Genomic DNA, 60793 nt, shown 5'->3' on the forward strand with positions numbered 1-60793 from the left:
GGCTCTGGGATCTCAACCCAGCCAGATCTGAAAGAGTCCCCAGAGGTCCTTGGTCTTGTCCCAAGAATGAATTCAAGGACAGACATGCCACATAGCAGATAAGCAACACATGCGGGTAAGTTTATTAACGTGAAAAGTACACCCTGGAGATAGGAACATGACCAAGGTCCAGAGAGCTGAGTGCCCTGGGGGTTGGATTTCTTTTACCAACAGTTGCTAACTCAGTAGAATACTCCTTACTTGGGGCAGGAAGCAGGGTTTGGGGCTTTTTCTTCCTAATCTAGTCAGGGGGTTCCTGTCACAGCACCAGCTATCCTAGACCTGGACCTGACTGGTGTGAGCTGGCTTCTTGGAGAGGGCAGCCAGAACAGGCTCTGACTTTCTGGATAGCTAGCCATGACTTCCTTGGTGTTGACTTCCAGGCATATCTTGTTAGAACCAAACTGTCTACTTTAACAGGAAGAAAAAAAGGGCACCTGGGTGGCTCAGTTGGTTAAGCATCTGACTCTTAGTTTCAGCTCAGGTCATGATCTCTGGGTTCTGGGATGGAGCCCCATGTCAGGCTCTGCATCTTCTGGAGAGTGTCTCTCTCTCCCTCCCCCTCTTCTCCTCCTCCCCCCACTCTCTCTCAAATAAATAAGTAAATAAAATATTTAAAAAAAAAACAGTAAGAGAAAAGATAATTCCTTTAAAAGAAAAACTAGAAGAACAGAAAACAATTTCCATATTCTTGAAAATGAGAGAGAAAAACCAAGAAATATGACATCAGATGTTAAAACTTAATGGTTAAAAAAAAAGTTTTAAGTAAAATGGCAATGATATATAATTTTTTTAACCATACAATTGCTCCAAATCTTTGTCCTCTTATTTTTTTTAACTTTGGGGGTATCCAAAAATACAGTCCTAATTTGTAAATAATACCTTTGTAAGGATGTAATTCACATACCATCCAATTCTCTTATTGAAAGCCCTACAATTAAATGGGTTTTAGTATATTTACAGAGTTGTGCAACAATCACCACAATCAATTTTAGAACATTTTTATTACCGCCAGAGAAACACTATACTCATCAGCCATCACTCCCCATCCTTAGGCAATCATTAACCTTATATATAGATTATATATAGATTGCATATTATGGACATTACATATAATTGGAATCATACAATATGTGCTCTTTTGTGATTGACTTCTTTCACTTACCACATTTTCAAGGTTCATCCATGTTGTAGCATCTACACAGACTCTTATCAGATATTTGATCTCCTCCCATTCTGTGAATTGTCTTCTCACTTAAAGCACAAAGTTTTTTACTTTGAAAAAATCTAGTTTATCTTTTTCTTTTGTGGGTTGTGCCTTTGATGGAATAGCTAAGAAATCATTACCTAATTCAAGGTCACAAAGATCTACACCTATATTTCATTCTGACTTTATAGTTTTAGCTCTCAAATTTAGATCTTTAAATATTTGGAGTTAGTGTTTGCTGGTGGTGTGAGGTAGGGATTCAAGATCGTTCTTTTGCATATGACTATCCAGTTGTCCCAACACTATTTGTTGTACAGATTATTCATTCTCCACTGAATTATCTTGGCACCCTTGTTGAAAATCAATTGCATGTAATTATGAGGGTTTCCTCCTAGACTCTTAATTCTACTTCATTGATTTACAGATCTTTTTGTAAGATTTTATTTATTTATTCATGAGAGACAGGGAGAGAGAGAGACAGAGACACAGGCAGAAGGAGAAGCAGGCTCCATGCAGAGAGCCCGACATGGGACTCGATCCCAGGTCTCCAGGATCAGGCCTCTGGCTGAAGGCAGCACTAAACTGCTGAGCCACCCGGGCTGCCCCAGTATATATCTATTCTTAGGTCAGTGCCACAGAATTTTGATTACTGTCCTTTTGTAGTAAGCTTTGAAATCGGGAACTGTGATTCCTCCAATGCTGTTCTTTCTCAATATTATTTTGGCTATTTGAGGTCCCTTGAATTTCCATATAAATTTTAATATCAGCTTGCCAATTTCATTGAACCTGCCAGTCAATTTGGGAATATGGCCATTTCAATGATATTAAAAAATGAACATGGACACTGCCCCATTTATTTGGATTTTCTGTAATTGCTTTCAACATGTTTCAAAGTTCTCAAAACACATTTTATATTTCCTTTGGTCAAGTTTATTCTTAAATATTTTATTCTTTTAATGCTATTGAAAATGGAATTGTTTTCCTAATTTCATTTTTGGATTGTTCGTTACAAATGTATAGAAATGAAATTTATTTTTAGATTTTTTTGGTTTGGTTTTTTTTAATATTTTATTTATTTGAGAGAGAGGGAGCAAAAGTAAGGGGAGGGGCATGAGGAGAGGGAGAACAGACTCCTCACAGAGCAAGGAGTGCAACGTAGGGCTCGATGCCAGGACTCTGGGATCATGACTTGAGCTGAAGGCAGACACTTAACCAACTGAGCCACCCAGGCATCCCTGAAACTTATTTTTGTATATTGATCTAGTATCCTGCAGCCTTGCTCAACTTGTTTATTTCTACCATTTTTTAAATAGATTCCTTATATTTTCTGTATGTAAGATTATATCATCTGCAAATATAGTTTTACTTCTTTCTTTCCAACGTGACTACATGTTTTCCCACACCCCTGATGATAGTGTACTATGAATTTTTCTAATTAAAAGATAAATAACATTGTTTTCATGGGAAGATGTAGCAAGAACTGTGAAGGGACTAAGGTTTTACCCTGCTTGCAAACTCACGATTAGCCTGCCACAGTTTCCTGGTAGCTGGCAGAAGTCTGACCAAGACTCGTGGGTCAGAGACCAAGGACTTTGTTAATCACATGGGCAGCATGAACTTCATGTTTGCATCACTTCATTTTGCCCCCGCCCCGTCCAAATCCCATGGGAGTGACGCAGGACAGCCTAAGTAGATGCTGAGCACGCAACTGAGAGGGTAGGACGCTCCAGTCTTTTTTGGAGTCTGCTAGCAAACGTCCCCAACCTTTGTCTTACAGTGAGGCATTACCCTTTTTATCCTGGTCAGCAAATAAATCTTCCCCTTGACCCAAAAAGAGATGTTACCTCTATCTTCCAAAGCTGTTTGCTATATAAACATCCTTGAAAATACAGTCTGTAACAAAGGCTGTCAATGCCTCTGCTGGGAAGACATGCAGAAACAGAAAAGATCTATAGAAAATTGTCCCTGAACAAGATTCTTTTCAGTTTGTTTTCCCCAACAGCTATTGCTACCAGTTCAGTTTCTAATCAGGTTGAGAAGAAGAATAATACTATATTTTCCTCCACTCAGGAAAGTCATTGGTACTGGCACATTACAGGCCTTCAATAAATACTTCCTTTTTGACTACTGAGTGCATGAATAGATAAATGGAAGGATCAATTCCTGAAATACTTGGGGCATAACTTCTTTAAGATTTTATTTATTTATTCATGAAAGACACAGAGAAAAAGGTAGAGACATAGGTAGAGGGAGAAGAAGCAGGCTCCCTTCAGGGAGCCCAAGGCGGGACTTGATCCCAGGACCAGGATCACAACCGAGCCAAAGGCAGATGGCTCAACTACTGAGCCGTTTCAATGAGACTTCAAGATCCACAATAAAATTTTGATCTGCTAGTTGAAAATGTGTAAATATAAACTATATATCTTCATCTCTTCATCTGCATCCTCCTCACCGTTCCTATACATAATGTTTCTCATTTTTAACTGCTCACATTTAATGTCTGCCAAAAACATTACACACAGTCCCTAACTGCGAAGAACTCAAATCCTTAAAGCTATCCACTGTTTCCCTGTAGAGCTTTCAGTTGTAGTATGAAGCCCAAGATCGCTGAGCATTCCAGAGCACCCAAACCCCTGATCTTCCTGCCTGGTCAGGACAGATGTGGAATTACTGGACATCGTCTTACTTTCCTTTTCAGACTTTTTCTTTTTTTAAGATTTATTTATTTATGTGTTTATTTATTTATGAGAGAGAGAGAGAGAGGCAGAGACACAGGAGGAAGGAGAAGCAGGCTCCATGCCAGGAGCCCAACGTGGGACTCGATCCCAGGACTCCAGGATCGCGCCCTGGGCCAAAGGCAGGCGCCAAACCGCTGAGCCACCAGGGATCCCCCCTTTTCAGACTTTGAACAGAAGATAAGAATACGTTTGGCATCAGATGAAGTCATCTGATGAGTTTGGGGTTGCTTTCTCCACTAAGGTGCAACATGGTAGGTGTTGATTTTGAAGAGCATCGTACTGCTCCTTGGTCTGAAACAAAATGCACTTACAAACTCTATGTGCAGTGTGTTGTTAGTCAAGGTCTGGTACCATGTCACCTGTTCCATTCAGTGTTCTCAGTCACAAACAAGCACCTCTACTCTGATTATGCAGGAATTAAGGAATATTGAGTAATTCACAGAAACTTTGGAGGACCAGAGAGCCAAGCTCTGCCACTAAGGCAACCAGGAATGAGGCCCAACCACACCATGAAGGTCACTCTGCGAACACCAATGGCCCTTAGGAATGGACGTAGGAAAATCTGCCATTGCTATTCCAAAGTACTGGGTGCCTCCTCCAGAGAAGAAAATGGAGCAACCTCACTTGCTTCTTTCTCAGCTGAGGCCAGCTCTCACCTGAATACATCCACACTCAGGTCATGTGCCAGAACCCTAGCAGCAAGGAAGTCTAGGGATGTGAGTTTTCTGGTTTCCACCTTGGAAAGGTAGCACACACCATGTGGAAAATGACCGAAGTATCTGTAGCCTCGTAGTGGATGCTGTCAGTAAGGTCTTTCTTTGCTCATATGCGCTTGGATCCCTTTCCCATTTTTACACATGCCAGGAGCACTCCTAATAACCAGCACCTTCCTCTCTTTGGTCAGAGAACTGCTCCCAAAATATCCCACGGCCCTTGTTATGGCCCAAATGTTTGTGTTCCCCCAAGATTCATATGTTGAAATACTAACCCCCAATATGATATTAAGAGGTGGGTGTTAGGGAGGTTATTAGGTTACTAGCTCTGCCCTCATGATTCAGACTGGTGCCTTTATTTATTAAAAAAAAAAAAAGGGAGGGGGTGACTGGGTGATGGGCACTGAGGGGGGCACTTGATGGGATGAGCACTGGGTGTTATTCTATATGTTGGCAAATTGAACACCAATAAAAAATAAATAAATAAATAAATAAATAAATAAATAAATAAATAAATAAAAGACCACAGAAAGCCAGTTCACCTCTTCCACCATGTGAGGACACAGCAAAAAGGTGACACCAGGAAGTGGGTCTTCACTAGATTCTAACGCTACCAACACCTTGATCTTGGACTTCACAGCCTCCAGAACTGGAAGAAATAAGTGCGTATTGTTTATAAGCCACCTATTTTATATTATTTTTGTTATAGCAGTGCAGATGCACTAAGATAGCTCAGCCCAATCAGGACCCTCTGAGCTGTGATCCTCACAGTATCTGAGCTCCCTGATGGGACTTTGCCTGATTTCATATCCTTGATTGTCTTTCTTTCTTGTTCTACTTCCACAATCCTGTTTCTCCTGGGAACATTTACTAATAAATCACTTTCATTCAAATTCTTACCTTAGAGTTTGTTTCTGGGAAACCCAACAAGTACCTGAAAGTGCACCTCACATATGATAAGTGCTCAATAAATATTTATTTTTTAAAGATTTTTTATTTATTTATTCATAGAGACAGAGAGAGAGAGAGGCAGAGACACAGGCAGAGGGAGACGCAGGCATCATACAGAGAGACTGACGTGGGACCTGATCCAGGGTCCCCAGGATCACGCCCTGGGCTGCAGGCAGTGCTAAACCGCTGTGCCACTGGGGCTGCCCAAAATCTAGGGAACTATTTCCACTTTTTTTTTAAGATTTTATTTATTTATTCATGAGAGACACAGAGAGAGAGAGGCAGAGACACAGGCAGAGGGAGAATCAGGCTCCATACAGGGAGCCTGACGTGGAACTTGATCCTGGGTCTCCAGGATCAGGCCCTGGGCTGAAGGCAGTGCTAAACTGCTGAGCCACCAGGGCTGCCTCAATAAATATTTATTGGAAGGAAAGAAGCTGGTGCTAGGGTGCCACTTATGACAATGTCCACCATAGGCTCTAATCAAGATTCCCAGAAGTGGATTATGAAATAGGCCCTCCCCATCTGGTCCTCTTACGACACTGGAGTCAGTTGTCACTCATGCACTCAGGAAAAAGCAGCAAAACAGCTGACAATGGCGGGCACTTGGCCCATTATTATATAATGGACAATTTACTTAACCTTTTTGGGGTTAAACTCTGTCACATAAAATAATGTCAACTTTGAAAGGTCTTCTAAAAATTAAATGAAATAAGAGATATCCCAGTACTTAGCAGAGCCTCTCCAAAAAGTTAGTTCCCTTTCTTGCTCTTTCCAGGTGATTGAAAGTTAAATTTAGAAAAATGTTTCATCTCCATATTTGCCACTGTGTGCAAATGAGTCAAACCCAGATTAAAAAATAAAACCTGAGATGGAGGGGCACCCGGGTAGCTCAGTTAGTTGAGCAACCGACTCTTGATTTTGATTCAGGTCCTGATCTCAGGGTCATGGGCTCAAGCCACACAACCAGCTATGTGCTCAGCACAGAGCCTGCTTGAATTCTATCTCTCCCTCTCCCTCTGCCCCTCCCTGCTTCTAGCATTCATTCATTCAATCAATCAATCAATAAAATCTTTAAAAACAAAAACCGGAATGGAGACGTCTCAACCAGCCCAGGTTGGCATGAGTGGGTTGTGCTGAACAGGAAATGGCCCACATGGTAAGGAGATTGGTTACATATAACAAGACTGAGAAAATAAGCCAATATATTGAGGATAATGGGAGCAATGATTCTCATTCTCAGAGAAGAGAAGTACAAATATAGATGGGGAAAAGTCTAGGATAAATCATCTAAGGTTGAATTGTAATTGGAGTTACCAGTGTGGATTCCTGATTGATTCAGGAATGAATTTAAGTTTGTCTTAAGAGTAATGCAAAGTCACTGGAACACTGCAGGGTAAAGTAGAGTGTGGTACGCAACTCATTATAAGATTTGCATTTGGAGGGGCACTTGGGTGGCTCACTTGGTGAAACTCCGACTCTTAATCTCAGCTCAGGTCTTGACCTCAGGGTGGTCCATCCAAGCCCCAAGTTGGGCTCCATGCTGGGCACGAAGACTACTAGAAAAAAAAAAAAAGTTTACACGTTGTTGTTACTGTGGCAGAATATAGAAAAGAGATCGGAGAAGGGAAAGAACAAACTTGCAAAAAACTACTAAGGAGTTAGTAAAGTGGCTGAATCAAAAGTTGACAGTAGCCTAGATTTGATGGTGGTGATAGAGATGGAAAAATTGGGATTGACAGAAGAAATATTGAGAAAGTAAACAAATGACATGACTTGGTGTACAAGGGGAGGTGTACAAGAGGATAGCTCAGTTTTTGATTTGCTAAACTGAACAAGTGGTGCCATCCAATGAGGTAGGAAACATTAGAAGAGAATTAGGTTGAACGGAAAGATCATGCATTGACTTTTCAACATGAAGAACTTGAGCTTCCTTTGAAACAACAAAATGTGGAGTTCTGGAAGCCAGGGAAGGGGAATGTTTCAAGAAGGAGAGAGAGGGGCTCCTTGGTGGTTCAGTTAAGCATCTGACTCTTCATTTCTCCTCAGGTCATGATCTCGGAGTCATGGGATGAGCCCCCAGTTGGGCTTCGCATTGAATGGGCAGTCTGCTTGAGATCCTCCCTCTCCCTCTGCCCCTCCTGCATTCTGTCTCTCTCTCAAAAATAAAATAAAATAAAGAGAGAAGGAGAACGAGATCACCCATGTTGAAAGCTTTAGAGAGGTGAGGTACTATATGGCTGAAAAACATCCATGAGAGAGTTATTTCAGAGGACTGACGGATGGAGAAGCCAAGGCTGGGATGGGTTGAGAAGAGGGTAGGCGGAAAGAAAATACAGGCTCTTGTCCTTTCACTACAAAAAACACTTGTAGGAAATGTACTTATATTGGCCTCAAAGAAAAGCACCATAATTCTAATCAAATCAAAAATATCAAGTGAGTTCAAACTCCACTTGGGATGAAGTTAATTGCAATGTATACATGTCAGGTATGCTACCTCATTCTCTGGGCTCCAAAAGAATGGAATTTGTTCTAGAAAAACCAATACACAATAGTTACTCATTACCACTCCCATTCTGATTGGAAAATAATAACTCCACAAAGAACCCACCGCAAAAGGAGTTACTTGGAGTCACTTTAGCCTTCAAAGGTCATGCCTTCCTTTGTCCCACAATGTTTTTCTCCCATATCCAAAACTTTACCCACATTTCAGATCAGGTTTTGTCTCTCAGTGAATCATATCACACCTTATTTGGAAAACCTTAGCGTTTGTGCCTTTAAACCTGTAATGTTGGGATCCCTGGGTGGCGCAGCGGTTTGGCGCCTGCCTTTGGCCCAGGGCGCGATCCTGGAGACCCGGGATCGAGTCCCACGTAGGGCTCCCGGTGCATGGAACCTGCTTCTCCCTCTGCCTGTGTCTCTGCCTCTCTCTCTCTCTGTGACTATCATAAATAAATAAATAAAATTTAAAAAAAAAAAAAAAACCTGTAATGTTGCCAATCAGGCCTTGCTCTCAAATACATATTTTCACAATAGATTGTGAAGCCCCAGCAGGCACCGCGATTTCCCAATCTTTTTTATGTTACTACGACTCTTTACGTATATCCAAGCTAAATAGAGCAGTGTAAGCTGCTCCAAACCCCATTTCCATCTCCCAGTCCTCGATTTCTCTATGAGTAATACCAGCTAACATTCACGGATCGCCGTGTACCATTCACTGCTGGAGTCGCTTTTCACACAACATAAGTAATTCTCCCAACAACCCTGTCATATAGATATTTTTATTCCTATATTATGAATTTGAAAAAAAAAATCAAGGTACAGAAAGGCCAAGTGACACAATTACTAAGTGTCAGAGTTGGGACTCACGCAAATACAGATAAGAGAGCCCACGTTCCTAAAATTTTTAGCAACAGAAAAATAAGCCTAATAAGGCCTGCTTCTACCTGGCCAGGTTTAAATGATGTGCCAGGATTAAGCACATGGTTTAGCAGCCAGAAGTTCAAAAGATATTCTATTCCAGGGGCACCTGGGGGTGGGGCTCAGTGGTTGAGCATCTATATGTTTGGCTCAGGTCGTGACCCTGGGGTCCCGGGATGGAGTCCTGCATAAGGCTCCCTGCAGGGAGCCTGCTTCTCTCTCCGCCTGTGTCTCTGCCTCTCTCTCTCTCTCTTTGTGTCTCTCATGAATCAATAAATTAAATCTTAAAAAAAAAAAAAAGATATTGTATCCCATTGAGTCCCACGTCGTCCGTTTCCTCCGGCCTCTTGCCGGTGCCAGGAGCCTCTGTACCCCCGACGGCCCCGAGGTGGCGCTGCAGGCGCTGCAGGGACAGGTGAGGCCGGGCGGGCGGGCGACGGCGGGCGGGGCCGACGGGAGCGGGGGCGTGGCCCGAGCCCGCGGGAGGCGGGGCTAAGGGAGGGCCGGGGCGCGGGACGCCGCGTGGTGCGCAGGCGCAGCCCGGGCTCTCCCCCGGGAGCGGGGGCTGCTGGGCCGGATGACGTGGCCGGGCGACGTCCGCTGCGGTGCGCCTCCGGGGAAGCCGGCGCCGCCGGAAGTGCCCGCGGCCTAGTCGCGACGCGCGTGTGCTTGGGAGGCGGTGGCGGCGGCGGCCGGGCCTGCGGGGACCCGACGGGGCCGCCGCCATGGGGGAGTGACGCGCCTGCGCCGGCTGATCCGCGGCGGCGGCGAGACATGAGGAGACTCCGCGGCGGGGGCAGCGGCGGCGGCTCCTGAGCCCCGGGATGGAGGAGAAATACGGCGGGGACGTGCTCGCCGGCCCCAGCGGCGGCGGCGGGGGCCTCGGGCCCGTGGACGTGCCCAGCGCTCGGTAAGTGCGCGGCGTGGCCGGGGCGCCTCGGGCCCGCGCCTGCGCCCTGCGGCTCGGACCTGGACGCGGAGCACCGGCGACCCGCCCGCCGCCCGCCGCGCCGTGGGCTCGGCTCCCTGTGCCTCCCTGTGTATCAGCGGCTGCCGCGTCGCCTGCTGTAGGGGGCGGTGCCCGAGCCCCTGGCTCTCCCGGCCGACCGTTAGCCGCTGCCCGGCCCGCCGGGTCACGGCCACCGGAGGGCTCTCCCCGCGCGAGGCACGGGCGGCGGCACCGTCCGCAGGCGCAGAGACCAAAGTGCGGACGGACCGACCTCGGTTTTCGGGTTGGCCCCGCACCTGCCGGGGCGGGGGGGCGGGGTGTTTGATCCGGCTTACTTGGTTCTTTTTTTAAGATTTTATTTATTCAAGAGAGAGGCAGAGACACAGGCAGAGGGAAAAGCAGGCCCCGTGCAGGGAGCCCGACGTGGAGCCCGACGCGGGACTCGATCCCGGGTCTGCAGGATCAGGCCCTGGGCTGCAGGCGGCACTAAACCGCTGAGGCCACCTGGGCTGCCCTGGCTTACTCGATTCTATTACTAAATGAGAAATGCGTGCACGTTGTTTTTTTTTTTTTTTTAATTAAAAAAAAAAAAAAAACTCAAACGCTACAAAAAGTCATAGAAGAAAGAGAAAATTCCTCCTTACCCGCCCCCTCCCCGTCTCCCCGGTCACCTCCGAGCGGTAAATGCACTAACCGCTGGCGAGCGCGTCCTTGATCTGTCTGCAGTTCTCAGGTGGGGTCAGAGATGCACAGGCTGTAGGGCCCGGCGGGGGGTGTTGCGATTGGTATTCACAGTCTTCGTGTTTAATGAGCTTGGGGGGGGGGGGTGGTTTGTTTGTTTTTTTGGTTTTGTTTGTTTTGTTTTGTTTTTTCCCCCGTTCTTGAATACTTGTTTTGAGATGTAAAGAGGGTCCTGAAAAATTCTTTGGAAAGGAAGAAACAGCACTGCTAATACAACTTTTCCAGTTAAACAGGAGAGAACGCGTAAAATGCTGGAACAGAACTTAAATCTACTGCCTTTTTTGTGGTTTGATTTTTCTAGTCGCTTACAAATAACAGCGCGTCAGATACTGTTTACTGAGCCAGGGCCAGTAAGTGCCATCGGCGACTCCGGTCTAGATTTTGGTGGTAGAGGGGGAAAAATCGCAGTAAAGGACAGTAATAATAAGTCTGTTAACTAAGCTGGACTACGGGCGATAAAGTGTCATAACCATGTTAAATTTTCTGAGGTTGACAACTTTCCCAGTTTTATAGGAAAATGTCCACATTCCTAGAAAATCCCGGTATATAGAAGTGTGATTTTTTTCTTAAAGATTTTATTTATTTATTCATGAGAGAGACCGAGAGAGGGGAAGAGGCAGAGACACAGGCAGAGGGAGAAGCAGGCTCCATGCAGGGATCCCAACGTGGGACTCGATCCGGGGTCTCCAGGGTGAGCCCTGGCTGAAGGCGGCCCTAAACCGCTGGGCCACCCAGGTGCCCTAGAAGTGTGATGGATGTAAGTAACTTATTCTTAAATAGTTGAGGGCCAAAAGCCTGTATTTAGAGGGAGGGATAATAAGGCAAATGGGACAATTAACAGTGAGGGAATCCAGGTAAAGGTTATACTTCTTGCCACTTCTCTGTCGACTGGAGATGATTTTTCAGCAGAGTTTAAAGTTGTTTATTCGAGAGATGACTGTCATAAGTAGGTGTGGCAGTCTTTTGCTCTCCTGTTGTATTATTTGTGTGGCAGAACTGCCCTTCTGTTGTAGTTCATTGCAAAATCAAATTTAACTCGGGTGGTTGAAATTTTAAGAATTTTCCTTTATTGTAGACTGATAATCAAATACTAGTTATAATCCGCAACAAAACTAGTTCAAAAATCATTTAATTGTGGATATTCTGATGGCAGAATTCACAAAAAAAGAATTGCTTTTTTTTTTTCTTTTTTATGGAAACAGTCAAAATTTATTTTAGAAGAGATTTTTCATTCTTCATGAGAGACGCAGGGAGAGAGAGGCAGAGACACAGGCAGAGGGAGAAGCAGGCTCCATGCAAGGAGCCAGACGTGGGACTCGATCCCGGGTCTCCAGGATCAAACCCCAGGCTGAAGGCGTCGCTAAACCGCTGAGCCACCTGGGCTGCTCCAAAAAAGAATTGTATTAAATGTTTCTATTTGGCTTCTGTAAGGCCTCTTTGCAGGAAAGAGAGGGACAGTCAACATTTGTTGAACACCTGTGTTCACTGTGCTCTGAATAGAGCACCTCACTTTATCCTTACACCAGTGCTGCGGTTCACATAGCAGGACTCTGGTTTCACAGATCACGAAACTGGGATGTAGGAAAAATTTTACTTTCCCAACTAATAACTGAACTGGGAGTCAGCTGTCCTAAACCTCACGCATTTCACACACTCGGGGTGTTTTTTGTTTACTGGAAACCATGAACTGCTGCAGTGGGCAAAGCCTCTGAAGCACATTTAAACCCAAACACAAGTTTCAGTAATTCCAGGTGTAGAGAACCAGAGATTTTTGTAATCCTTTACATAAAAGACCAGTGATAACATTTGATGGAACTTGTTAATGAGGAATAATGATTTATCATTTGAGTAGGTGGAGTGTATCCCTGAGTTGCCCAGAGTGAGTGGCTCGAGGGCCACTGCCCCTGTTGAAGAGCCTCCCTCTCCTAGCCATCCCCCTTGATCTTTCCCTCTTAGTAAATGAAGCTGTTCACTGTTTCCCTGCACAATATGAACTAAAAATATCTACTTAACTAGAATATGGTTATTTGGCCTTAGCTAGGGTCGCAGCTATAGCCCAAGCAGACTTCGTTAATGAGACTTTAAAAATCAGAGTCCAGGTTTTAACTAAATGTTAGAATAATTTTCCTGATTTAATAATGGTAGCAAAAATCTTTAGCATATATTACAGGAAAACTCACATAACAATGTCAAAACATGTGTACAGTTGTAAATATGTGAATATGTGAAATAAGCATGTGTCTGTCTATACATGAAGATGCAAAGGAAAAGATTTAGAACAGGGACTACTTGGACACCTATGAGGAGGAAAATAGGAATGATTTTTTTATCTAAAACTTTAATAACAAGCAGCAGCTCAGAAATTACTTTTATAATCTCTGTATTTTAAAAATTAAAAAAAGGCAGCCCCGGTGGCACAGCGGTTTAGCGCCGCCTGTAGCCCAGGGCGTGATCCTGGAGACCCTGATCGAGTCCCATGTCGGGCTTCCTGCATGGAGCCTGCTTCTCCCTCTGCCTGTGTCTCGCCTCTCTCTCTCTCTCTCTCTCTCTCTCTCTGTCTCTATGAATAAATAAAAAATCTTTTAAAAAAATTTAAAAAGGAATAAAGTGTCGGGAAGATTATAATCATAATGTTATCAAGAAGTATTTTTAAAAATAAAAAGAAGTATTTTACTTGGGCTCCTCAGTGGTGCAGTTGGTTGAGTGTCCAACTCTTGGTTTCGGCTCAGGTTGTGATCTCATGATCGTGAGATTGCACCCCATGTCTGGCCCCAGGCTCAGTGTGGTGTCTGAGAGTCTCTCTGTCTGCCCCTCCCACTCATGCTCTTTCTCTCTAAAGTTAATAAATACATCTTTTTTTAAAAAAAAAAAGGTGTTATATTTAAATTAATATTCTTTATGACTTGCCAGATTTTTGAAGTTTTATTAAAACTTTAAACAGGGGATCCCTGGTGGCTAAGCGGTTTAGTGCCTGCCTTCAGCTCAGGGTGTGACCTCAGGGTCTCGGGATCAAGTCCCACATCAGGCTCCCTGCGTGGAGCCTGCTTCTCCCTCTGACTGTGTCTCTACCTCTCTCTCTCTGTCTCTCTCGTGAATAAATAAATAAAATCTTTAAATAAATAAAACTTTAAACAGAAAAAAAAGAACTTTAAACAGAAATTACTTAGCAATAATTTCACATATTGCCCCATCTTGTTAAAACAAGTATGTTAAATATATATAATTTACCTTTCTCTTGATGACTCCTGAGCATTCTATCATCTGGCTAACTGAGCTGAAACACAGTCATTTATTCAAAGGCTTGTTCCTAGTGCTAGTATTTTCAAATATGCTCCTCTCTGCTTTGAAATACGCTTTCCTTTTCTTGCTTTGTAATTCCTGCTTACTCTTCTTTTTAAGTAGCCTCCACACCCAGCATGAGCCCAAAGCATGACTTGAACTCATAATTTGAGATCAAGTCCTGAGCTAAGATCAAGAGCCAAATGCTTAACCGACTGAGCCACTCAGTTGCCCCAGATTCCTACTTAGTCTTTAATACACACTTACCCATTTCAAACTCCAAAGACGGACCTTTGCTTACCAACTTAAGAGTTAGTTGCGTCTACTGTCTTTTTAAAACTCCATTACCAGGGGTGCCCGGATGGCACAGTTGGTTAAGCAACTGCCTTTAGCTCAGGTTATGATCTCAGGGTCCTGGGATCCAGTCCCACATCAGGCTCCTTGCTCAGTGGGGAGGCTGCTTCTCCCTCTCCCCCTTTTTCATGCACACCCGCTCGCTCGCTCTCAAAAAAAAAAGTAAAGTCTTTAAAATTAATTAACTAAAACTCCATTACTTATTTGGATTACATAGATACTTGTATGCTTGCCTGTCTTCCCTAGGCCTCAGACTCCTCGCAGACAGTCTCCATTACACGTTAAGTGTCGCAGATAGCACCTAGAAACACGTTTAGTTGTGAGTAACCTAAGAGAACTTTAAACAAATAAAGTGGGGATCCCTGGGTGGCTCAGTGGTTTGGCACCTGCCTTTGGCCCAGGGTGCGATCCTGGAGTCCCGGGATCGAGTCCCATGTCAGGCTCCCGGCATGGAGCCTGCTTCTCCCTCCTCCTGTGTCTCTTCTGCCCCTCTCTCTCTCTCTCTCTGTCTATCATAAATAAATAAATAAATATTAAAAAAAAAAAACAAAAACAAATAAAGTTCTATTCTCACATAAAAGAAATCAGAGGTTGCAGGTATTTACTCAGTACCTCAGTGATACTATCTAGGACCCACACTCCTTATCTTTGCTCTCTGCCATCCAAGGTATATTGGCTTTCATATTCAGGCTTGTTAGAAGATGGATAATACTTTTAGATAATGTTAAGATTTCAATAAGATTTTTTAGATAAAGAATCCTCCCTTGAAGGCAGAAAGAAGACAGAAGTATTTCCAGCTGCATCTTGCCCTTTAATCAGGACGAGGGAAGGCTATACTTGAAGCCACCCTGTCAATCTTCCTTTAGGCCTCATTGGCCATGTATGGCATCTTGCACATACTAAGTGTGCAAAGAATATTTGGAGAATGGCTAACTAGCCCCATGGAGAATGTATAAGGCTCTTTGCTGACATTGAGAATTCCCAGACTACTGTGATTTTTCTAATGTACTTCGGTTTTTCCTGGTCTTTGTTTTTCCCTTCCTGTATTGACATTTTTGTTCTTTGTTATCATTGCTTCTGTCCTGCTGCCTTATTATTACACCTAATCAAGAGCTTAAAGGGTAAGACACTTGAGGTTTGGAGTATCTCTGTCTACTTGTTTTCATTCTGTTCTTTTCATTCTGAGTCCATGGCTGCGTTGCTAATAGTTCAAATTGCCAGAAGCTTGACTGCCACTTAATGTAGTACATTATTGCACTATATATGTTACTGTATGAGGTACTGCTCTATCATACAAGTATAGTTGTAGAGTTAGCATTCTTTCATTTGATAAAGATTTACTGAGCACATATAATGCTGGTTCCTGTGTTAGGAACTAATAAACAGTGGATTTCTAGCTCAACTGTTACTTTCATTGGCTAGTTTTGAATTGCTGTGCTGACCTTAATATTTAATTAACATAATATCATTAGTATACTAGATGTACTAAAGTCTTGTATGACTTTTTTCTCTGGTTTAAATGGGCCTAGAAAGAAATTAATCTTAGGTTTTAATATGCATTTTGTCTTTCATGTTTAAAGATTTTACTGTTTGTGTAGGCCACTGTGAATATATAATTGAGAACAATTTAGAGTATAGGAACCCTCAAAGCCTTTGGATGAACTTTGATTTTCTGTGTGACATACTAAAAAGAGCATACTTAGGGGTGTCTGGGTGGCTCAGTCGGTTAAGCATCTGCCTTCCGCTCAGGTCGTGCTCTCAGGGTCCTGGGATTGAGCCCCACATTGGACTGCTCAACAAGAAACCTGCTTAAGATTCTTGCTTTCCTCTCCCTCTACCCCCATCCTGGCTCGCACTTGCTCTCTCTCGCTCTCTCAGGGAAAAAAAAAAAAAAAAAAAAGCATACTTGGGCACCTGGCTGGCTTAGTTGGTAGAACATGTGACTCTTGATATCCAGGTGGTGAGTTCAAGCCTTATCTTGGGCATGGAACCTACTTAAAATTTAAAATTTAAAAAGTGCACGCTTAAGAGACATGGGCTAGACCCTAGCTAATTTTGTGGGCTTTAACTTCCCAATCTATAACATGAGAGGAATTGGGCCAGAGAATCTCTAAGGTTTTCCTCAGTTCTTAAATGTTAGTGTTCAGTTTTTTCTAGCACATGTACATTTACTTTCATACCTAAACAATTCCTAGAAATTTGGTAGATTTCCCTTATTGTCCTGTGTTTTTAGCCAGTCTGCAGAGAGTTCAAAAACAAAATACACTTGATTTTTTTGTAGTTGTTATAGCCACAACTTTATTATTTTTCCAGTACGCCTTTTTTCATTGAGATAAAATATACCTGTGGTATGGGGCGCCTGAGTAGATCAGTTAATTAAACCTCTGCCTTCAGCTCAGGTCATGATTCTGGGATCCTGGGATGGAGGCTCCCTACTCAAAGGAAAATCCGCTTTTCCCTTTCCCTTGCTCCGCCCCCCCCCCCCCCCAGCTTGTTCATTCTTTCTCTTTCTCTCTCACTTGCTCTTTCTCAAATAAGTAAAGAAAATGTTTTAAATTTTTTTAATTACCTACAATAAAATGCATAGATTTAAAAAGTACAAGTTTGCATTTTTCATAAATGTGTATACCTGTATAACTTAAAGATGTATGTATTGGGACGCCTAGATGGCTTAGCAGTTGGGCATCTGCCTTTGGCTTAGGGTGTGATCCTGGGGTCCTGGGATCCAGTCCTGCATTGGGCTCCCTGCATGGAGCCTGCCTGTCCCTCTGCCTGGGTCTCTGCCCCACCCCTCTCTCTATCTCTATCTCCCATGAATAAATAAATAAAAATCTTTTTTTAAAGATTTATAAATCTATTTTTAGAGATCACACACAGGTGGAAGGGGCAGAGAATCTTGAGCCAACTCCTCCCTGACTATAGAGCCCTACACAGAGCTTGATCCCATTAACCTAAGGTTGTGACCTCAGCCAAAATCAAGAGTCAGATATTTAACTCCTGAGCCATCCAGGCACCCTAAGCCATAGAACATTTTTGCCATCTCAGGAAATACGTTTGATCTTTTAAACAAGTATTAATGAAGTTTATTCTATTCAACAACTGGGTTAAATAGGAACTGCTTTAGGATGTGACTTAAATTGTTCATAACATTTTTATTAGCTTTAGGGTAATTAATTATCACATAGTTAAAATCCCCAGGGGAAAAATAATTCCTAGATTGCGCTATAAAAGGCCCCCTAGATCCCTGGGTGGCTCAGCAGTTTAGCACCTGCCTTCGGCCCAGGGCGTGATCCTGGAGCCCTGGATCCAGTCCCACATCAGGCTCCCTGCATGGAGCCTGCTCTCCCTCTGCCTGTGTCTCTCATGAATAAATAAATAAAATCTTTAAGTAAATAAATGGCCCCTAGGTGGTGTTCATGATAAGAAAAAGCACTTTGCTCCAAATCTTTTTTTTTTTTTTTTTTCAGTTTAGTATGATATCTGGACTAAAACAGAAAATGAGCCATGTTGGATGGTGAATATGCTGAGATTCATTCTTTCAAGGACTGAAACTTATTTTAATAATTGTATCAAAATCTTCCTAAAATATATTTTTTCATGCCGCCTTAATCAGATTACTGTTTATTGAATAATAGTTTAGCTCTTGTTAATTCACCATCACACAAACATCAGTTTTTATACTTTTGTACACTGATATCTCCATTGTACGTCAAATTGTTTTAACTCTGTTTGAATGACTTGAGTTTCTTTTAAACTTCTGGGTTTAAAAAAAAATAAAATAAAATAAACTTCTGGGTTTGCTTTTTGTATTTTTTTCTCCCATTGATAGAGACTTATGCCTGTCAGTGTGCTGCCTTGGACATCCCTCACACATCCTTTTTGTTGTTGTTTTAATTTTTTTTCTCTACATCTCGTTTTTAATCTAGTAACACCTGTTTGATGTAAACTTAAAAAGTCATCTCCTGAGTGGCTTGCACGAGCTATCCTGCTAGGGTGAAAGAAATAATACTAAGAATTCCTTAACTTTTTATCTCATTTTTTAAATTTTCAAATTTGTATATGTTTTATAATATATATAACATCAGTACAGTAGTACACACTTATACAGATAAATAATGGATTTCATGTGCAAAATTTTTTTTTTACTGCTGGACGGTATATGATCAAAGAAGACTATTAAGCTAAAAAACTAGTAATTTCGTCCCTAATTTCAGTTTCTTTTTCACAGCTCCTTTTTTTCTTTTTATGGCAGCCCAACTTTTTCACACATTCAGTATTCTCTTATGTCCCAGAATATTATTTATAGTTGTTTTCTGCTGTTACCTACGATCCCTTTATCTTTTAGATTTATTGTTTTTGTTTGGTCTCTCAAGCTTATCTTAAAGGATTATCGTTGTTTGCCATTCATATTTGAGTGAGGCCTAAAAAGCTAACTAGAATACCATTGTGGGACTTGTCTCTAGAGGAGGATCCCTATAAGTGTTCTGCTAAGAGATTGCAACCTGGCTGTTAGGATATTGGAAGTAAAAGAGAAAAGAGAGATGGGGTGGAGTTAAGGAAATTTCCTTTTAATTTCCATGATTTTATTCTAGCTCATCTCTCTACTCTTTTGCCTTACTCTAAACCTCTCCAGAGACTAAGCCTCGTTTTCTGTCGTGTTTGAGAAGTAGTTGCCTGGTTGTGCTGGGTGGTAATGTGGGGATCTGACTACCTGGAGAACTGCTTGATACTGCTCCTCTCTTCAACTTTCCAGCCCTTTCTGAGGTGCTTCAGATTCCTGAGCCTTTACAGGACCCTGTAGGGCAGGTTGCTTGACTTTTCAATTTAGATTCTCATCTCAGTCACATAGCAAAGCAGAGGAGGGGTAAACCCAAGGCGTTTACTATTCCTCTGTTCCGTTTTATATTGTGGTCTTCTAGTTTCATTGCAGGTAAGAGCCTGGTGTTTGTATTCTCTTTGCTTGAGGTAACTGTTGAGTTTAAAAAGCAGATTGCAAAGTAATCTGGGCAATTCAATTAATCAAGAACATAATTTATTTTTAGTTTGGCCTCTTTTTTGTTTTTTTAACAGATTATGTCTATCTGTCTATCTATCTATCTATGTTCTATATATTAAAAAGAATCTGGAGGGCAGCCTGGGTGGCTCAGCGGTTTAGCGCCGCCTTCAACCCAGGGTGTGATCCTGGAGTCCCGGGATTGAGTCCCACATCAGACTCCCTGCATGGAGCCTGCTTCTCCCTCTGCCTCTGTCCCTGTCTCTGTCTCTCTGTCTCTCGTGAATAAATAAAATCTCTAAAAAAAAAAAAAAAAAAAGGTAGCTACATAGATGGTGAGTTGGGTTTTTGTTTGTTTCATTTTTTATATGAATATCTGGGTTTTATAATTCGTATTGTATAAGAAAAAATATATTACAGAGTTTTTTGTGATTTTAATGATACTGAAACTTGTTTCTGCTTTTATTTTTCAGATTAACAAAATATATTGTGTTACTATGTTTCACTAAATTTTTGAAGGCTGTGGGACTTTTTGAATCATATGATATCCTGAAAGCAGTTCACATTGTTCAGTTCATTTTTATATTAAAACTTGGGTGAGTGTGTGTGTTTTCCTTAATGTTTTATTTATTTGGAACTCCTGTTTTAACTGATTATCTTTAGGAAATTTTAGATAAAATATTTTGTGCTATTTATTCATCCTAACAAACGTATGATAAATTTTTTTAAAAATAAAACACCTGACGTTAGAGGTACGAAGAGAATTACTTTTTCTGTAAAAGATTGCTGTATAATAGCTTTCCAAAACTAGACTTGTACTGTAGTTTGTGTTAAAGTGATTTTTGCACATTTCTTTTAATGTTCAGCTTGATAGAAGATTGCTGAATTCTCGTATCTGCTTCAGCATTCAATCTGTGCTGGACCTTATATTAGTTAGCCTCTGAAGAGCTCCGTGGTACATCCCAAGAGTGAAAAGGGCAGATAATTTCTTAGTATTTTCATAAAAATAGCTTTGACCCCATGGTCTCCTTAAAAGAGTCTCCAGGCTCTAGAGATTCCCAGACCATACCACTGGTATAGTTCAGCCTTCCAGCAGGTACCTGAGAGTTGTCTTGGCACAGATGTTCCTTATTTTCTAAGTTAAACTGTCCTGGGTTTTATTCACTTATGCTCCCTTCACAATACAGGGTCCTCATATAAAATAAATTTTACACTATTCTGCACATAGTAAGAAACTGTCTGAATGAAATTTCTTTGGATGTTGAGATTGATAGTGACCACTCTGTTAATAAAAATCTGTTAAAGACTCCCGGGAGTTAATTTTAGTAATTATGGAAGGAGATTCTTGACTAGGAAATTTTAAGTAAGCAATTGTATGTACATTTTTATATAAACATTTTGGGAATGTGAAAGGAGGGATATTCTTCATTTATGTTATTTCAATCTTTGTTATTAAGTTTTGTAGAAGATAGGAATTTGGGGGGGGGTATTTCAAAATATGAAAAAACAGACCCCTTTCTTCCATGGCTTGTGAACTGGTTCTGAAGGCAATTACAAAATAAGAGTTCCCCAGATATTGTAGTGGAAGCATTATTAGAATAACTATTGTTCTCCAGTAAAGTTTTTTTAGAGGGTAACCTACCTTTCAAGTTGTAATATGTTTGTTTAAAGTGAGTATCTTAAAAAAAAAATAAAATAAAATAAAAAAAAAAATAAAGTGAGTATCTTTACATAACATCACACTTTGTATATAAGATAAATATTAATATATTAATGTTTTGTTTTTCGCAGGACTGCATTCTTTATGGTTTTGTTTCAAAAGCCATTTTCTTCTGGGAAAAGTATTACCAAACACCAGGTGAGTTTTTTGTACAGTCCTCTTTTTCCTAGCAGCTTGCTAGTCACTGGGCCAGGAAACACTGCCCTTTCCTTGATCAGGATTACTTAACAAATGATTTAAGTACACATTTAAGAACATTTCCATAGTTACCTTGCTCTTGACTTGCCTTTCAGTATCGAGGCTTCAAGAATAAAGTATTAATATAACAATGTTTAAAAATGGAGAAAAGGGTAGAAAATGTTAAGGTATACAATAATTTTTTTTTTTAATATAAGACCCTATTCTGAAAGATTTATAAATGAGACTTGGAGACATGCCCAGGAGTGTAGGACAAATGCCATTAGGAGGCAGATAAAGCATAGAAATTAAGAATGAGGCCTCCAGAGTCAGACAGATTCATGTTCTATTTGTCCTCCTTATGAACTCTTTCTTTGAGTGAGTTCCTTAATTTTTCCCTCCTTCAATTTTCTCACCTATAAAATGGAGGTAATAATACCTTTGTAATGGAGCTGTGAGGGAAAAATGAATTAGTACATTGAAAGTTCTTGAAATAATGCCTGGCATATAGTGAATATACAATATGTATTAGCTGTGGCCCTCATCATCATCATTATTTTCTTTAGGCACCTGAGGTATAGGCTGCCTACCAGAAATGTCCTGCTTCTGTATAGTCACCTCATATTATCATGGTTTAGATAGTAGTCGTACCGTACTACTAGTTTGCTTTATGCCACAACTTAGAAACCTGTGCCTTGATTTTTCACTAGAATGACAAATTTATGAACCTCTGTTTTAGAGACCAGGCATGTTTTAAAAATAGGGTTAATATTTTAAACCCCATCATACCTTTTTTCTCTCTTTTCAAGTAATTGAAACTCAGAATATCTGATGGGAAAGAATTTAAAGACTAAAACATCGTGTGTTCCTAACAAACTAGTGAGAAACTAATGAAAAAAACCCCAGAAATGTGTATTCCATCAAAAAAGATTTCAAGATCTAACAACAGACAAGAATATAGAAAATGAAAAGCAGAATACTGTCTTACAAATCTAGATTTAGTCAAGGGATCTTAACATTTTCTATTTAATTTCAAAATATGTGATTATGTTTTTAAAATATGTAATTATTTAGTCTTTAAAATATTTAAGTGCTACCATTATTTTCTTTCCCTGTGTATTTTATTTAAGATGTTGAGATATTAGCAAAACATATATGATTAAAGTTTTTAACTTTTTGTTTCCATCTATAGTGGATCAAAATATTTAAACATGCGGTTGCTGGGTGTATCATTTCACTCTTGTGGTTTTTTGGCCTCACTCTTTGTGGACCACTAAGGTAAATAAAAGTGCATATTTTGAATGTTTACTTATATTTCTTAATTTTGAATATTGATTTTCTATTCTGTGTCAAATATTTATGTTGTTATATGCAAATGCTTCTCTCCTATAGTATTGGATACAACTCACATACATTTTTATATGTATAGAAAAGAAGAGAGAGAGAACCTGTGTAATTTGTGGACTAGCTTTTTGTGAACACTAAATGTATTGTTCATGATCTGTCCTGGTATTTTACTAGTTAAGAATCTAAACAGGTTCAGGAAATTTTAGCATAGGTGGTTTTTTATTATCCATTGGTGATCCTTTTTATTTTGTTTTTAAGATTTATTTATTTATTTATGATAGACATAGAGAAAGAGAGAGAGGCAGAGACACAGGAGGAGGGAGAAGCAGGCTCCATGCCAGGAGCCCGACGTGGGACTTGATCCTGGGACTCCAGGATCATGCCCTGGGCCAAAGGCAGGCGCTAAACCGCTGAGCCACCCAGGGATCCCCTATTGGTGATCCTTTTTAGCAACTGTTTTTAGAAACTGAAAGGTCTGATGGTAAATAAAATCAACCAGTAGGAGAGCAAAATCTTTAAAAACACTTTTTTTTTCTTTTTTGCACAGCTCTAATACCCACAGAAAACACAAGTTATGGTTATAAACAAATATTTTGGGAATGGTATGTCAATCATCAGGTTAAAGATGAGTTAACTCTCATATTCCCCTAGATCTATGTAGAGTAATCTTTTTATGTAAACAGATCAGTTCAGGAGGGAAAATCCTTAAGGGCCATTTAATTTAATAGGAATTATAACGTGCAACTGTGCATTAACATTCTTTTAATGCTGCTCTATGTTTAAAGAGTTTTACTGACTGATTAAAAGTGTAAGAAAAAGTACCTGGCCATTGAATGGGCGAGAGCAGGGAATATGATAATGAGAGATAAGCGGTGAAAAGAAGGATATTTTGAAGGAACTGGTGGGATAAGCAGAGTAGAAAATAATAAGTGGGAAATGCTTTGTGAAAATTCTTTCCCATCTTATAACCAATAGAATAGCTTCTGGGTTTGAAGCCTCTTTGGCTTGTTTACTCTGTATTTTGTCAGATGCAGAGTATGCATAATTCCAAGTGTCATGTCATTGTCTTTGACAACAGCACTATCCTGGAATGATAGGAAAGCTGGCTGAATTTTCTCAGCTCGGGAGAGCTTTTTCATTTTATGTTTGAATATGATTGAGTGGTAGTATTACCGTCTCTAAAATTTATATTTATTTACAATGAAATTATGTTTTGTTCTTTATGTTATCAAACCACTGTCCTTATCAAACCACTGTCCCTACATGTTAGGATCGGGAAGAAAGGCGGAAAATTATTAAATTCTTACTTGACTCCTTATTTAGTCCTCTATTTCCTAAGTTACAACCCCTCACTACCACCAGTTCCTGACTCTTGATTGCAGCTCCAGTCATGATCTCAGTGTCCTGGAATCAAGTCCCATGTTGTGCTGCATGCTTAGCATTGGAATCTGCTTGTCCTCTCTCCCTCTGCTCTTTCCCCTGCTCATATGCTCTCGTGTGCTCTCTCTCAAATTATTTTAATTTAATTTAATTTAATAAACCAAAAAAGAAGCCGCCATACAGGGGTGCCTAGGTTGCTCCGTTACGTAAGTGTCTAACTCTTGATTTCAGCTCAGATCATAATATCAGGGTTGTGAGGTCCCCCCATTTGGGCTCTACAGTGGATATGGAACCTGCTTGGGATTTTTCTCTCTCTCCCTGTTCCTCTACCCCCCACCCCAAGTTGCACACCCTCCCTCTTTATCTAAAAAAGGAAAAGAAGGGTGCCTGGATGGCTCAGTCAGACATCTGCTTTGGGCTCAGGTCATAAGGAGGCTGGTTCTCCCTTTCCCTCTGCCATTCCCCCTGCTTGTGCTCTCTGGCTCTATTTCTCTGTCAAATAAATAAAAATCTTTAAAAAAAATTTTTAAAGAAAAAAGAAATTACAATTACAGTGTTTTGTGGGGGTTTTTTTAGAGAGGGAGGGAGAGGGAGGGGCAGAGGAAGAGAATCTTAAGCAGGCTCCATGCCCAGTGCAGAGCCCCATGCAGGGCTCCATCTCAGGAGCTAAAATCAGGAGTCGGATGCCTAACCCCATGCAATTTCTTGATCAGAAAGACTCAGTATTCCATAGCCATCTTATTTTAGGTTGCTTTTACTCTGCTGATATATTTATTTTCACAAATTGTGTCTCATAATTAATAGAATTAAAGTTACCACTTCTGTGTTCTGTACTACAGATTATTAAGAGGAAAAATGAAAATTTTTTTAAAGAGTGGCTAAAAATCTTACTATTTAGATCCTGTAAGCCCTGTTTTGGCTAGTGATCATGTTTTTCAGTTTTTGTAAATATTTCATACGTATAAGAAAGTTAATACGAATAAAAAGGTTTAAATAATAACAAAGTGAGGGCACCTGGGTGGCCTAGTTAGTTAAGCATCCAACTCTTGGTGTCGGCTCTATAGGTCATGATCTCATGGGTGATGGATCAAGCTATGCATCATACTGGGTTCTGCAGTCCGCAGAGTCGGCTTGAGTTTCCCTCTGCCTCTCCCCCAACTTATGCTTCCTCTCTCTCTCTCTCTCTCTCTCCCCCCCAGATAAATAAAATAGTAATCAAGTGAATATTCATGTATCCAACACCCAGCCCCCAAAACAAAACCATACCAATACCTTTGAAGCCCTGTGTGCCCCTCCTGCTTGTATCCCCATCTCCCCCCTACTCTTAAGTGCAGTCAGCATCTTAAATTTGGTTTTTTGTTTTCTTGGTTTTCTTTATTTTCCACATATGTATGTATGTATGTCTTTTTTTAATGTCTAACTTTGCAAGTTTCTTACTTTGTGTTAATAGAATTATATTGCGTGTATGTTCTACAGCATACTTTTTCCATTTAGTGTTATGTTTGAAACTCGCCCTTCTTGATGCATGTTATATATGTATATATTTCATTCATTCTGATGGCAGTTTTTTTGTGGGGTTTGTTTTTTTTTTTAAGATTTTATTTATTTATTCACGAGAGTCAGAGAGAGAGAGGCAGAGACACAGGCAGAGAGAGAAGCAGGCTCCATGTAGGGAGCCCAACGCGGAACTCGATCCTGGGTCTCCAGGATCAGGCCTTGGGCCAAAGGCGGTGCTAAACTGCTGAGCCACCTGGGCTGCCCCAGATGACAGTTTTTTGAAATATGATTCACGGGCAGCCCTGGTGGCGCAGCAGTTTGGTGCCTCCTGTGGCCTGGGGTGTGATCCTGGGGATCCAGGATCGAGTCCCACGTCGGGCTTCCTGCATGGAGCCTGCTTCTCCCTCTGCCTGTGTCTCTGCCTTTCTCTCTCTCTCTCTCTGAATAAATAAATAAATCTTTAAAAAATTATGAAATATGATTCATATACCATAAGATTCGTTCCTTTAGTCCAATTGAGCTGCTATAACAAAAAATACCCTATAGACTGGTTGGCTTTCTTTTTTTTTTTTTTTTTTTTTTTTGAAAATTTATTTATTGTAGAAAGAAAGAGTGCATGAACAGCAAAAGGGACAGAGGGAGAGCGAGGAGAAAGAAGCAGACTCCCCACTGAGTGTACAGCTCAGTGCTGGACTTGATCCCATGGCCCTGAGATCATGACCTGAGCTGAAATTGAGTCAGCCACTTAACTGACTAAGGCACCCCATAGACTAGGTGGCTTTTTTTTTTTTTTTAAATATTTTATTTATTTATTAATGAGAGACCAGAGAGAGGTGGTCTGACTAGGTGGCTTTTAAACAACACAAATTTGGGCAGCCTGGGTGGCTCAGAGGTTTAGCGCCGCCATCAGCCCAGGGCCTGATCCTGGAGACCCGGGATCGAGTCCCATGTCAGGCTCACTGCATGGAGCCTGCTTCTTCCTCTGCCTGTTTCTCTGCCTCTATCTCTCTGTGTATCTCTAATGAATAAATAAATAAAATATTTTTTAAAAAAATAACATAAATTTATTTCTCAGTTTGGAGACTGGAGATCAAGGTGAGGCAGATGGACTATTGGGTGAGGGACTGCTTCCTGGTTGGTTCATAGACAACTGTCTTTTTCTATAACCTCATGTGGCAGACCCGGCAAAAGGAATACTCTGTAATCTTTACTATGAGGAGTCTAATCTCATTCATGAGGGAGGATTCCATCCTCACAACCTATGCACCTCAAAGGCCCCACTTCCAAACACCATCATACTGGAGACTATGATTTAAGTCATAGTCATTTAAATTGGTTTAACATGAATTTAGGGAGAACACAAACATGCAGTCTATAACACATTTAAGTGTATAATTCAGGATTTCTTAATATAATCATAGAATTTCACTCATTTTTATTGCTGTGCAATAATCCATTGAATGGATATACTCTGTCATTTATTGTTACCAGTGACATTTAGGTTGGTGATTCTGCAAACAGAGCTGATATGAACAAGCTTTAGAAGTATTTTCTGGTACACATATACAAGAAATTGGTGTGGTATAATCCTATGAGTAGTATCATTTCAACCCTTTTTTTCCTCTTTTTTTTTTTTTTTTTTTTTTTTTGAAATCTATAGACTCCATGCCAAACATGGGTCTAGACCTCAGTACCGAGATCAAGAATGGGGTGCTCTATCAACTGAGCCAGCCAAGTGCCCCTAGTTTCAGCCTTTCTTAGATAAAGACAAAAGGTAGATAATTCCAAAACAGTTGTCCCTATCTATTTTTCTCAGTGTTTTATGAAATCAGTGAGAAATGTTTACTTTCTCTTACTGCATTTGAATTCATGCTTCTTAATAAAGATCAGATATATTTTATGAACAATAATGTATTTTTATAGGACTTTGCTGCTATTTGAACACAGTGATATTGTTGTCATCTCACTACTCACGGTTTTGTTCACTAGTTCTGGAGGAGGACCAGCAAAGGTACAATTTTCTGTTATTACTTACTTGGAAATTGAAAGTATACATGTAAAATGTTATCCAAAGCAATTAAATAATCTCTTTTACCATTTAAAATAATGTAAGGGGGGATCCCTGGGTGGCGCAGCGGTCTGGCGCCTGCCTTTGGCCCAGGGTGCGATCCTGGAGACCCGGGATGGAATCCCACGTCGGGCTCCCAGTGCATGGAGCCTGCTTCTCCCTCTGCCTGTGTCTCTCTCTCTCTCTCTCTCTGTGACTATCATAAATAAAAAAAATAAAAATAAATAAAAATAAAAATAAATAATGTAAGGGCTTTTTCTGCTAATTTTAACTTGTTCTTAACAAATTTTTTTTTTACTTTTTATTCTGGATTTGTCATATATTCCTAGGAGGTTGCAAAAATAGCACAGAGTGCCCTTCACTCATTTGTAGTGGTCATTTCTTACCCAGCTGAAGTACACTATCAAAACCAAGAAATTGACATTGGTATAATCCATAGACCTGGGGCAGCCCCAGTGGCGCAGCGGTTTAGCAGCACCTGCAGCCTGGGGTGTGATCCTGGAGACCCGGGATCGAGTCCCACATCGGGCTCCCTGCATGGAGCCTGCTTCTCCTTCTGCCTGTGTCTCTGCCTCTCTCTCTCTCTCTCTCTCTCTGTGTCTATGAATAAATAAATAAAATCTTTAAAAAAAAAAAATCCATAGACCTTACTGAGACACGGAACTGACTGATCACCACAAAGATCCCATCATGCTGCACCCAAGCCTCTCACCTACCTCCTTTTTAACCCTTTTTGGAAGATACCTAAAAACTTGTTATAAAGTCTGATGAACATTCATCCAACATTTTGCCAAGTAGGCCTTATTTGTCTTAAGTAACTTAAGTATTATCCTTTTTTGGTAAATGAGTTACAAATCTGCAATTCCAAATTCTTATACCTACAGTATTTCTGTTTTACCAAATTAAATGTTTCCTGTGCATGATTCATTGTCCCAGTTACAGGGAAAAGAAGAAATAAAGACAAGGTGTAGTAGTCCCTGTTCTGAAAGGGGCTATTACAGGCTAAGTAATGGAGGCAGATGAATAAAATTAAGTGAACAAAATAACATGCCAAGTAGAGCAAAAAGACTACCCAGCCCATAGACTTCAAATAGGATATTTAATATTAAAGCATATGTCACTGTTTTTTCTTTCATTCGTAGAGTACTCCAAAATAAATGTCAAGTGGTTTGAAGAGCTTTGTGAATAAAAATATTGAATATAATATAGTCTTAATATAGTATAACTGTAAAATATATTGAATAACGTAAGTCTGTAATGTGTAATATAAAATACAAATATACATAAAGTATTAATATAAAAGTGGTATACTATAATATATAAAATACAGAGATAAACATGTATCACATAAAACATGAATATATATGATATAAAGTAAAAATGAATAATTAACTATAAGCAAAGAACTTCCTGAGCATAAAAGCAGTGGGAAAAAATCACAATGGGAAAACTCAGCATATTTGACTTCATAATGATCATAAACTTCTACGTAACAGAAATCACTGTGCAGACAACAGACAACAAAAAATTACCACAAGTCAAAGTTTTACATTTCTTTAAAAATATAGACTAGTGGGACGCCCTGGGTGGCTCAGTGGTTGATCATCTGCCTTCTGCTCAGAGCATGATCCTGGGATCCAGGATAGAGTCCTGCATTGGACTCCTTGCAGGGAGCCTGCTTCTCCTTCTGCCTGTCTCTGCCTCTCTCTCTCTCTCTCTTTCTCTCTTAAAAAATAAAATATAGATTAGTAAGGTCAGTTAAGCAAAATCCTTAAGATTCTCAGTAAAAATGAGCCAAGGGCAGAGAAAGGCAACTCACAAAAGAAATACAAATGACTTTAAAACATTAAAAAAAAAAAAAAACTTTGGTTAAATGTTGGACTCTTGGTTTCAGCTCAGGCTGTGATCTCAGGGTCATGAATCAAGCACCGTATTGGGCTCTTTTTCTTCAGTGTGGAATCTGCTTGAAATTCTCTCCCTTTCCCCCTTCCTTCAAATAAATCTTTTAAAATTTTAATAAAAATAAATAAAACAAAAATTTTGCAAAAAAATATTTGCTGTACTAATACTCAGAAATGAGAATATAAATCATATATATCCTCTCAGTAGTATCTCTAATAAATCATTCCTTTCCCTGGAATAGGAACATAAACTTAAAAAATTCATCAGCTTTTAAATTCTGTATACCTGTACTGGGTATGAGAAATGACTCTGCTAACCTTCCTAAAGTGCCCTCTTTGTTTTTTTCCCTTAGAAGAATGGTAACTAAAATATTGATATTGTTAGAAATTAACTGTCTTCTCTATCACTTTGCATGTTGTAGAATAAAATAAGTTCCTACTAATTACTCTGTAGCTACTTGACTTTTCAACCAAAAGCACAGTAACATTGCGGAGGAGTAATTCTGCAAACATTATATATATAATGGAATATTCCTCAGCCATTAGAAACGACAAATACCCACCTCTGCTTCAACATGGATAGAACTGGAGGGTATTATGCTGAGTGAAGTAAGTCAATTGGAGAAGGACAAACATTATATGGTCTCATTCATTTGGGGAATATAAAAAATAGTGAAAGGGAATAAAGGGGAAAGGAGAGAAAATGAGTGGGAAAATATCAGTGTATCAGTGAGGGAGACAACATGAGAGACTCCTAACTCTGAGAAACAAGGGGTAGTGGAAGGAGAGGTGGGCGGGGGGTGGAGGTGACTGGGTGACGGGCACTGAGCGGAGCACTTGACGGGATGAGCGCTGGGTGTTACATGTTGACAAATCGAACTTCAATAAAAAATATATTTAAGGGGATCCCTGGGTGGCGCAGCGGTTTGGTGCCTGCCTTTGGCCCAGGGAGCGATCCTGGAAGACCCGGGATCGAATCCCACGTTGGGCTTCCGGTGCATGGAGCCTGCTTCTCCCTCTGCCTGTGTCTCTGTCTCTCTCTCTCTCTCTCTCTGTGGACTATCATAAAAAAAAAAAAAAAAAAAAGATATTTAAAAAATATATATATATATTTTAAAAAATCTGCAAACATTAAGAGTTTGTGCAAGGTAACATGCCTGGTCCTTTTATTTTTTTAAAGATTTTATTTATTCATTCATGAGAGACATAGAAAGAGGGGGGCAGAGACAGACAGAGGGAGAACCAGGCTCCATGCAGGGAGCCCAAAGTGGGACTCGGTCCTGGGTCTCCAGATCCCACCCTGGGCTGAAGGCGGTGCTAAACTGCTGAGCCACCGGGGCTGCCCTGCCTGGTCCTTTTAGCAAGGAGATAGTTCAGGTTGCTATTATTATGTGCCTTAAATGCCCTTAAAATATCCTCCAGAATCTGTTGGAGCTCTTTGCTTTTTTATCTTACTGTTAATACTGCAATTTTATATTGTGTAGTAGAAGGGCTTTAATGTTATATGTTATTTTTTCTTTATTTATTTGAAAAAGTTTTTTCTTTAGCATTTGTATAGTCATGGTCTTTAAAAAAAAATCAGCTCTTAAAATAGCCAGCTTTGGTAATATTTTCTTCCTTTTCAGACAAGAGGGGCTGCTTTTTTCATTATTGCTGTGATCTGCTTATTGCTTTTCGACAATGACGATCTCATGGCTAAAATGGCTGAACACCGTATCCTTTTACAGTAGATTGGAGTAATTCAGTCTTGCAGAAAAATAGAAGACTGGCAGAATGGGACAAGGAGGAGGATTGAATTAGACTGATCAGTCATGAGTGAAACTTCATGCATTAATGAAGGTATTCAAATAATGAATAAATTATTCTAAATTAAATATTTTATAGCATTTCCATCAGTATCTTCTACAGGGACAGTGAAAGAATGTTTTAGAATGGCCAGGGGCTTAAAAAAATATTTGATTTGCCAGTCAACAGAATCACTCTGTTTGATCCCTTGTGACAAATTTAACAATTTAAATACTCAAGTTAGATGTCAGTTGCAATTATTAAATATAAACTTTCTTAAGATTTAATTAAAAAAAAATCTTTGACATCTTCTTGCCTGAAAGAAAAAACTGAAATTCCTAACCTGGTAATCACTCTCTTGCGCTAAACTGTTATTTCCCCTCATGAATAAATAAATGAAAAATCTTTTTAAAAAATTAAAATGAAATAAATAAACTGTTATTTCCAGTTCAGCTTCCACTCTTCTATAACCCCAACTTTCCGGTTTTGTTTTGTTTTGTTTTAAGATTTTATTTATTCATGAGAGACACACAGAGAGAGACACAGACAAGGGAGAAGCAGGCTCCCTGCAGGGAGCCTGACGTGGGACTTGATCCCAGGTCTCCAGGATCACGCCTTGGGCTGAGGGCGGCGCTAAACCACTGAGCCACCCCGGCTGTCCCCCAACTTTCCTGTTAAATATATATACTTATTTTCCTCTACAGACATACATGCCTTGTGCTCGGTTCAGCAGCACATAGACAGACATGCCTGTTCTTTTCTGTCCACACACCTCTTCCCACTCCATTTAGCTGACCTTGGAACACCAGTTCTAATTCCTGCTGTTACACTATCTGAAAGCCCATCAGTTAACTAATAACAGTGGGACTGCATCTCTAAGCTGCCTTCTTTGCTGAGGCTTACGTGGGCAGGACTTAGATTCAGGACTGATTTGAGATGTTCTGAAAAAGCCTTAGTTCCATGACAGTAATGGTCCAAGAAGTTTCCTTCCTCTGGTCCCTTTGTCCTGCTTACAACTGTACGCATACACTTTTGTCGGTTAACTACTAAAATTTAACAACTGTATCTTAAAGCACTATTATAATTGTTTTGGAGACAACAAAAGAAATACAGGCCATTCTAATTTATAAATCATGTCCCAGAATTAAATTTTTAATTGTTTTGTTTTTAAGGACAATAAATAATAAATTTAAGGGCAACCTCAAGTAAACAGGTTTGGGACCCCCAAACTAGCCTATAATAATGTAGCTAAAATTTTAGGAGAACTTAAGGATTCAAAGAGTTAATATTTGGGATTTTTTTTTCCTTTATTGCAACTCACTTAGCTGAAGGACATCATGACAGTGCTCTAACTCACATGCTTTACACAGCCATTGCCTTCTTAGGTGTGGCGGATCACAAGGTATGTTCTTTTCTTTGTTCCTAGAATGATCAAGAGTAGCAAAAAAAAAAAAAAAAAAAGAGTAGCAACTATAACTTTAAAAGTTCTCTTAAGTTCGCAAATCGAACTCCAATAAAAAACTATATATTAAAAAAATAAAATAAGTTACCAGTAATTTACAGAACTGCGTGATACTTAAGTGGTTTAGTAATTTGGGATATGGAAGAAACATAATAGCTCCATTTTCTCCAAATATTATGTATTTAAGGATCGCATATTGGACTGTGTGTTTCTAATGAAACTTCTCTCATTTTACTCATAGGGTGGAGTGTTGTTGCTAGTACTGGCTTTGTGTTGTAAAGTTGGTTTTCATACAGCTTCCAGAAAACTCTCTATAGATGTTGGTGGAGCCAAACGTCTTCAAGCTTTATCCCATCTTATTTCTGTGCTTCTCTTGTGTCCATGGGTCATTGTTCTTTCTGTGACAACTGAGGTAAGAGGAATTTATCGGTAATAAGTAAAATGAATTGCTGTTACTTAAAAATTTTAGTTAACTACATTGTATTATACTTCACTTTAAGCTTGCAAGTATCTTAAATTATCTTGGCATTTTTTGTAATTGTTGAAAAATTTGGGAAGTAAATTTTATTGTTTAGAAAACAAATCAAGTACTATTACATTTATATTTCCATTCCTGTGGCCCAAAGAAATCTGTTCAAGAAACTCTTGATTTATGGGCAGCCCCGGTGGCCCAGTGGTTTAGCACCACCTTCGGCCTGGGGTGTGATCCTGGAGACCCGGGATCGAGTCCCACATTGGGCTTCCCTGCATGGAGCCTGCTTCTCCCTCTGCCTGCCTGTGTCTCTGCCTGTCTCTCTCTCTCTCAGGAATAAATAAATAAAATCTTAAAAAAAAAAAAAAGAAAGAAAGAAATTGATTTATTTAGTTTTTTTTTTTTTTTTTTTTACTTAGATTTTATTTATTTTAGAGAGAATGAGCAAGCAGGGTGAAGAGCAGAGGGAAAGGGACAAGCGTACTCCATGCTGAGCCTGATGCAAGGCTCCCATCTCACACCTTAAGGTCATGGCCTGAGCCAAAATTAAGAGTCAGACGGTAACCAAGTGAGCCTCCCAGGCGCCCCTAAGAAAACCATTTAATATATACCATGTGTTACAGACAAGGATTGTGGGTCATCTGGTATTTATATAATTATTAAATCATAGTACTTTTATTTTTTAATACTTTGGGGATAACCGGGAAATGCACTAATATCCTACAGCTCTTATGTTTTGGCATCTTATGAATCATTGAATTAGAACATTTGTTTATCTATAAAGGGATTAACTAAAATGTAAGATGTGAACTTTATTCCTGTGCACTACTAACTATTTTTTTTTCTTTTTTTTAATTTCTAGAGTAAAGTCGAGTCTTGGTTTTCTCTCATTATGCCTTTCACAACAGTTATCTTTTTTGTCATGATCCTGGATTTCTATGTTGATTCTATTTGTTCTGTCAAAATGGAAGTTTCCAAATGTGCCCGCTATGGATCTTTTCCCATTTTTATTAGTGCTCTACTTTTTGGAAATTTTTGGACACATCCAATAACAGACCAGCTTCGAGCTATGAACAAAGCAGCACACCAGGAAAGCACTGAACATGTCCTGTCTGGAGGAGTGGTAGTGAGCGCTATATTCTTCATTTTGTGTGAGCATTTTTCCTTAGGAAATTTAATCTCATGCATTTTGATGTTGAAATTATTTAATTTGGGAATTTCTTCAGTGCTTGTGTTTAGTGCTGACAGATACTGTGTTGGTTTTGGTAGGTTAAGCTTATAAAACTTTTGTAACTTTGTTGTTTTTTTCCCTTTTTTAAAAGCTGCCAACATCTTATCATCTCCTTCCAAGAGAGGACAGAAAGGTACCCTAATTGGATATTCTCCTGAAGGAACACCTCTTTATAACTTCATGGGTGATGCTTTCCAGCATAGTTCCCAATCGATCCCTAGGTTTATTAAGGAATCACTAAAACAAATTCTTGAGGAGAATGACTCTAGGCAGATCTTTTACTTCTTGTGTTTGAATCTGGTAAGATTTTTTATATATTAGTGACATCTTAACAGCTTAAACTTTTAATTTTGACAGTTCTGGTATAATTTTAGTGATTCCCAAATTTCTGATAGAGAGGGGCTAAAATTACATTTTCTCTCAGCGATGGGAAGATTTCAGGATTATATTCAACCTATTAAAAAAATGTTTACTTAGCAAACAATTTTTGAGGCATTTTAGATGCATTAGTTTAGTGTGCTATTTCAAATCAGTAAATATAGTAGCCTATAAAATCTTTATCTGCTTCTCATAGGATCTCACTATAGACTGGATGGATTGCTAACATTTTATATCCTAGTTTATTGAGTTCTACAGACATATAAATGAAACTATCTCCTTTTAAAGAATTTGTAAGATGAACATATTTGATTGAGCTTAATAGCTTGCAGTATATATGAAATGAAATTAAGTGTCACTTAATCTTCAAGTAAGGTTTGCATAATAGTTAAAATTCTCATGATTAAGTCCTGATAAATCTCTTGAAATGATATTTCCTAACACATTCCTCCCCTGTTTTTCTTTAAATTTATTTTAGCTTTTTACCTTTGTGGAATTATTCTATGGCGTGTTGACCAATAGTCTGGGTCTGATCTCAGATGGATTTCACATGCTCTTTGACTGCTCTGCTTTGGTCATGGGACTTTTTGCAGCCCTGATGAGTAGATGGAAAGCAACTCGGATTTTCTCCTATGGGTAGGGACACCGACCATCAAAGTGATATAACACAATGAAAAAATCCTAAGGACAGATTCCATCTTAGGGAATAAAATTTTATTACTTTTATTACAAATAATTTTTTAGAACTTTATTTTAAGGTGGCTATGCATGAAATATCCTTTCATTAACTGAATAATCAGTTTAACAGATATTAGAATCTTTGATTTGTACACAGAATTTTGATAAGACCTACCCTAAATAGATTTATAAACTTAGTTCTTTTCAACTGTTAATATTTTGAAAGACCAGTAAGCCAAAAATACAAATAATTTTGATGTAAAGCAGAATCTGTGGGCTGTGACAGAGATCAAAAGCTCATCAAGGGCTTAAAGAGAAGGAACTTCTTGTTAAGAAATTAGGAAAGGGTTTATGTAGGACTTTGATAAATATTTTAAATTGCAACAAATTTAAGTACAGAAAGACTCTTGCAGCATTAGTGTAGTGTTTAGGATCTTGGTTATCTTCTGATCGTATTTATGTACGTAGTTGAAAAATCTGAACTTAGTATACTCTTATGTAACATAATATTTATACTTTTAAAATATTTGTCATTTTTTTTTCTAAAAATATATTCTACATTTTTAGGTATGGCCGAATAGAAATTCTCTCTGGATTTATTAATGGACTTTTTCTAATGGTAATAGCTTTTTTCGTGTTTGTGGAGTCAGTGGCTAGATTAATTGATCCTCCGGAATTAGACACACACATGTTAACAGTAAGTCCTTATTTTCCTGTTTGAATTTCTCTTCATATCCCCTATCGCCTTTTCCATGCTAAAGTTTAACTCTCTATAGTTATTGATCTAGGAAGGTTTTATTTTATTTTTTAATGTAAATTAACATCTTATATTTACATTTATACTGCTCTTAGAAATTAATCCTTTTCTCTAATATTTTCGTAGTAAGACAGTTAGATGACGATCTAAACCATACGGATTTCTTTCTGACTTATCAGATGCTTTTGTTTTTTTTTTTTGTTTTTTTTTTTGTTTTTTTTTTTTTAAAGATTTTATTTATTTATTCATGATAGTCACAGAGAGAGAGAGAGGCAGAGACACAGGCAGAGGGAGAAGCAGGCTCCATGCACCGGGAGCCCGATGTGGGATTCGATCCCGGGTCTCCAGGATCGCGCCCTGGGCCAAAGGCAGGCGCCAAACCGCTGCGCCACCCAGGGATCCCTCAAATGCTTTTGTGTGGGACACCTGGGTGGCTCAGTCAGTTAAGCAGCATTCAGCTTAGGTCATGGTCTCAGGGTCCTGAGTTCCAGCCCCCATGTCAGAGCTCCCTGCTCAGCGGGGAGTCTCCTGCTCCCTCTCCCTCTTCTGCTCCCCTTGATTGTGCTCTCTTGCTTGTGCACACACACTCTCTCTCAAATAGATGAATAAAATCTTTTAAAAATAATAAATAAATGTTTTTGTGTGAAGATGTGCTTTTTAAATACCTGAGGAAATTTACAAAATGTTAAAGATAGAATCATAAAAATATTATCATTTTAATGATAATTACCCTGTAGATTGTATTTCTGCTATAGCAGTCTGTAATGTTTTCCCTGTATTTCCAAACCTTTGCATGTGCTATTTCTTGTAGTTGGCCTGCCTTTCCCTCACACCTGCCTTTCAGCCTTCATCAGGACTTTGCCGATATGTCTCTGCTAGTGAGATACTTTCCATTAATCCCTTTCTTCCCTCTCCAGAGTTTGGAAGATTTCCCTTTCATACTATTTCCCTTGTGTCTTGCTTTTTCTCTTTTTTTTTTTTTAAGTAACATTGAGGTATAACTCCTCTGTCATTCTTCTACAGTTAAAGATGTAAGTGATCTCTTCACGACCTAAATTGTCTATCATTAACTCAAATTCTAGCATCTGGCTTATAGTAGGAAATCAGCAATTAATTGTTGAATAATTACAAGTAATTAGGAATCTGGTTGGTGGAAGCATGTTATCAGTAAAATGCTTTAGATTATAGTTTAGAAATTTATTTTGAATTTTAAATGCTTACATCCTTGACCTTTAATATTTATTACAAAAATACTTGCCAAAAAATATATATTTGCACAGATGCATAAAGGTGCATGATTCATTGTGTCACTGTTCATTATGGTGAAAAAAATGTCCTAAAGAAAAGACTAGTTAAATCTGTCATTCATAGAATACCATGCAACCAATAAAAAGAATGGAGCTTATCTATATATACTGGCATAAAAAGTACTTAAGAACTGTAGTTTTTAAAAATTCCAAAGCAATACTATAATGTGATGTGTTTTAAAAGGTTTTTATATATGTAGTTTAGTATTTGCATAGAAAATACGCCATTGTTTAAGTGACTAATTCTTGGGGGTTGGATTACAGGGGACTTGGCACTATCTACATGAAGTATTTGTTTAGAGGAGAAATATTTGAGATGATGGGGCCTCTATGCAGTATTTGATTTAATTCAAAATTCATTAACCATCTTCAAGTTCATAAAGCTAACTAAAGGGATCCCTGGGTGGTTTAAGCGCCTGCCTTCAGCCCAGGTCGTGATCCTAGAGTCCCAGGATCAAGTCCCACATCCTGCTCCCTGTGTGCAGCCTGCTTCTCCCTCTGCCTGTGTCTCTGCCTCTCTCCCTCTGTGTCTCTCATGAATAAATAAATAAAATCTTTAAAAACATAAAAAACTAAAATTTTAAACTCTGACAGACAAATGTTCTGAACCTCAGTAAGAAGGGTAAATCTCTTGTTTTACATCTTTGGAAATTAATTAGAATTATCTGTCCCCATTATTTTTATATATTCTTTTTATAAATCAAATGGGTTTCTCTAAAGGAGAAATTGTAATGTTTGTAAATTAAGTAACACCCTGAACCAACTATCCAAAATCATTTTATAAGAGAGGATAATTAAGAGTAAGTAACTTTGTTTATCCTTCAAGATGTTATTGTGGCATTATTAAATCAAGATAATGCCGTTCACTAAAAAATAAAGGTGAGGGACCCCTGGGTGGCTTAGCAGTTGAGCGTCTGCCTTCAGCTCAGGGCGTGATCCCGGGGTCCTGGAATTGAGTCCCACATTGGGCTCCCCACAGGGAGCCTTCTTCTCCCTCTGCCTGTGTGTCTGCCTTTCTCTGTGTCTCTCATGAATAAATAAAATGTTTTAAAAAAAAAAAAAAGTGAGGGCAGCCCGGATGGCTCAGAGGTTTAGCGCTGCCTTCAGCCCAGGGACCTGGGATCGAGTCCCACGTCGGGCTCCCTGCATGGAGTCTGCTTCTCCCTCTACTCCCCACCCCCCATCTCTCTCACAAATAAGTAAAATCTTTTTTTAAAAATAAATAATTTTAAAAAGTGAAAGATTACTATTACATGTTTGTTTTTCCATTATACTTTCTTTTTCCTTTGGGAAATTTTACTATATTTAACAAACAATAAGGTAAGTATTTGGAATTGACTAGTTAGTAAATTATAGTCATTGTCTTACAAACAGAAATTTATCTGGTAATATAAATGAGATTTCAGTTACAGTGCATACTTGGTCTACTAAGCAATACTTAAAAATTCTATTTAAATAAACAAAAGAGGGACGCCTGGGTGAGCCTTTGCCTTTAGCTCATGGCGTGATCCTTGAGTCTCAGGATCGAGTTCCGCATTGGGCTCCCTGCGTGGAGCCTGCTTCTCCCTCTGCCTGGTCTCTGCGTCTCTGGTGAAATAAATAAAATAGGGGATCCCTGGGTGGTGCAGCGGTTTGGCACCTGCCTTTGGCCCAGGGCGCGATCCTGGAGACCCGGGATCGAATCCCACGTCAGGCTCCCGATGCATGGAGCCTGCTTCTCCCTCTGCCTATGTCTCTGCTTCTCTGTGTGTGTGTGTGTGTGTGACTATCATAAATAAATAAAAATTTAAAAAAATAATAACAAGCATTGTTTAAAAAAATAAATAAAATATTTGAAAAAATAAACAGAAGAAAAAAATAAACAGAAGAAAACTCTAGCATTAACTTACTTATTCACAAACTATGAACCAAGTGCATTTTTTTTTTTTTTTTAAAGATTTTATTTATTCATGAGAGGCAGAGAGAGAGAGAGAGAGAGAGGCAGAGACACAGGCAGGCTCCATGTACCGGGAGCCCGACGTGGGATTCGATCCCGGGTCTCCAGGATCGCGCCCTGGGCCAAAGGCAGACGCCAAACCGTTGCGCCACCCAGGGATCCCCCAAGTGCATATTTTTAATCACTTGATTAAAGAAGTCCAAATTCCTCTACTTGTCAAAACTTTGGCACTTAAAAGTTAAAATGTTTCTTCCAAAATCTGCTTTTTAAAAATTTTGGATTTCATTATTGAACATAGTGAGATTTTACCAAAGATACTTGGAAAATTGTAAATAGAAACATGTAGATATATAGTAATTTTTTAAAAATTTATTTTTTAAATTACAAATTTAAAGGTTTTCTTTTCTCCTTTTACTAGCCAGTCTCAGTTGGAGGGCTGATAGTAAACCTTATTGGTATCTGTGCCTTTAGCCATGCCCATAACCATAACCACGGAGCTTCTCAGGGAAGCTGTCATTCATCTGATCACAGCCATTCCCACCATATGCATGGACACAGTGACCATGGGCATGGTCACAGCCACGGATCTACAGGCAGAGGCATGAATGCTAACATGAGGGGTGAGTCTTTGCAAATATTATCCTACTTTTCAACTGTTCTGAGTTGACACTGTCTTATTTGTAGTAAATATTAGGCTTCTGGTACAGTCTTATTTTTGAGAAACAATCTGTGGCTAAAAAGTATCTGAAGTCATCTGCAGAAAATGTTGACATCTGTTCTTAAATGTCAATTTTTAAACAGGTTATTGTATTATGGAGCCCTTTTCATAGTAACATTTGCATAAATATTATTTGGAAGGGAAACATTGTGTCATTGTGAACTTTCACTTGAAAAGAACTAGGAAATTTTTATTATACTGTAAAATATATAGAGGAAGTATTTATCACTTATTGTGTTGAATTCTTTATCCTTGTTTAAGTAATTTGGGTAATGTCAAAATTTGACTCATGTGTGATTTCTAGGAAAACCACACCTAAAGTCACTTTTGTGTTAGAGTTGCCTATATCTTTCCTTTTTTACCACTATGCTGTGTATTCTTGAGAGCAGTGACCATGTTTTGTTTTGTTTTTGAAGTACCATCCCCTAGCAGAATCTCAGGTGTATAGTAGGTACCAGTAATATTTATAAAATGAATAAAAGGACTAAATTAGATGTGCTTTAATTTTTAATGTTTTCATATATTTTACTCGTAGGTGTATTTCTACATGTTTTGGCAGACACACTTGGCAGTATTGGTGTGATCGTATCCACAGTTCTTATAGAGCAGTTTGGATGGTTCATTGCGGATCCCCTCTGTTCTCTCTTTATTGCTGTATTAATATTTCTCAGTGTTTTTCCACTGATTAAAGATGCCTATCAGGTTCTACTTTTGAGACTGCCACCAGAATATGAAAAAGAACTACATGTCGCTTTAGAAAAGGTATTGTGTGTAATTTATTTGCTATATATTTTCCTTTTTTTTTTTTTTTTTTTAAGATTTTATTTATTTATTCATGATAGTCACAGAGAGAGAGAGAGAGGCAGAGACACAGGCAGAGGGAGAAGCAGGCTCCATGCACCGGGAGCCCGATGTGGGATTCGATCCTGGGTCTCCAGGATCGCGCCCTGGGCCAAACGCAGGTGCCAAACCGCTGCGCCACCCAGGGATCCCTATATTTTCCTTTTAAAATAGCATTTGAAATTAAGTTGACCCAACTGGAAATGTGCAAAATATGAATTAAGATACAGTTAACGCTTGAGAATAAACAACAACAACAAAATGCATAAATTATAGGATTAACTAATAGGATCCCATTTCGTGATTGGAAAGTTACAGAATTAACACAACTAATGGTTTCATTTTTGCACAACAGTAAACAAATCAATTTTTTAAAAATTGGTGTCCAAAAAAAAAAAAAAAAAATTGGTGTCCAGGTGCCTTAGACCCAGGGCGTGATCCTGGAGACCCAAGATTGAGTCCCACATTGGGCTCCCTACATGAAGCCTGCTTCTGCCTCTGCCCGTGTGTCTGCCTCTCTCTCTCTGTGTGTGTGTCTCTCATGAATAAATAAATAAAATACCTTAAAGACATTTTTTCTAAAAAATTGGTGTCCAGAAGCAGACCCAAGAATTTATGGAATTCAGTATGTAGCAAAGTTGGCATTTCATTTTTTTTATAATAAATTTTTTTTTATTGGAGTTCAATTTGCCAACATACAGAATAACACCCAGTGCTCATCCCGTCAAGTGCCCCCCTCAGTGCCCGTCACCCATTCACCCCCACCCCCCACCCTCCTCCCCTTCCACCACCCCTAGTTCGTTTCCCAGAGTTAGGAGTCTTTACGTTCTGTCTCCCTTTCTGATATTTCCCACACATTTCTTCTCCCTTCCCTTATATTCCCTTTCACTATTATTTATATTCCCCAAATGAATGAGAACATATACTGTTTGTCCTTCTCCGATTGACTTACTTCACTCAGCATAATACCCTCCAGTTCCATCCACGTTGAAGCAAATGGTGGGTATTTGTCGTTTCTAATGGCTGAGTAATATTCCATTGTATACATAAACCACATCTTCTTTATCCTTTCAAAAGATGGCATTTCAAATCAGTGGGGAGAAAGGGTAGACCTAATTAACATTTCCACTTGGTGGGAAAGAAAAGCTGTATCTCGTTACCATCCAATATCAAAACATATTTCCAATGGACTAAATATGTAAGTGATAAAAAAAAAAAACCACTAAAATAAAATAGAATATTTTTAGTGTCATAGAGGCAGAAAAAGCCTTTTTGATAAGCTTGAATTGAAACTGGAAGCCAAGGGATGCCTGGATGGCTCAGTCCGTTAAGTGTCTGCCTTCAGTTTGGGTGGTGATCTCAGGGTCCTGGGATCAAGCCCCTTGTCCCTCTCCCTCTCAAATAAGTAAAAATCCTTTTTAAAAAGAAGAAAAGCTGGAAGCCAAAAAGGAAGGAAGAAAATCTACAGATTGGACCAGTTGAAACCTGTCCATCGGCAGAAGACTCCATTAACAAATAAGAAATACAGATCTTTGAGCTCGCTGAGTAGACACCATGAGCAAAACTCACCCTCCCAAGTTGAAAGAATTTATGTACCAGAAATTATCATTGAGATTAAGTGGTGGCAGACATGTCCAAGGAATATTGTGGGAATTCGATCCATTTGCGAATCCTGTGGATAGATGAATATATGTGTACATGGTAACTAGTGGGCCACAAAACAATATTGGAATGGTGGTGATATGAAGAAATATGTCAAGTCCTGCATTTTCATATTGAACTTTTTTGTTAAGTAAACTGTTGTAATAGTCAAAATGCTTTCTCAGGCATTCTGAACATAGAAAATTGAGTATTAGTTTGTACTCTAATTTTTTCTAACATAAACTGTTCTGGTTGAGACCAATTTGTTCCAAAGCTTTTATGCATTAATATAGAAACATCTGATTAGATATGAGGCATGGAAAGGATGCCTTTTTTCCATCTTTTAACGGAAGGATGAAGAACCTGCAAACCCAAGCAAGTTATTCTGAAACATTAATTTTCAAAACTTATGTAGTAGCTTTTGAACATAAATGGAAAATTTTTGAATACAAGAACAGAGGGGGAAGAAAAGTAAAAAAGGCAGACAAGGGGAAAATATTTGCAGCATGTATAAACGGGCAGAGACTATCCATAATTTTTTATTTTTTTTTTTTTTTTTTTTTTTTTTTTTTTTTATTTTTTTTTTATCCATAATTTTTTAAATCAAGAAGATACTTGTAGGAAAATGGACTAAGACTATAAACCAGCAATTCATAGAAAAAACAAATACAAAATAAATGTTTTTAGTTAGAAGTGTGCTGCATCTTTTTTTTTTTTTTTAAGATTTTATTTTTACAGGCACCTGGGTAGCTCAGTTGGTTAAACCTCCAACTCTTGATTTTGGCTCGGGTCATGATCTCAGGGTCCAGGGATCGAGTCCCGCACTGGGCTCTGCACTCAGCAGGAAGGCTTCTTGAGATTCTGTCCCTCCCCTTCTGCCCCTCCCCCCACTAGCACACACATTCTTTCACATGCTCTTTTTCCCTCTCTCTCCCTAAAATAAGTAAATTTAAAATATATATATATATTTTTTAGGTAATCTCTTCACCCAGCATGGGGCTCAAACCTACAACCCCAAAAGATCAGTAGTCACAGGTTCGACTAACCGAGCCAGCCGGGAATCCCTGGGTAGCTTAGTGGTTTAGTGCTTGCCTTTGGCCCAGGGTGTGATCCTGGAGACCTGGGATCGAGTCCCACATCAGGCTTCCTGCAGGGAGCCTGCTTCTCCCTGTGCCTGTGTCTCTGACTCTCTCTCAATCTGTGTCTCTTATGAATAAATAAATAAAATCTTTAAAGAAAAAAAAAAAAAACGAGCCAGCCAGGCACCCCCATTTTTTTTTTTTTTAAAGTAAGATTCACATCCAACGTGGGCCTTGAACTCAAGACCCTGAGAAAGAGAATTTGATTCTGTTTTTTTTAAGTAATCTATATACACAGTGTGGGCCACAGACTCACAGCCCCAATATCAAGAAATACATGCCTACCAATTAAGCCAGCCAAGCCCCCTTGCGTATCATGTTTAATTAGAATCTCCTAATGAGGGACACCTGGGTGGCTCCGCAGTTAGCCTCTGCCTTCGATTCAGGGCATGATCCCAGGGTCCTGGGATCGAGTCCTGCATCAGGCTTCTTGCATGGAGCCTGCTTCTCCCTCTGCCTCTGTCTCAGCCTCTCTCTCTGTGTGTCTCTCATGAATAAATAAATAAAATATTTTTTAAAAAAGAAAAATGGCAAAAATTCTGTACTAAGTGAATTTTTCCCTATTATGTCATATTAATAATGCTCATACCTTTTTTTTTTTCGTATCTTTTTTTAATAGTGTGGTGTTACATTGTATGCCCTGCCTGTTACTTATTTATTTTAACATTTCTAGGATCCCTGGGTGGCTCAGCAGTTTGGCACCTGCCTTTGGCCCAGGGCGCGATCCTGGGGTCCTGGGATCGAGTCCCGCATCGGGCTCCCTGCACGGAGCCTGCTTCTCCCTCCTCCTGTGTCTCTGCCTCTCTCTCTGTGTGTCTATCATAAATAAATAAATAAATCTTTAAAAAAAAAAAAAAACATTTCTCCATTGTTAAACATGGAGGATATCTTTTGAACATGTTTACTCTGTATAGCCAACAATATATGAATGTGAGGAAACCAAGTAGTCCATTGAAAGTCTCCAATGTTTAGAAAAGGCAAAGTACCTCTTAAAGAGGTGAAAATGGGTATACAGGTATTGAGTGTGAAGACCTGTAACCCCTATTCATTTCTTATTCAGAGCTGTCTTCCCTGACCTCACCCCCAGTTCAAAATATACCTTTACTACAAACGATTTGTTGCTTTCATTTCTTTCTTCTTTGCTTCTTTGCTCTCCTTATTAACTTTTTAATCAGCTTAATATTGGTTCCTCGACCAAAAAGATTGCTTTGTGTTAATTAGCCTTTAAGTCCATTTACATTACCTCTACTTTTATTTGACAGATACAGAAAATTGAAGGATTAATATCATACCGAGACCCTCATTTTTGGCGTCATTCAGCCAGTGTTGTGGCAGGAACAATTCATATACAAGTGACATCCGATGTGCTGGAACAAAGAATAGTACAGCAGGTGATAATCTTTGTTTTTAAAGTAGTATCATTTGAGTTAATTCGCACATAAACTGGGACACATTATAAATTACACTGTTCAGTAATCATTTAACTGTTAAAAAAGGTCAATCTTTCAGCAGTGCAAGGATAATATAACATTTTTTATATATAGATTTGTTTTCTACCCAAAAATGGTTAAAATAAAATTAAGATATAGTATTTAGATGATAAGCTTAAGTGGATGTAAAAAAATTTTGGTTATTCACCTTGGCTCCCTATCAATTATCCAGAAAAAAATTATTATAAATACAGATCTAGATTAATAATAATCACTGTTCAAGTTGGCAACATATATGCTGTGATCGGAGGTAAGATCAAAACAGTTCCTGTATCCCTATTCTAAAACTACCAAATTGGAAATAAAGGCTATTTTCCTTTTCAACTTTGAATGTTCAGTCATTAATTTACTGGCCATCTGAAGGATTACATCTAACATTTGGCCAAGTAAATAATAAACTTATTTTGAGGATTATCTTTGACTATCTGTGGCTATAAAAAAAAATGTGAGATCAGTTATTTAAGACATAAGCACTAAATCTATTAATCTAAATGCTTTAAAATGTATGGGTTTTTGTAACAGGTTACAGGAATACTTAAAGATGCTGGAGTAAACAATTTAACAATTCAAGTGGAAAAAGAGGCATACTTTCAACATATGTCTGGCCTAAGTACTGGATTTCATGATGTTCTAGCGATGACAAAACAAATGGAGTCCATGAAGTACTACAAAGATGGTACTTACATCATGTGAGATAACTCGAGAATTACCTCTGGGGTATGAACAATGAAGATTACTCGGTATTTATAATTTTGCCAGAAGGAAGAAGATTGCACATAATTGTACAGAAATATTTTGCTGTATTTGAGAAATATTCTAAAGCTCCCTACTATTGGATCAAGGAATTTTTCTTAAAGGAAATTTAAATATAGAATGAAGCATTAATAGTACAAGTAAAATAATTACTTGAATTATGTGTATAAACGGAACCTTAAAATTTGAGGAATGTGATATATCACAGCATCTTCAAAATGAACCTACAATGATGGATTCTAGTGAAGACCAAAATTACTTCTGCGTGTTTACTTTCTGTCAGAAAGCATCTCCATTGTAAATAATGTATTTTCATGTTTACTACAAAGACCCAAATGAAAAATTTTTAGTCAAATTTTTGAATAGTCCTAGGATAAAATAGGAATAAAAGTTCTATATTTATGGATTTTCTGTATATAAAACTGGTTTCTAATTATAACTTAAATACATTAAGTAAAAGCTGTATTGCCACTTTAAATGTAAACTAAGTTATTTGGGAGAAACCAACCACTGAAATGAGATAAGCAGTGAGAATAGGGAAATATAACATTATTGATGTATTACAAAAACCAACCACTCTGTAAAATAAATTTTTTTACTTTTGGTAATATTTGCAAATGAATAATTACTTTATTAGGTAAAGAACTTATACTAAGTGGTGTGTATGTTATTCAATCACTTGTCTTCTTCCTCTGAAGTAGAATATTCCATTTCTTGTGCATCTGCCATTCCAAGTTGCTTGTCAAGCTGGTATCCAAGCAATGCTAGGGTTCTCTTTTCATTTAGCTCCATATTTTGTGGAACAGCCAGTTGAGAGAATCATAAATAATTGTCAACTCATATTTGAATTTTCTGCCTTTAGACCTAATTTTTTGAATTTCTGGAACATGTAGATCTATAAGAAGTATCAAAGAAAGGTAGTTATTTTTAAATTTAGTAAGTAAATCTTGTCCATTAGTAGTTGGGCACCATGAAATCAAGATATTTTACCCTATTTTTCATTTCCAATTTAAACTGAATGTATAGTCTGAAAAAACTGTATGATAAATAGATATAATATATGCAGCTTTATGAACACCAAAGAATGTTATTCAAAAGAAAGCTTTTGAATACCTATTTATAAGCATTTGAATATTTTCATTCTTATAATAGGAATTTTGATAAGTAGGATGAATTAATTTTAGTATGTGTACTATTTTTTTAACTATACCACATGGCAAACATGTATTGTAAATCATATTTTTATCTTAATAATTTTAATATGTGAGAGGTTTCAGAAATTTGTTATAAGTTATTTTGATATTCTTTGTCTTTACACATTTTCTGGTCCAGAATCTTCAATACATATTAAAATTTTTTGAGTGGTGGGAAACTAATTGCATATTGATGTTTTAATGCAACTTTGATATGTTAAAAAAAAATTTAAGTAGATAGATACAATAAATATTGTTCCATTATTAAAATTGTCATTTCCTAGGAGGCGTATAACAACAGAAAAATTACTCTGATGAGAGAGAAGGCGAGACATAGGGCAGGGGCTGAAGGGAATGGAAAATAGGGAAACCAGTATTAAGAGTACCAGGGTAAGGATCCCTGGGTGGCGCAGCGGTTTGGCGCCTGCCTTTGGCCCAGGGCACGATCCTGGAGACCCGGGATCGAATCCCACGTCGGGCTCCCGGTGCATGGAGCCTGCTTCTCTCTCTGCCTCTCTCTCTCTCTCCCCTCTGTGCATTCTCATGGATGAATAAATAAAATCTTTAAAAAAAAAAAAAAAAAAAGAGTACCAGGGTACAGGTTCTAGCCCATACAAACATGATGACTTTAGGCAATTCATCTTCTCTGGGTATCTTTTTTTTTTTTTTCCTTGTACATAAAATGAGAATAAAATCTGCTCCAGTTCATAGAGCTATGAGGAGCAGAAGGAATAATGTATGTGAAATGAATTGGAAGTTCTTGAAAAGGACTGAATAAAGTTGAGGAATTATTATTCTAAACCTGCCTTCAAAGGTAGCTTTCATTAATTTGCCTATGTTTTCCTATTAAAATCAGCATCCCAAAAGATAATACTGCATGTTAAATGTATAAATAAGTTCAAAATAATACCTAAAACAGCAGCCTGTTCAACAGTTTATTCACTCCAAGAAGGGTAGTAATGAAAAAAAAAAAAAAAAAAAAAAGAAGAAGGGTAGTAATGGTTGTTTACTATACCTATAAATTTTTCTCCTCTCCTTTTCTCTCCAGCCATTGTTTTCCCCATATTACCAATTTGGGAACTCCAGATTGGTAATTTCTGCTTAGAATTGATTTTATATATGTTATAATATACACTCATTGTTACTTGTGCTTAATAATCAAACTTTAAACTTTCCTAATTTCAATGGAATAATGAAGCTATATATAATTAGATCTCTCTAAGGATTCTGGTTTTACTTTAAATTTAGATTATGTGGGACGCCTGGGTGGCTCAGTGGTTGAGTGCCTCCCTTAGGCTTAGGGAGTGATCCTGGGGACCTGGGATCAAGTCCCACGTCGGGCTCCCTGCATGGAGCCTGCTTCTCCCTCTGTCTGTGTCTCTGCCTCTCTCTCTCTCCCTGTAATGAATAAATAAATAAAATCTTTAAAAAAACATTTATAAATGCCTTAAACCCTTTGATTCTGAAATCCTGCATGCTACAATATATTCTTCATATTTATTTGCACATATGCAAAATAGCATTTGTGCAAAACTATTCATATCAGCAGTCTCTAAAAGCAAAACATTGGAACCAACCTAAAAATGACAGAGGCAGAGACACAGGCAGAGGGAAAAGCAGTCTCCATGCAGGGAGTCTGATGTGAAACTCGAACCCAGGACCCCGGGATCATGCCTCCAAGCCAAACACTCAACCACTGAGCTGCCCAGGTGCCCCGAAATTGGATTTTTTAATCAAAAATTTTTCTTTACTTGTTCCTTGTATCCACAGTACAGTTTCTGAGGGAGATGACTGATATTACATTTTCTGCATATACAAATTCAGTATTCTGTTATGTTTTTTTTCTTCTCTATGTTGCGGTACACTTAGGCACACGATGAAATACATTTAAGCGCTTAGTTCAGTGAAGTGAGGATATAAAACAGCCGGAACTCCGTGCAGGTGGGAGTATGAAATGAGGCAACCACTCTGGAGAACTCTTAAAACATGTGTACCCTGTGACCCCACAGTTCTGCTCCTAGGTATTTAGTCATGTTTACCCAAGACATGGAAAGGTGTGTCCACAAAAAGACTTGTACAAGGATGTACATAGTCGTGATAGCCAAAAACCAGAAGCAACCCATGTATCCATCAATAAAAAGTAAGTTGCAGTGTATTCATAATCGAACACTACTCAGATTTTTTAAAAATTACTGTTTCAAAAGTACAGGTAAATCTCAAAAAACATAAGTGAAAAAAGCCAGACTCCTGAAATCCAAGAACATAGACTAATATGTAGCGCTAGAGCACAGAATGCTGACGGTTTAAGTCGGCAGTCTCTAGGGTGGGTCTTTCTAGGCTAAAGTCAAGGTGCTGCGGGACTGTGTTTCCTTCTGGAAGTTCTAGAGGACAGTCTACGTCCTGGCTCATTCAGAGTGTTGGCCAAACCCAGTGCTTGTGCTTGTAGGACTGAGGTCCCCTTTTGTTCGTGTTCCCAGGGTCTAGAGGCCGCCTGCATTCCTTGGCATCCTCCGTCTTCAAAGCCGGCAGCTGTGGGTCCCGTGCTCCTCCTACCTCAAGCCCTGTTTCCTTGCCCACGGTTCCATCTTCCTCTGATGCACCTTTCTGGCCCCTCTTCCACTTCTAAGGACTCGTGGTTCTATGAGGCCCATCCAAGTAATCCAAGATAATGTCCCTATCTCAAGGCCACCAAAGCCCTTTTGCCATGTAACCTATCCAAAGGTGTGTTCGTATCCGCAGGTTGTAGGCATGGCAAAGACATCTTGAGGGCCAGTGGCTCGTTAATCTGCCTACTACGTGGCTGCCTTGGGGAGACCGAATTTATTGCAAAGGGGCTCTTTTTGAAATGATGGGAATGTTCTATGTCTACATCTAACATAGGTATATAATTGTCAAAATTTTTTAAATTATAATTTAACTTACTGCATTTTCTTTAAATGTTCTTTTTTTTTATTTTTTTATTTTTTTAATTTTTATTTATTGTGATAGTCACAGAGAGAGAGAGAGAATGAGGCAGAGACACAGGCAGAGGGAGAAGCAGGCTCCATGCACCGGGAGCCCGACGTGGGACTCGATCCGGGGTCTCCAGGATCGCGCCCTGGGCCAAAGGCAGGCGCCAAACCGCTGCGCCACCCAGGGATCCCCTTTAAATGTTCTTATAACTTGCTAGTGATAATTATTTTTTTAAGAGGAAATTTTTTTTTAAGATTTTTTTTTTTAATTTATTCATAGAGACACAGAGAGAGAGAGAGAGGCAGAGACACAGGCAGAGGGAGAAGCAGGCTGCATGCAGGGAGCCCGACATGGGACTCAATCCTGGCTCTCCAGGATCACGCCCTGGGCTGCAGGCCGCACTAAACCACTGTGCCACCCGGGCTGCCCGTGATTGTTAATTTAGAAGCTACTATATACTAGGCACTGAAGAAGCAGTTTACATAACCATTTCCCAGCACTCTGGTGTTATCACAGCCTGGGTGTGTATCATCACATAACTGCACAGCCCCGGTGGCTCAGCAGTTTAGCGCCGCCTTCCACCCTGGGTGTGACCCCGGAGTCCCGGGATGGAGTCCCACGTCGGGCTCCCTACATGGAACCTGCTTCTCCCTCTGCCTGTGTCTCTGGCTCTCTCTCTCTCTCTCTCTCTCTCTCTCTCTCTCTCGTGTGTCTCTCATGAATAAATAAATAAAATCTTAAAAAATAAAATAGGGTAGATGACAGCTCCTTCCGGCCTCTGTCCCAACGGGAAAGCAGTAGTTACCGGGCATCGGTAACAGGGAAAAGCCAATGAAGAGATGCATGTCAGGAGAAAGATGAATGAACTAATGCTCTGGGCTCAGAAGAGGAAGAAGAGTCTCCCGAGAAGATTAGAAAAGCTGGGGACGCCTGGGTGGCTCAGCGGTTAAGCGCCTGCCTGTGGCCCAGGGCGTGACCTGGGCTCCCCGGATCAAGTCTTACGTCGGGCTCCCTGCATGGAGCCTGCTTCTCCCTCTGCCTGTGTCTCTGCCTCTCCCTCTCTGTCTCTCATGAATAAATATATCAAATCTTTTTTAAAAAGAAAGAAAAGCCTTTATGGAGGAGGGGGCATAGGCTGTTAACAACCAGGGGGAAAAGCCCGCGGGTCAGGTGAGGTTGAGCTCCACTGGTCCCCGCGCCTCGCGGCCTACGCCAGGACAGCTCACGCTGGCTTCGCTCCCTCGGAGCCCCCCAGGGCGGCGGGGGCACCTCCCGGCTGCTCCCACCTCCGACTCCAGCAAAGAGCCGCTGTGGAGGTCGCTGGGCGCCTGGAGGCCCCAGGTGGTGCACGAGCCCTCGGCCACCAGCGTGCAGAGCCCGGCTCCGCTGTCCACACCACACGGGAGTGCTGCGCCTCGACACCCCTCCCTTCCTTCTTGCCCTTTGACCCGTCTGATCCGTTTCTGTTCTCTTGCCCTCGCTCAGCACCCTGCGCCCACCAGGAGCAGGGGAGCCAGGCCTTGGGGGTGTCCGGCCGGCTCAGTCCCCGAGCGGGCGGCTCTCGATCTCAGGGTCACAAGTTCGAGCCCCAATCTGGGTACAGAGATCACTAAAAAAAATAACAATAACAACGTTAAAAATGAAAATTAATTAAAAAATAAATAGGGTTGGGATCCCTGGGTGGCGCAGCGGTTTGGCGCCTGCCTTTGGCCCAGGGCGCGATCCTGGAGACCTGGGATCAAATCCCACGTCGGGCTCCCGGTGCTTGGAGCCTGCTTCTCCCTCTGCCTATGTCTCTGCCTCTCTCTCTCTCTCTCTCTCTGTGACTATCATAAATAATAAATAAAAGAAAAAAAATAAAATAAATAAATAGGGTTTGTAACAAGGTTTCTCAATGCAGGATGGTTAGCCACAAGCTACTTCACCTCGGGACGGCTGGGGTGCAGCTGACTCCCAGTGGGTGCGAACAACCACCACAAGGCCGAGGACCCAGTTCCCCTTGTAGCAGCGGGGATCAGTCACTGCAAACAGCCTCCTGCTGAGAAGCCTCTTGCAGGACAGCCAGCCCAAGAAAAGTTGAAATACATATCGACCACACTCTAAATAGAACAAAAACTGTTTTTCACTGCTTTCTCAAGTACCAGTTGTGTCACCCTCTTCCTCTGTAAACATATCGGGGTGCTCCCCAGGCCCCCAGGCCCACACTCCCACGCACAGCAGGGCGGGAGTAGAAGCAGAGGGGTCTCCAAGCTTCTTGCTCTCTCAACACAGCAACCTGTTACCTTTTTTCTGTAAAGATTTCTGTAAAGTCCCAGAGCCTGAGCGCCCCAACTGGTGAAGGGCATTGGGGATCCCTGGGTAGCTCAGTGGTTTAGCGTCTGCCTTTGGCCCAGGGCGTGATCCTGGAGACCGGGATCAAATCCCACATCAGGCTCCCTACATGGAGCCTGCTTCTCCCTCTGCCTGGGTCTCTGCCTCTCTCTCTCTCTCTCTGTGTGTCTCTGTCTCTCATGAATAAATAAATAAAATCTTAAAAAAAAAAAAAAGATTTAAAAATTCTTAAAGTTCCAAGAGGGGAAAGCACAGCAAGATCCAGAGACGCATCCTCCTGGGCTTGCCCCCTGAAACCGGCCTGCCCTGAAGCTAGGGGCTCCCAGGACTTGCCACTTTAGGGAGCCAAGAATTTTCCTTTGTCATTTAAGCCAGTTGCCCTGGGGCCCTTATCACAGGGGAGCTCCGGTGCAAATGCGCTCTTGGTTTTTTAAACCCACGTCCCCCTCCTCCCCCGACCCCGCCTGTGACAAAGGAGAGAGGGAAGAAGAGAGGCTGCTGAGAGACAGAAATCTTATCTAATCCAATCATGTATTGTAAGACTTTATCTTCACATCTGCAAGAATGTGCACCTTGACAGCGGTTATCCCACGACATAAAACATAGTGACAACTAAAAAAAAAAAAAAAGTATTGGTTGTACAAACTTGACTTATTCATAGTTTGAAATAAAAAAAGATTTAAAGATTCTTTTAAAATGTCTGTACTTCTGGAGGTGCCCAAAGTGGCTCAATTAGGCGGTTAAGCAGCTGACTCTTGGTGAGAGCTCAGGTCATGCTCAGTGGGGAGTCGGCCTCCCCTCCTTCTCCCCCTGCTACTCTCTTCTCTCTCTCTCTCTCTCTCTGCCTCTCTCTGAAATTAAATAGATAATTTTCTTTAATGTTTTTAAATAATACAACTGGGCGCCTGGATGGCTCAGTCAGGGAAGAAGCGTCTGCCTTGGGCTCAGGCCATGACCCCAGAGCCTTGTGATCGAGGCCCGGCCCACATCCAAGGCCCACATCCGGCTCCCTGCCCAGCGGGGAGCCTGCTTCTCCCTCTCTCCCCATCAGGCTCCCTTCCTCTGTCTCTCTCTCAGATAAATTAAATCTTTTAAAATAATAATAATAAAACTTAAAAAAAAAAACATTTGTACTCTTTTATGTGCAGAAAATATTTTTAAAGGACACCCAAGAGCCTTTTACTGTGGAGGAGTACTTAATTTTTATTGTATAACCTCCTTAACTGTGGTTACGTGTAGCATCTAAAACCAGGAAGAAAGAAAGAAGAAAGAAGAAAGAAAGAAAGAAAGAAAGAAAGAAAGAAAGAAAGAAAGAAAGAAAGAAAGAAAGAAAGAAAGAAAGAAAGAAAGAGAAATTAAGAAAGGAAGGAAAGAAAGAAAGAAAGAAAGAAAGAAAGAAAGAAAGAAAGAAAGAGAAAGAAAAAGAAAGAAAGAAAGAAAAAGAAAGAAAGAAAGAAAAAGAAAGAAAGAAAGAAAGAAAGAAAGAAAGAAAGAAAGAAAGAAAGAAAGAAAGAAAGAAGAAAGAAAGAAAGAAGAAAGAAAGAAAAAAGAAAAAACTGCTATCAACAATTCAAGGGACAGTGGTAAGAGCTAGCTCAGGGGTACGCCCGCTGTGCAGTGGCTGGCTCAGTCGGTGGAGTGTGGACTCTTCCTCTCTGGGTGGTGACTTCCAGCCCCAGGGTGGGCCTGCAGCCTACTTTAAATAACAAAAAAAAAAGGCAAGTATACACTAGCTGTACCAATGGAACCCTGTCCCACTGAAGAAATTGCTTCATCATGCATTCCCAGGGTCCTTTTCACTTCTATCTCCATCTCTGTCTTAGTGGGAATATCCCTGATTTTCAGCCACCATAACCACTCCCTCCCTTCAATGTGACCCTTTCTCCAGTTACATATGTGCGAGTATTCATTTATCTGTTTATTTTTAAAGGAGATAGAAGTTCATTGAATACACCGCAAGGGACAAGTGGGCAGGACAGCAGAGTCTGCTATGCCTGCTTTTAAAAAGTCAAATTGAAAAAAAAAAAAAAAAAGAAAAAAAAAGTCAAATTGGGGTAATCCCTGGGTGGCTCGGTGGTTTGGCATCTGCCTTCAACCCAGGGTGTGATCCTGGAGTCCCGGGATCGAGTCCCACATGGGGCTCCCTGCATGGAGCCTGCTTCTGTCTCTGCCCATGTCTCTGTCTCTGTCTCTCTCTCTCTGTGTCTCTCATAATAAATAAGATCTTTTTAAAACATAAATAATAAATAAATAGTCAAATTGTTCTTTAAAATATTGAACAAAATGGACCTCTCCTTGTGCCCCATTCCTGCTCTCTAAAAGGAACAGCTTTCTATTCCTAACTGCAATTTGCCATTGCAAATTAACTGCATTAATCTCAATATTATCCTTACACTGCTATTTTGGGGGATACACAGGTATTTTTTTAAGATTTACTTATTTAGGGATCCCTGGGTGGCGCAGCGGTTTATTGCCTGCCTTTGGCCCAGGGCGTGATCCTGGAGACCTGGGATCGAATCCTACATTGGGCTCCCGGTGCATGGAGCCTGCTTCTCCCTCTACCTATGTCTCTGCCTCTCTCTCTCTCTGTGTGACTATCATAAATAAAAAAATAAAATAAAATAAAAAATGATTTACTTATTTATTTAAGAGGACAAGGTGAGGGGGTGGGGAGCAGGGAGCCACACCGCCCCGGGGCTCCGGGGCTGCATCCCAGGACCCTGAGACCATAATCTGAGTGGAAGGCAGCCGCCTAACCGACTGAGCCACCCAGGCACCCCTGGGACGTACAGTTTTTAAAGATTGCCCGGCTAGCTCCTTGCAATGGAAGATGAGGGTTTGGCGGTTTTACACCACACCGGCACACAGGCACGTCCATAGGCATCCCTCTCTCTCTTTCCTCGCCTTCCCAATACAAGTTGAATCATAGTTTTTGGTTAACTCAATATTCAGTGTTCCTCTTATTGTGACTGTGTGTAATTTACCACAGTGCCCTATGGACCCTATTAGGACTACATTCCCATCTTTTCTTTTAACAACTTCTAGCTTGTTCCAGATTGACTATCGCTGTGTCTGTTCTCATTTGCTTAGTGTTTTTCTGTGCCTGCTACTAATTCATCTCCAATTTACCAGAAGTGTAAATCTCTGCTCACTACCTTCAAATACATCAGATGATAAATTAATTTCTTTCTTTCTTTTTTTGCTTGGAGAGTGTCCCCTTTAGAGCCCACCATCCTTGTTCTACTCCACCATGGCCTGACCTAGCTTGAGGCCTAATAGATTTTATGTATGTATGTATGTATGTATGTATGTATTTAGAGACCATGCCTGCGTGCAAGCAAGGGGATGGGCAGAGGGAGAGAGACTGTGCACTGAACGGGATCCTCATGCAAGGGCTCCATCCACGACCCCAGACCCGGACCTGCGTGGAAATCAAGAGTCCACCACTTAACTGACCAAACCGTCCAGGCGCACCGAGGTCTACTGGAAAGAGCCAGGCTGGGATCCTCAAAGTCTTTGGAATTTCTTTTGCCTTCCTGCTGTGTTTTAGATCCCACATCGAACTCTTTTAATTTTCCTCCTTGTTTCGGAAGACTACACACCAATAATTTCCTAAGAAAAGGTACAGGGGCGGTAATGTTTTAGATGTTGTAAATCTGAACACGACTTTATTCCATGTTGTGATTATTGGATGGTTTGTCCGGGTACAGAATTATAAACTAGGGATCCCTGGGTGGCGCAGCGGTTTAGCGCCTGCCTCTGGCCCAGGGCGTGATCCTGGAGACCCGGGATCGAATCCCACGTCGGGCTCCCAGTGCGTGGAGTCTGCTTCTCCCTCTGCCTATGTCTCTGCCTCTCTCTCTCTCTCTGTGACTATCATAAATAAATAAAAATTAAAAAAAAAAGAATTATAAACTGAAAATCATTTTCCCTGAGAATCTTCTAGCTTTCAACCTTACTATTGAAAATCTAATTCCATTCTGATTCTGGATCCTTCGTATATGCAATCTGACTTTGTTTCCTTTTAGGTTCTTTCCTTTATTCTTAATGTTATATATCAGCACAGCACAGTGTGTCATGGGATCTATCATTTGTTCATTTATTTTGCGAAAAGCTCAGACGTGAATGCATGAAACTAATGTTCTTTGGGTCTGGGCAGTTTTCTGGTATTATGTATTTAACGGTATCCTCTGAATTTTCTCTGGTCTATTTTTCTTGAACTATTAGTTGTGTGTTAGACATTGTGGAATGAGCTCTAATTTTCTTATTTTTTCTATGGTCTCTTTGTCTTTTTATCTTTTTTTCTGGGAACATTCTTTTCTTTCAAACTCCCTGCCTTTTTAATTTTTGCTGTCATATTTCTAAGTTCTGGGGCTCTTTTATAAACTTGCTTATAGGTGAATTATTTTTATTTTTCTGATGATATGGGTTGTAAGTTATTTTTATTTTTTAGCTTTCTACTCCTTGAATTGCTTGTTCACGGAGTTTCTTTTTTTGTTGTTTTGGTCTCTTTCAAGTTGGACCATTTCCTCATATGTCTGGTGCTCACTGGCTGGCCATTAAGAGTGAAGAGTAAGATGCTAAAATGTTGATCAGAAGCTCAGGGTCAGTGTGCAAGCATGTCAAGTAGTGAGTGTTGTTTTCAGGGTGACCGAACCATCTCTTCATCTCTTTGCACACCCTAACCATCAGTATTTTTGCGACTTTTTTGTGGGGCTGGTCCATTCCCCAGGGAATCATGCTCTTACCTCATTTTGGAGGATATAAGCTTAGCTACCTGCATTTAGGGGACTGAGTGGGAGAAAGAAACTGAAGGACTCACCATTTGGTATCAAAAAATTTTATTTCAGGGGATCCCTGGGTGGCGCAGAGGTTTGGCGCCTGCCTTTGGCCCAGGTTGTTAACCATGGAGACCTGGGATCAAGTCCCATGTTGGGCTCCAGGCATGGAGCCTGCTTCTGTCTCTGCCTCTCTCTCTCTCTCTCTCTCTCTCTCTGTCTATTTCTATCATGAATAAATAAATAAAATCTTAAAAGAAAGAAAGAAAGAAATGTTGTTGTCACATTTAAAAAAAATTTTTTTCAGGGGCTCCTGGGGGGCTCAGTGGTTGAGCATTTGCCTTTAGGTCAGGGCATGATCCCAGCGTCCCGGGATCAAGTCCCACATTGGGCTCCATGCATGGAGCCTGTGTCTCTGCTTCTCTCTGTGTGTCTCTCATGAATAAATAAATAAAATCTTAAAAGAAGAAAAATTTTATTTCATCCTCATCTTGCCTGGTGTCTGAATCCAGAGTTCCTTTAGTTCAGCATCCCTGAACATAAACCTCCAGTTGTCAGCTGGGACCAGAAAGAGGCCACACTCTCACTGCACTCAGATGTGCAGGAGAGAAGCTACTAATTCTGTTTTCAGCTCCACCTACAACCGCCAATTTCATAGGCTCCTGGTACCTCCAGTTCCTGAAATGTGTGCTTCTTGGGTTTCCACTGCCAGCTTAGATTTCAACTTTCTTGGGCTGTCTGCTACTTCCATTACCCCTTATTGAGTTGCTTTTCTGCTTCCAAAATGTTGCCTTTAGTGTCTCCTTCCCTATCCTTGCGAGTTACCCATTTTTCTTAAATCCCTTTACTTTCTTCGGGGAGAAACCAAGCCGACATGTACATTCAGTCTGTCATGGTACCCACTGCTCCCTCCGTGAAACTTGGCCTTCTCTCTTCTGGGACACCACTGTTTGATCTCCTAACCTCTCTGATCTTATTGCCCAATTTTCTTAACTGGCTTCTCTTATTTTTCAATCTTTACACATGGAGGGCCCCAGGGCTTGCTCCTGGTGTGTAGGCTTCTTTACATTCCTTCTCTAGATGACCTCCCTCTGTGTAGGGATTTAAATGCCATCTACAGGTCCACAGCCATTAGCTCCCACCCTGAGTCGGCCTGGTGGACATCTCCTCTTGCATATCTTTAAGCATTCCAGATGTAGCGCAATTCTTGATCTCCTACCCACAACCTGCTACCCATTAAAAGCTGCTCATCTTTAAGTGGGCAGTCTTTCTGTTTCAGTTACTCAGGCCAAAACCTGAGTTATCGCTCCCAAGTATGCAAGCCACTAAGACCCAACAAATCTACCTCCAATATTTATCCAAAATCCATCTCTTTCTGTCTCGTGCTACTAGTACCCATCCAAGCCATCATCTATTGCCTAGTCAGCTGTGATAGACTCTTCAGGGCTCCTCTTGCTCCCCCCTGCCCCCAATCCACACACATCGTCTCTACAGAAACCCTAAAGTAATTCTATTGAAGGATGATTACACCACACCTTGGCTTGAAACCCTCCAAAGGCTTCCAAGGCACTTCCATAGCCCAAACTCTTTACCTTGGTCTACAAAGACTGGTAGAATTTTATTTTTTCCAATTTCTTCAATCTCACTTCTACTCTGTCCTCTATACGTCTAGCCTTACTGGCTTTGCTGAACACGACAAACCCATTCCTATTGCTAGGTTTTCACAGCTATTTCCTCTATTGGGAATGTTCCCTTTTTTGTCATTTAAGCCTCATGTTAAGAGGAGTTACATCACTTTCCCAGACTGTCCTAACCACCAAGTCTAAGGTAGCTACCAAGTGACTACAACCCTCCCTTCATTCTCTGTCTAACCCTTACTAGCATCTGGCTTTTTTTTTTTCTTTCTTTCTTTTTTCCCCCACTCTGCTCACTTCTTTCTCCTACTGAAATATAAGGTTTGTGAAAGTGAGGATCCCTGTTTTGTTCAGAGCTATATTCCTAGCACTTAGAACAGGGCCTGGTATGTAGTTAGCGCTATTGGCCACAGGAGAGAACATTGAGTTTATTGACTTCACATTGAGTAGTTCATTGAGGAGAAACTCACACAACTTGTTTTTAAATATTTTATTTATTTATTAGGAGAGACACATACAGAGAGAGAGAGAGAGAGGCAGAGACATAGGAAGAGGGAGAAGCAGGCTCCCTGTGGGGAGCCCAATGTGGGACTCGATTCAGGGACTCCAGGATCACACCCTGAGCCAGAAGGCAGACGCTCAACCGCTGAGCCACCCAGGCATCCCTAGTTTTTAAGTGTTATAAAGAAAGGGGGTGATCATGGTACTTAGGCTAATTAAGCATCAAAAACTATCATACCAAATAGAAATGAGTCTATAGATGTGTACATAGTTGGCAAGATTTCTCAAGTTTGGCACTTGTACACTATCGACATTTTGGGTTGGGTTATTATTTGTGTGTACTTGGGAGGGTGGGAGCTATCTGATGCATTGTAGGAAGAGCCATGGGAACCATTCCAGATTAAAGGAAGCTAAGTGTAACATCTGGCCCTAGACTGCATCCTGCCCTGGAGGAGGGAAAATATTATGAGGGATCTTATTAGATCAACTGACAAAACTGCAGTATAAACTAAGTTGCATGAAATACTGTAATAACGTAAACTTATTAAGTTAATAACTATTGTGGTTATGTAAGAGAATATATCCTTTTCTTATAGGCAGTACACACTAAAGAATTAAGGATAAAGGGCCATAAGTACATCAACTTACCCTCCAATGTTTCAGGAAAAAATTAATTTTAATTTAACTTTTTAAAAAGATTTTATTTATTTACTCATGAGAGACACAGAGAGAGGCAGAAACACAGGCAGAGGGAGAAGCAGCTTTCCTGTGGGGAGCCGGATGCAGGACTTGATCCCAGGACCCTAGCATGACACCCTGAGCTGAAGGCAGATGGTCAGCCACTGAGCCACCCAGGTGCCCCCAGGAAGAAAATGTTTATAGACAGATGTAGATATTTATATACAGAAAGAAGTAAATGATGGAGCCAATGAGGTAATATGTCAAGCATACTTGAATCTAGGCAAAAGGCATACGTGTGTTATTCGTAGTATTTTTGTTTGCAACTTCCCTAAGTCTGAAATCATTTTCAAATACAAAGCTAAAACAAAAGATTGGCTTTGGGAAGCAACTGGATTAAAGTAACCTGTCAGGTTAAGAAGCTGACAATATTCTTAAGAGGCCATTGGTGTTGTGGAAACATCAGGGAGCCAAACAGCAACTGAAGTTCATTTCCCGTGTTACTAATTTGTGACCCTGGGAAAGTCACTCAGAGCCGCCCTGAGCTCTGGTCCCTCACCCAGAGGGCTGCTGCTGAATGTACATTAAATCAGCCTTTCCTGCTACATGCCAGGCACAAGAGGAAAGTGTGTAACAATACGTCGCACTGGGGGCGCCTGGGTGGC

General features: G+C 40.0%; 1 protein-coding gene across 1 annotated transcript; it reads left to right on the forward strand.

Moving 5' to 3' along the window:
- Positions 1 to 9707: 9707 nt before the first annotated feature.
- On the forward strand, positions 9708 to 48055 carry SLC30A5 (solute carrier family 30 member 5). The gene is made up of 16 exons (XM_038530771.1): positions 9708 to 9978; positions 19858 to 19980; positions 21176 to 21242; positions 22474 to 22559; positions 27429 to 27516; positions 31100 to 31187; positions 32585 to 32661; positions 32963 to 33133; positions 34056 to 34344; positions 34516 to 34724; positions 35281 to 35438; positions 36048 to 36177; positions 39899 to 40100; positions 40734 to 40960; positions 45081 to 45209; positions 45831 to 48055. Exons 1-16 carry the CDS (start codon positions 9893 to 9895, stop codon positions 45999 to 46001), a joined length of 2301 nt encoding a protein of 766 aa, XP_038386699.1. The 5' UTR covers positions 9708 to 9892; the 3' UTR covers positions 46002 to 48055.
- Positions 48056 to 60793: the final 12738 nt, after the last annotated feature.

The sequence above is a fragment of the Canis lupus genome, chromosome 2 (genome assembly GCF_011100685.1).
Source record: "Canis lupus familiaris isolate Mischka breed German Shepherd chromosome 2, alternate assembly UU_Cfam_GSD_1.0, whole genome shotgun sequence".
Taxonomy (NCBI): domain Eukaryota; kingdom Metazoa; phylum Chordata; class Mammalia; order Carnivora; family Canidae; genus Canis; species Canis lupus.

Coding starts and splice junctions, on each gene's coding strand:
- SLC30A5 (XM_038530771.1), top strand. CDS start 9,893: ATGGAGGAGAAATACGGCGGGGACGTGCTCGCCGGCCCCAGCGGCGGC. Junction 21,243..22,473: donor AAAGTATTACCAAACACCAG/GTGAGTTTTTTG, acceptor TTCCATCTATAG/TGGATCAAAATATTTAAACA. Junction 31,188..32,584: donor GGCTAAAATGGCTGAACACC/GTATCCTTTTAC, acceptor CAACTCACTTAG/CTGAAGGACATCATGACAGT.